The sequence below is a fragment of the Ipomoea nil genome, unplaced genomic scaffold, assembly GCF_001879475.1.
Source record: "Ipomoea nil cultivar Tokyo-kokei standard unplaced genomic scaffold, Asagao_1.1 scaffold1043, whole genome shotgun sequence".
NCBI lineage: Eukaryota > Viridiplantae > Streptophyta > Magnoliopsida > Solanales > Convolvulaceae > Ipomoea > Ipomoea nil.
The window spans coordinates 2,447,932-2,508,879 of NW_017617471.1; the positions used below are offsets into that span (position 1 = coordinate 2,447,932).

At 36.8% G+C, this 60,948-nt stretch overlaps 8 protein-coding genes and 2 long non-coding RNA genes across 14 annotated transcripts in view; 6 read left to right on the forward strand and 4 right to left on the reverse strand.

The window, feature by feature from the left end:
• LOC109181391 (GTP-binding protein TypA/BipA homolog) overlaps positions 1 to 3,790 on the forward strand; it is a 5,585-nt gene extending 1,795 nt beyond the window's left edge. For 2 of the 3 annotated variants that reach the window (XM_019331138.1, XM_019331140.1), the window contains exons 3-14: positions 1 to 188; positions 306 to 482; positions 728 to 880; positions 1,032 to 1,121; positions 1,258 to 1,392; positions 1,520 to 1,636; positions 1,715 to 1,866; positions 2,100 to 2,184; positions 2,315 to 2,409; positions 2,547 to 2,712; positions 3,014 to 3,209; positions 3,361 to 3,790. The exon at positions 1 to 188 is cut by the window's left edge and continues 16 nt beyond it. In XM_019331138.1, the coding sequence (XP_019186683.1) occupies positions 1 to 188; positions 306 to 482; positions 728 to 880; positions 1,032 to 1,121; positions 1,258 to 1,392; positions 1,520 to 1,636; positions 1,715 to 1,866; positions 2,100 to 2,184; positions 2,315 to 2,409; positions 2,547 to 2,712; positions 3,014 to 3,209; positions 3,361 to 3,500 (1,694 nt within the window). In that variant the 3' untranslated portion in view covers positions 3,501 to 3,790. Of the gene's footprint in view, positions 189 to 305; positions 483 to 727; positions 881 to 1,031; positions 1,122 to 1,257; positions 1,393 to 1,519; positions 1,637 to 1,714; positions 1,867 to 2,099; positions 2,185 to 2,314; positions 2,453 to 2,486; positions 2,713 to 3,013; positions 3,210 to 3,360 lie in introns of those variants that run through there. The other variant, XM_019331141.1, reaches the window with a different exon arrangement.
• A 5,869-nt stretch (positions 3,791 to 9,659) lies between these two features.
• On the forward strand, positions 9,660 to 13,714 carry LOC109181393 (calcium-dependent protein kinase 32-like). Its single transcript, XM_019331144.1, has 8 exons — positions 9,660 to 10,541; positions 11,353 to 11,476; positions 11,569 to 11,712; positions 11,818 to 11,970; positions 12,098 to 12,213; positions 12,458 to 12,625; positions 12,721 to 12,951; positions 13,235 to 13,714. The coding sequence occupies exons 1-8, from the start codon at positions 10,038 to 10,040 to the stop codon at positions 13,382 to 13,384; spliced, it is 1,590 nt and encodes a 529-aa protein (XP_019186689.1). The 5' UTR covers positions 9,660 to 10,037; the 3' UTR covers positions 13,385 to 13,714.
• A 4,157-nt stretch (positions 13,715 to 17,871) lies between these two features.
• LOC109181394 (pentatricopeptide repeat-containing protein At3g62890-like) lies at positions 17,872 to 19,982 on the reverse strand. The gene is made up of 2 exons (XM_019331145.1): positions 18,987 to 19,982; positions 17,872 to 18,764 (listed from the first exon to the last, which is right to left on the reverse strand). Exons 1-2 carry the CDS (start codon positions 19,536 to 19,538, stop codon positions 17,937 to 17,939), a joined length of 1,380 nt encoding a protein of 459 aa, XP_019186690.1. The 5' UTR covers positions 19,539 to 19,982; the 3' UTR covers positions 17,872 to 17,936.
• An 832-nt stretch (positions 19,983 to 20,814) lies between these two features.
• On the reverse strand, positions 20,815 to 22,521 carry LOC109181396 (senescence-specific cysteine protease SAG39-like). Its single transcript, XM_019331147.1, has 2 exons — positions 22,061 to 22,521; positions 20,815 to 21,509 (listed from the first exon to the last, which is right to left on the reverse strand). The coding sequence occupies exons 1-2, from the start codon at positions 22,497 to 22,499 to the stop codon at positions 20,914 to 20,916; spliced, it is 1,035 nt and encodes a 344-aa protein (XP_019186692.1). The 5' UTR covers positions 22,500 to 22,521; the 3' UTR covers positions 20,815 to 20,913.
• Positions 22,522 to 25,589: 3,068 nt separating this feature from the next.
• On the reverse strand, positions 25,590 to 26,909 carry LOC109181401. Its single transcript, XR_002054189.1, has 2 exons — positions 26,875 to 26,909; positions 25,590 to 25,682 (listed from the first exon to the last, which is right to left on the reverse strand). It is a non-coding gene; the product is annotated as an uncharacterized LOC109181401 (long non-coding RNA).
• Positions 26,910 to 27,071: 162 nt separating this feature from the next.
• LOC109181400 lies at positions 27,072 to 31,475 on the forward strand. Its single transcript, XR_002054188.1, has 4 exons — positions 27,072 to 27,882; positions 28,103 to 28,156; positions 28,315 to 28,482; positions 31,127 to 31,475. It is a non-coding gene; the product is annotated as an uncharacterized LOC109181400 (long non-coding RNA).
• A 1,993-nt stretch (positions 31,476 to 33,468) lies between these two features.
• LOC109181392 (beta-glucosidase BoGH3B-like) lies at positions 33,469 to 37,500 on the forward strand. 2 transcript variants are annotated; one of them, XM_019331142.1, is made up of 10 exons: positions 33,469 to 33,587; positions 33,840 to 34,078; positions 34,405 to 34,609; positions 34,704 to 34,794; positions 34,887 to 35,029; positions 35,433 to 35,676; positions 35,755 to 35,859; positions 36,002 to 36,184; positions 36,283 to 36,484; positions 36,661 to 37,500. In XM_019331142.1, exons 2-10 carry the CDS (start codon positions 33,859 to 33,861, stop codon positions 37,140 to 37,142), a joined length of 1,875 nt encoding a protein of 624 aa, XP_019186687.1. In that variant the 5' UTR covers positions 33,469 to 33,587; positions 33,840 to 33,858; the 3' UTR covers positions 37,143 to 37,500. The 2 variants fall into 2 exon arrangements, with proteins under 2 accessions (XP_019186687.1, XP_019186688.1); XM_019331143.1 differs by having other exon boundaries at positions 33,846 to 34,078.
• A 1,593-nt stretch (positions 37,501 to 39,093) lies between these two features.
• On the forward strand, positions 39,094 to 41,343 carry LOC109181398 (zinc finger AN1 and C2H2 domain-containing stress-associated protein 16-like). Its single transcript, XM_019331148.1, has 3 exons — positions 39,094 to 39,225; positions 39,319 to 39,420; positions 40,328 to 41,343. Exons 2-3 carry the CDS (start codon positions 39,322 to 39,324, stop codon positions 41,099 to 41,101), a joined length of 873 nt encoding a protein of 290 aa, XP_019186693.1. The 5' UTR covers positions 39,094 to 39,225; positions 39,319 to 39,321; the 3' UTR covers positions 41,102 to 41,343.
• A 2,745-nt stretch (positions 41,344 to 44,088) lies between these two features.
• LOC109181388 lies at positions 44,089 to 52,293 on the forward strand. 2 transcript variants are annotated; one of them, XM_019331135.1, is made up of 20 exons: positions 44,089 to 44,108; positions 44,762 to 44,860; positions 45,536 to 45,837; positions 45,971 to 46,045; positions 46,376 to 46,491; positions 46,720 to 46,834; positions 46,971 to 47,099; positions 47,210 to 47,257; positions 47,429 to 47,538; positions 47,623 to 47,819; positions 47,937 to 48,229; positions 48,594 to 48,743; positions 48,841 to 49,257; positions 49,373 to 49,522; positions 50,117 to 50,192; positions 50,345 to 50,472; positions 50,891 to 51,091; positions 51,177 to 51,416; positions 51,493 to 51,675; positions 51,788 to 52,293. In XM_019331135.1, the coding sequence occupies exons 3-20, from the start codon at positions 45,688 to 45,690 to the stop codon at positions 51,914 to 51,916; spliced, it is 2,907 nt and encodes a 968-aa protein (XP_019186680.1). In that variant the 5' UTR covers positions 44,089 to 44,108; positions 44,762 to 44,860; positions 45,536 to 45,687; the 3' UTR covers positions 51,917 to 52,293. The 2 variants fall into 2 exon arrangements, with proteins under 2 accessions (XP_019186680.1, XP_019186681.1); XM_019331136.1 differs by lacking the exon at positions 44,089 to 44,108 and having other exon boundaries at positions 44,555 to 44,860; positions 51,493 to 51,627; positions 51,785 to 52,293.
• Positions 52,294 to 56,957: 4,664 nt separating this feature from the next.
• Positions 56,958 to 60,648, reverse strand: LOC109181821 (leucine-rich repeat receptor-like tyrosine-protein kinase PXC3). The gene is made up of 2 exons (XM_019331740.1): positions 57,618 to 60,648; positions 56,958 to 57,524 (listed from the first exon to the last, which is right to left on the reverse strand). Exons 1-2 carry the CDS (start codon positions 59,974 to 59,976, stop codon positions 57,199 to 57,201), a joined length of 2,685 nt encoding a protein of 894 aa, XP_019187285.1. The 5' UTR covers positions 59,977 to 60,648; the 3' UTR covers positions 56,958 to 57,198.
• Positions 60,649 to 60,948: the final 300 nt, after the last annotated feature.

The following is a 60,948-nucleotide window of genomic DNA, read 5'->3' on the forward strand; positions in this document are numbered from 1 at the left end:
AGTTTGTACAGGAAAGGATAATGGATTCAAATGATCTGGAGCGTGAAAGGGGAATAACAATACTTAGCAAAAACACCTCAATTACTTACAACAATACCAAAATAAATATAATCGATACTCCTGGCCATTCAGACTTTGGAGGTGAAGTGGAGCGCATCATTAACATGGTGGAAGGAGTTCTTTTAGTGGTACTTTCTTAAAGATCTATCATTTTAAATTGAATACATTCTTTGGTTGGACAGCTTTTAGATAACAAGCCTATGTTGTTGATTCTGTGTTAATAAACAATGTTGGTGCATTTTCAGGTAGATTCTGTAGAGGGTCCAATGCCTCAGACAAGATTCGTTCTGAAGAAGGCCCTGGAATTTGGCCACGCTGTAGTTGTTGTTGTTAATAAGATTGACAGGCCTTCTGCTCGCCCAGATTATGTTGTCAATTCCACTTTTGAGTTGTTCATTGAACTCAATGCATCAGATGAGCAGGTACAGTTTCTTCCGAAACTTTCATATCTTAGATAATATTGGATGCCCCTTGATCTCATGACTGAATGGAGAATAGTTCTTGTGCCACTAGATGTCTGGGAAAGGTTGTTACTTTGACTTCTTTTCTTCGAGTCATAACAGAAACGAAAATATGTTTTGCTCTATTGCTCACTATATCTGGTTCCTTACAACAGCTCACCTCTATAAGCTTTAGATCTTTATTTGGATTTTGTTTCCCTTTGCAGTGTGATTTCCAGGTAATATATGCAAGTGGCATCAAGGGAAAAGCGGGGCTTGAACCTGAAAATTTGGCAAATGATCTTGGGCCACTTTTCGAGACCATAATTAGATGCATTCCTGGACCACGTATTGAAAAAGACGGTGCACTTCAAATGCTTGTTAGTTCTTTATCTTTCTTCTTACTTCTTTTCATTGTTAACTATTTCAATTTTCAAGCTTTGAAAGGCTTTGATCTTATCATCCCGCTAGTCTCCAGAAAAGGTTTACTGTAATTCTTTAATTAAAGTGTTATCTAAACATTATTTATAGGCTACAAATATTGAATACGATGAGCATAAAGGACGAATAGCTATTGGGCGTGTACATGCTGGAACACTGAAAAGAGGAATGGACGTCCGGGTAAGTTTTTGTTGGAACTTTAACCTCTTGGATTATCTTACCTCACATCATGAATGATTTATTTTTCATTCATTGCGCCCTTCTCTAGAAATGAAACAGTAAAGCTCATGTTTTGGCATGACATTTGAAATCTCAGATATGCACATCAGATGATGTATGCAGATTCGGAAGAGTTAGTGAACTTTTCGTGTACGAGAAATTCAATAGAGTTCCTGCAGATAATGTTGAAGCGGGTGATATCTGTGCTGTTTGTGGCATTGACGATATTCAGGTATCTAAGATGATATACTAATGATGCTTTTGCTATTCACATTTGTTTTCGTATAAATAGATTCTTGGATCGTTTTTTTTTTTTTTTTTGGGTTTATAAGCCCTGACTTATCGGTCATCTAATTTAGATTGGGGAGACTATCGCGGACAAAAGTAACGGGAAGCCATTGCCCACCATAACAGTTGAAGAACCCACGGTGAAAATGGCGTTTTCAGTTAACATTTCCCCTTTCGTTGGTCGTGAGGTATGGCTAAACAATATATCTTTTGTCGTGAATTTGCATTGTTAAACCTTCCTTCTAACATCTCTCTTTCCCTCTTAGGGCAAATATGTCACGAGTAGAAACTTGAGAGATCGGTTGTACCGTGAGCTTGAGCGAAATCTGGCGATGAAAGTCGAAGATGGTGAAACTGCGGACACATTTATTGTCAGTGGACGGGGAACTTTGCACATCACCATATTGATTGAGAACATGTATGTATGAAAGCGTAACTTGCCCCCACTACCGTATTTATATATCTATCTCAACTAAAAGCCTAAGTTGGTGGATTGCACATCACATTAATGGTTGACCTTTGGTCTGGCTCTGATACCAAATTGAAGCATGTGCTCCATCTCAGCTAAAAGCCTAAGCTGGTAGTTGGATTGCACATTAATGGTTATATGCTCAACACTCGATGCATACTAACATTCATAAATTTTGGCAGGCGAAGGGAAGGATATGAGTTCATGGTCGGACCTCCCAAAGTTATCAATAAAAAAGTGAATGACAAGTTGCTGGAACCCTTCGAGGTGACTAATGGCTGATTTTGATTTGTAAATGCTAAAATAACAAATTTTATCTGATCTTATGACATTATTATCGACGAGCTTCTATGATGTAATTGCTGTAGTTTTAAGAAGTCATATGATGATTTTGCAGATTGCTATTGTAGAGGTGCCCGAAGAGCACATGGGGTCCGTGGTGGAACTTCTTGGTAAAAGGCGCGGGCAGATGTTTGATATGCAGGGGGTTGGGTATGCACGATTATGTTTCGCTCTTCTGATTTTTCTTACATTTTACTTCGAATTATTAATTAAAAAAGGCAACATAAACTTGCGGGATTATTGCTATAATCCATCCATTCATTCAAAACCGATATCTTGTCTTTTAGGTCGGAAGGAACGACTCTTCTCAAATACAAAATCCCGACCCGTGGTCTTCTTGGACTGCGTAATGCAATCTTGACCGCCACTAGAGGAACAGCGATTCTCAACACTATTTTCGATAGCTATGGACCTTGGGCTGGCGATATTTCCACACGGGATCAGGGTTCACTGGTAATCCTCTCTCTCAATCGTACCTTTCCCTTGTAGATGTCGATCGTGTCTTATGGATTACTGTAGTGTTGCAAAAATCGGGCCTAGGCGCCAATTAATCGGCGCTAGGCGGTCGGCCACCTAGGCGCTTTAGGCGCCGATTAATCGCTCTAGGCGCCCTAGGCGGTCCCCAGGCACCTAGCGATTTTTTCAACCTTGGATTACTGAATGATTATTTCTTGATGAAAACATTGTTTCAAAGACACTCGTTAATTCGTTATCCATGCTTACTAGCTTTTAATTTCGTTCCATTCCAAACAAGGTTGCATTCGAGGATGGAACAAGTACATCCTATGCTCTTTCGAGTTCACAAGAAAGAGGGCAAATGTTTATCGCTCCCGGAGTTGATGTTTACAAAGGTCAAATAGTTGGCATTCATCAGCGCCCGGGCGACTTGTCTCTCAACGTCTGCAAGAAAAAAGCTGCAACAAACGTTCGTTCTAACAAAGAACAAACAGGTAAAATAACTGATCTCATCATCTCTATGACGACTTAGCATTCTTGGAGTTATTAACTTGTTAGTTTAAAGAAACTCGAAAACGAACATGCTTATAGTCATGCCAGAAAATTTGCGTTTTCTCAATATCTCTTTTTCTTCGTTACATGCAGTGGTTCTCGATACGCCACTGGATTATAGTCTGGACGATTGCATAGAGTACATACAAGAAGACGAGCTGGTTGAAGTTACTCCCCAGAGTATCCGGATGTGCAAGAACCCGAAGATCACGACCCCGAAGAAGACAAAGTAAAGATTTACGCAGCACGATAAACGAGGACTTCCCGGCTTGTCATTCCCGCCATATATGCCACTCAAATGGCACCATAGCAGATTGATCACACATGTTGCATTCTTCACCAATATAGAAATTATGTGAAGAGGTATGCAGCATTGAATTGAAATTCATAGATTTATTACCATACAATACAAAGGTGTAGTGAATTTTGGTCAGATATATATGATTGATGTATATAACTGTGACAGGAACAATTGCATCAATTGTTAATTATATTCTATAAAGGAAATACCATATATGTTTAAGGCTTAGCATTCACATCCCTCTTGGCTTTTCTTCTGAAAACACCAGAAAATTTTCATTTTTCATTAATCGGACAGTTGGCTTGGTAAGCACGAGGTGATAAGTTTGACTCTCCGTGTGAGTTATCTATCGGTCTTCTTGGTTTGAGTCGGTCAGTATGGGCAACCTAGACTGGTTTTACTTTTGTGGTCTTTTGTTGGCTAGAGTTAGAACATCCTCAATAGTGAGGTTTTTGGGGCGATTTTTGAGGAATTTTTGCACATGTGATTAGGAAAGAGAATATGGGAGTGAAAGGAAACGGGTCGTGTAATACATGCGCCCGACTGGGCGTGCTGTGTAGCTCACGCTGCAGTGAGGCAGCCTTTTGTTTCAGTGGGACCCACAATTTCTGAAAAAACCAAGCTCCTCCTGCAACACCCCCAACCTCTCTCTCTTTATTATTTCTCCTCCACATGTACACTCACACCTGCAAAAACTATGTAAAATCCCTCTATTGGGGATGACCTTACAATACGAGTTTTATCCAAAATACGCTTTAAAATAGTGATTGTGAATTTTTCTGTAGAGCAAAGAATCCAAAATACACCTTAAAATAGTGATTACGGACTTTCTCCTTAATTAAAGAATAGAGAAAAGAAGTTTGCCACAAAGTCAAATGATTCGTTAAGGGGAAGATGTTTTGCACATAGTCAAATGTTTCAGATTGGTAAAGGATTATGGATAAGAACACCTCTTATCATATCATTAATCACTCCTTTCCCTTAGCTGAACAATTTAGGTATGGTCAAAGATTGTGTTCTTCAGACTTGGTCAGTGTAATGCAGACCCTATTGGAAAAATCTTATAAATTTTAATGTATTTTCGAGATTTAATTCAACAGCTAGTGACAGATAAAACGAAACAATTAGTGTATTAAAATGGTCCATCCTTCTCCCATAGTTAATCGAGTAAGCCACTTGTTTGACTTTTGTTCTTTTCTATTAATTTATTTTTTATGTTAAATTTTACTTGAGTCCTTGTCACTCAATCCCTTCCCCTCCACACCCTCAAAAGAGAAAAGAAAGAAAGAAAAAGTCCACACTGATTTAATTCAATGGTTTTAGGCACTATTTGAGATGTTTGAATTTCGATGACGGTAATACGGAGATTATGCTCAAAGTGAGTAGATCCCATATGTGCACTGGTATTTAGCATTGTCTGCTGAGCCATTGAGTCATCGTGATTTTTCATCTTCCAAAATGTTCTGTCGGTTTGGGGTGTTAGGCTCTTGAGGTTGGAGATTTAACATTTCGGGAGAAGAAGAAAACAAAAATAATAATTGATTTTTCTAATTGCTAATAAATGTATTTATGTTCAAATTGCATATTTCTCACGAGTGGAGTACCCATGCAAATTAAGTTTATTTAATTATTATCATTATACTATTACTAATATTATTGACAACCAAAATAATAATAATAATAATAATAATAATAATAATAATAATAAGTTTTTTATTATTTTTTGTCATGCTTGGTGTGACTAGGACAATTTCAAGACATGCCATTCTTGACTTGACCCATCAAGCAGCAGCCAATATGTGCTTGTCTATATATACATATACAATTTTTTTATAGTGTTAATTTAAGATGATGTTGATATAATCATACATAATATGTCAGTATTGATAGCTTGATAATATATAATATAGTAACAAATAGCATACATTATAATAGAATTTGATACTATTAACACATTAAAAAATCTCACACACACACTACACTTGCATATTTATATATGAAAAAGTTTATTGTGCCAATTGACACCGGTACCTCTAAACTATGTACAGTCTAAAAAAGGCTCAAATCTCAAAACTTTCAACATGCACTTTTCGGGTAATGAAGAAAACTCGTTATCTGAATGTGTGCGTTTGGTAAACCTCACTTCTATATACTAGCTTGAGATAAATCGTACTAAAAAACAATGTATGATGGACTCGACCAAAAGAGTTTTGACATTTACTTTTTATACTTGGTATACGAAGACCGAGGTACAAGTAACGGTGAATATCTTAAAAAATTTATTAGTGTGATTAATGAGTGTATTTAGGAGAATGGATGCCACTTTTTGTTACCATGATATCATGTTTGACCAAAATGATTTTTTTTTTTACTGATCCAACACGTAAAATGGAGTACGTAAACTTTACAACAGCCTTTATAACTGCACGTTAATAAAGCAAAATTTTTAAATATTTTACAAATTGAACCACCGTAAAATATGCGAAAAAAAAAAAAAAATCAGAATGGATGGTTCAGAAGAAAAAAAAAATGTTTGTAATTTCGGTGAAAAAAAATGATTGGACGAGGGCTTGAAGTGTAGAATTCAATATCATGTCATCTAAATATAAAAATTTAATGGGCTGTTTGGTTCACGGAATAGGTCTGGAATGTCATAACATTCCCAGTAATAGGCATATTTCTCTGTTTGGTAACTACTTGTATTCCCAGGAACATTGTTCCCGGGAATGACCTATTCCTAGGGGCCTTTGGTATTAGGCTATTATTGAGTTCTTGGGAATAGCCTAAAGTTTCTATTTTCTATTTTATCCTCCAATTAAATTTATTTCCTATTTCACCACCACCACCATCGCCACCATCGCTACCACCACCACCACCACCACATATTTTTATAAGGGTATTTATGTCTTTTAAAACATATTTCATTTCTATTCCTTAAATCAACCAAACACGGTAATATAATCCTAAAGTCTATTCTTTTCGCGAACCAAACAATATAATACAATTCATATTCTATTCCTTGCATATTCTATTCCTTATGGAATAACATTCCAATTAACTCAAATTTCATTCCGTGAATCAAACATGCTGTAAATGTGTTAATTGATAATAGTGGCTCTTACACCAGGGACAACTCAAAAGTGAATGAGAAAGATTTTAAATTTAAGCTAAGTATTATGGAACATTGTTTTCACACTTTCAGATGCAAATTTAAAATTTATTCTAAAACGTTTTGAAATGCACACGGTACTGTAATATATATATATATATATATATATATATATATATATATATATAAAATAGAATATTATGTTAATTGTTTTGATTAACGAGTAATATAAGTCATCTAGTTGTTGTGTCCATCAAAATAAAAAGTTATGATTTGTTAACTTTATATTCACAAAGTGATGAGCTGTGATCAACTTCAATTAAATTAGTCAAGTGATTGACTTGGTAACTACAATATTTCAAGTTCAATTACTTGTATGAGTTTTGATCAATTATAAACATTTTAAATTAATTATACCTTCTTGTTGTCCTAAGCTGACTTCATCAGTTACATATGACTTTTTTTTTTTTTTTGAAAATCATAATAGGCAGAGTATCATTCAAAAATTAAATTTAAAACAAAAACTTCAACGTTTTATTTCACTAATAAATACACAACATCATTTAAGATTAGATTTAACGTTTTTCACTAAATAAATCAATTCAAAAAATCGAATTTGGTACTGTAACGTTTTCATGTAGCAATTAGAGCAGCATTTATTTCAATTATTATTTGTTTTCAAATAATAAATTGAAATAACACAAGGTATGATGGAATCAAGGTAGGTGCATGATAGTGTCAACTTTAAGTTACAACATTATTTGCACCATATATATTATTATTTAATTAGAATAAGACTTCTATAAAACAAAATGTTATTAGTATCAAATTCATTCTCTCTCTACACATATACCTCGTATATAACGTATACTATAATATGATTGTACCAAGTAAAATTAAAAATCATTACTAATAATAATACAACCTTAGTTTTCATATTAGTCGTGGATTTAAGAGACTTGTAATTTAATAGTTAGTCAACTATAAAAGAGCACTTTAACTCTTTAAGGGACCATCAATGAAAAATAATTACTCAAAATTATATATAGCTAGAAACTTCTAATTTAATAGTCAGTCAATTTTAATTCACTACTTTAAATAGTATTCGACTAAAATAATTACTCATATGGAGTATCAAATTTTATATTAAAAAAAATATTATTCGTTATTATGTGGTGCAGTAAAATGTCACATGGTAGCGGCTACGAGCTTTCTATAAATCATAATAAATTTTTAATATGAAAACATAAGTCCAAATTTAATGACATCGCACTACTCTAACTCTGAAGACCAGTAAAAAAAAAATTATAAATTTGTAATATGTATCTTCTTCTCCCAAAAGGTTGAATCCCTGTCTCCAAGAATTCTCACACCTTGATTTGACAGAATAGTTAGGATGACGTAAATCACGATGGTTCAATGGTTCAAAAAATAGTATCAAATATCAGTGCGTACAAGGTATCAGAACAGTATATATTGATGAGTTGACAAGCCTCAAATGCTTAATCATTTGAAAACATGGAATTATGAAGGTGTGTACGTTTATTCTCGTGGGCTGCCATACATAATTGAAAACGTTTGTACTCCACATACGAGGTCAAACGCCTGAGTTTGACCAGCCGGCCAATACCAAATTGGAAAAGTCCAAATTATCCCCTAGTTGCTCGTATAAATCTGGTAAAAAGGCAAGGTAAAACAGTACATGTATACCAAATCTGGGAAACGGGTGTACTTTACTCTATCCGGTTTGATTCTTTAAAGATTCTCATTTCTGTTTTTCATCCACTTTCAGTATTTTGACTTTAAATTCAAATTTTTATTCTTTCATGTTATTTTATTTAATTAATATATATGTGTAATTAAAAAAAAAGGGTACAAAAATTTTAAGCCAAACCAATTTACATGGTTGGATATTCATCAATCATCATCAAAATAAATATAATGATTTGTTCATCTGGCAAATGAAAATTGAATTGTCCTAACTCCTACTAATTGTTACCAGTATTGTATTTCAAAACCTAAAATCTTAACATATTAAATGCTTTTTATTTTTATTGTTATTAGTGAGGTTTTTTTTTTTTTAATTTTTTTTTTTGCCTAGCACCTTGTATTCAAATGTCATGTAGTGACCTCTTCCATGTGGGAGGTCATGAGATCGAGCCTCAGTGCAGACGTTGTTAACTCAACTCTTTGTGTTTCATTAGATTGTAGCATTCTAAAAAAAAAGAGTAAGATTTTTTAGGGGAACCTTCATCAAGACAGTTGAATTAGTTTAATCTCAAGAATTTAAATATTTGTGTTGTTAACTCAACTCTTTGTGCTTCATTAGGTTGTAGCATTCTAAAAAAAAAAAGTAATATTTTTTAGGGGAACCTTCATAGAGACAGTTGAATTAGTTTAATCTCAAGAATTTAAATATTTGTGTAATATGAAAAAATAAAGATATTCCGTATCAGACTTTTACTATCGGATATATTAACCGATTCGCGACTTTTACTATCGGATATGTTAGCCGATTTGCGAATATGCAGGCAGATTCGCGAATATGTAGGCTTATAACTAAGCCAGAGCATGCTGGTCGTTGTATATGAGAAGATTTTCCGTTCCACTGCATTTGATTTTTGATTAAAAAAGAAGAAGATATTCCGTATATTTTTTGAGTATTACAATGTACTTCGTAAATTTATTTAATTAGTATTGTTTAATATCGTCTCACTCTAGACGAGACGAATTTCAAATGTATAATATATTTTTTAAAAAATATGCAGTAATATTTGTTTTGAGTGATCAAAAAATTTATAACTATTTATTTGAAAGGGAAGTGGCAAACTCCACATATAACCTTAACCGATAAAGAATTGCAATAAGGTAAATTATTTGAAGTTTTTATGTCACCTAAGACATATGGAGTGATTCTTTTACTTCAAAAATGGTGCGCTGGCAATCGGAAGAACGATAAAAATCCGAAACCGGAGTCATAGTTGGACGGAAAAGGGTGTTGTGAGGGAAGTCTCCAAGAAAGGGAAAGGTTTTGACCCTTTCTCCTATCATACCTTTGGCTCCAATATTTCTATCTGGTTTTCACACTCTCAATCCCTCATCTCCATCCCCAAAACCTTCCAATCACCTCACCCATCTTCTCCCTTTTCTCCCTCCCAGCTTGAGTTCTTGAGAGATCTGAGAAATCCCATCTTGATTACCCTGTTTAGCTGATAAAGATCAGTTTTTTTATCGCTTTTGACCGGTTCTTTTTGAAAATTTGCGAGCTTTGACTGGGGAAGAAGAAGCTTTAGTCAGGGAAAGCTGAGATTTTGATTGATCTGGGTCACTTCAACTGAGAATTATAAGCTTTTTGTGCTAATGGGTAATTGCTGTGCCACGCCGGAGACTTCCGAGGAGACGAGGGGGAAAAACAAGCCAAACCCGTTTTCCGTCGACTATGGCGGAAACCATAACCATGGAAACGGCGGATACCGGTCGTATGTGCTGGAAAACCCCACCGGCCACGATATCGAGGCGACATACGAGCTGGGGCGCGAGCTGGGGCGCGGCGAATTCGGGGTCACGTATTTGTGCATTGACAAATCCACCGGCGACCATTTGGCCTGCAAATCCATATCCAAGAAGAAGCTGAGGACCAGAGTGGATATTGAGGATGTCCGGAGGGAGGTTGAGATCATGAAACATTTGCCTAAGCATCCCAACATTGTGAGCTTGAAGGACACGTACGAGGACGATCAAGCCGTCCATTTAGTGATGGAGTTGTGCGAGGGCGGTGAGCTCTTTGATCGGATTGTTGCCAGGGGCCACTATACTGAGAGGGCTGCTGCTGCTGTCACTCGCACCATTGTTGAAGTCATTCAGGTATACTTTCCATGTTTTTGTGCTTCGATTGTCCGTCCTATAATGTTCTGTGTCATTTGTTTTAGATCTGTAGTTTGATTCTGTCTTTCCGTGTGTTTCTATTTGTTGAGCATATAGCCATTAATGTGCAATCCAAATATCAGCTTAGGCTTTTAGTTGACATGGAGTACTGCATTTTATGATAAATGTCTTAACCTCGTAATCGCGGAAGCTTTAGAATGATCTGAATATCTCTCGCTATTCGTGTTGCCTTTGAAACGTTAGTCGTTTTGTTTACTACTTCTGTCTTGAATACTAGATGGTGTAGTGTATTTTGTCTACCGGAGTTGTGGTAGGACCCTTCTCGGTGTCATCATTATAGGCCGATAATTAAAACCAAATTGAATATGTAAGTTACCTTATATGACTAAACAGAGTTATTGACTCAATCATATACTTGCACCACAAATGGAAAATTCTTACAAGATATAGCTGCAGAATTTCTAACGTGGGATTTAGGAAGATTCTGTTATCTGGGAACAGTCTTGCTTAGTGGACCAGTTTCTATAAGCTAATTGCCTTTCTTGTCTACTTTCTTTTCCTTTTTGGCTTTTTGAATTGTGTAAACTCCGAAAAAAATGATATTTTTCATGAGTGACATGGAATTGAAGCATGTGCTCCATCTCAACTAAAAGACTAAGCTGATAGTTGGATTGCACATTAATGGCTATATGCTCAACACATGGAAGGGTGTACTGGAAGGATGGTGTTTGTTTCTGGTATTTTAAGTATGGTATAGTTTAGTTATCGATTTCGTTTTGTTGATTTGCAGATGTGCCATAAGCACGGTGTGATGCATCGGGATCTCAAGCCTGAGAATTTCTTGTTTGCAAACAAGAAGGAAACTGCAGCCTTAAAGGCCATTGATTTTGGGCTTTCGGTGTTCTTCAAACCTGGTAATGCGTCTTGGAAGTTGGAAAGCGTTTGCTTGTTTCGTTTGATTAATAGGGGGGTGACACCCGATATTGACCCTCTTATGGTTTTGCAGGCGAGAGGTTTAATGAGATTGTGGGAAGCCCGTATTACATGGCTCCGGAGGTGCTAAAAAGAAACTATGGCCCAGAAGTGGATGTTTGGAGTGCTGGAGTCATTCTCTACATCTTACTATGCGGTGTTCCACCTTTTTGGGCAGGTCGGTGTAGCTTTTATGTCGGGTTACGTTTTTCTGGAATATTTTTAAGTCTATGTTTCATTTCTAATTCGTATGGTCAGTGGTAACCTTTCTTTTATATTGCAGAAACTGAACAAGGAGTTGCTCAAGCGATCATCAGGTCTGTTGTCGACTTCCGAAGGGACCCCTGGCCTATGGTTTCTGACAATGCTAAGGACCTCGTGAAAAAGATGCTCAACCCAGACCCTAGCAAGCGGCTTACAGCTCAGGAAGTATTAGGTAATTCTTGGACTGAAAGATAAATCCGACTTTTCGTATTTATTGTGCTCAACAATAAATGCTTGGTTCTTTTTCTAAGCCATTGAAATAATCTTGTTTTTTTAATTTTTATTTTGAATATTTGCAGATCATCCTTGGTTACAAAATGCAAAGAAGGCTCCTAACGTTTCTCTGGGTGAAACCGTAAAAGCAAGGCTGAAGCAATTCTCTGTGATGAACAAGCTGAAGAAAAGAGCTCTGAGGGTACTTTTTTTACCGTCATTTATTTGAAAATTTGAAGCGGACATTGCTATTCCAAATCAAGGTTAAAAAAATCACTAGGCCCCCTCTAGGCGCCTGGGACCGCCTAGAGCGCCTAGGTGGCCCGACCGCCTAGGCTTGATTTTTGCAACACTGTTCCAAATAGTGCTTTATGTTTCTAATTTTTTTTCCCCGAGCTGGTGTATCCTCGCTTGATTTACATTCTAAATCGGTTTTCCACTTATAGGTGATAGCGGAGCATTTGTCAGTGGAGGAAGTGGCTGGAATAAAGGAAGGATTCCAATTAATGGACACGAACAACAAAGGGAAGATTGACATTAATGAGTTGAGAGTCGGGTTGCAGAAACTTGGCCATAATGTCCCCGAATCAGATCTTCAAGCTCTTATGGATGCTGTAAGTTTTAATGCCTTACTATTTCATGACAGACATAAACCGATGATTGTTTTCTATGTAAGTTTAATGAAAGTAACTGGTAACCTTTTTTGCAGGGTGATGTTGATAAGGATGGTTATCTGGATTGCGCAGAGTTCGTGGCAATTTCTGTCCACCTTAGGAAGATGGGCAACGATGAACACCTGAAGAAAGCGTTTGCGTTCTTCGACCAGAACCAGACTGGATATATAGAGATTGAGGAGTTACGTGACGCCTTAGCTGATGATATTGACACAAATAGCGATGAAATTGTTAATGCTATCATGCAGGATGTAGATACAGACAAGGTCAGTTTTTCGTTAGACGCCTTTTAAGGCATTGTCACACTTCTATTATTTTCTGTGACGATTTGTCATTCTGGGTGGGTTTTTCTTTTACTTAATTAATGGTTATATGCTCAACACGCCCCCTCACGTGTGAGGTGGACCGTAGTCGCTTATGGGGTGACGTAGAGATTCGAACCCTAATTCTGATACCAAATTGAAGCATGTGCTCCATCTCAACTAAAAGCCTAAGCTAAAAGTTGAATTGCATGGTTATATGCTCAACATGCAATTGCCTTTCTTGCAGGATGGGCGCATAAGCTATGACGAATTTGCTGCCATGATGAAGGCGGGCACGGACTGGAGGAAGGCCTCGAGGCAGTATTCACGAGAACGATACAATAATCTCAGCTTGAAACTGATGAAGGATGGATCCTTTGCTAGCGAGGGTAGATAGCTCGAGAAGGGTAGCCAGATTGCAAGATGTTTAACCGAAGAAATTGTACAAGAACCGAAGTTTTTAACTACTGGAATTCTCCTCGTTTTTCCTTCTTTCGTTCATCAATGATTCTCTTTGTATTGTTTGTGCAAATCCCATTGCTGATGGGGATGAAAATAGATTTCAAGCACCCAGTTCTTGTTGGTTTATGTCTAGTGAATACACTTTTTTTTTTTTTTTTTTGGCTTGGAAGGTTGAAGAATTGGGAAGGTATTTATTTCAGGTTGTAAATATGTTGCCATTTATACTTCCATTTTTTCCCAGCTATAAAGCTTTTGCTGTTCAAAATCTTGTTTCTTTGAAGAATGAAGATTAAACATAACCTTGATTTGATCCCTGGTCTCTGGGTCTCTGTTTTTCTTGAATTCCATGACGTTTGTTGTTGTTTTCTTGGACGACTTTCTCGGAGTTCTTGTTTTCTCGTAAACCACTGTCGGAAGCCACCGAAGGCTGGTCGGCGGCGGCGCCCGGACTGATTTGCGGAAGTTCGCCGCTGTCGTCGGAATCCTGAGAAATCTATCAAGATCACAGGGTCGTTGGCTCTCTCGATGTTTAGAATCTGAGAAAAGGTTGTTGAAACAAGAGTATGAGCAAGAAAATTAGCCAATCTTGACACTAAACAAATGCATAAATGAGAAAAGGTGGCCATAGCTTCGCGACAGTCAATGATAGCAAAACCATCATACGAACAAATAGCATTACACGGTGAAATCAAAGAGTTCCGGAACTCTGAGCAGTCGGTGAAGAGATCAACGGACAACACTTCCTGATCCTTAAGCTAAGAGAGTACCTCCCTACAAGCCATTGCCTCAGCCATTAGCGGTGAGTAGCATTGAGTCAAGCTGCCGCTTACCGCCGCCGAGTAGGTCAAGTCAATATACAAATGTAATATTTATGTTAAAAATGTAATATTATTTAAAAATAAATTATTTGTTACTTATATAATGTAATAATATTTAAAAAAAATTAATACTTTTAAATCAAAATGTAATGTTTAGAGGTTGAATGTGAGAAAGTTTATACTACGGAGTACTAATCATTGGTAAATTGATTAATGATTACTTTTGAGAAAAAATGTAATACTTGAACACAAATGCAATCAATCCACCTATCAGATCTTAATTTTCATGTGGGCACATTCTTGAACCTTTTTCCAATACATGTTTCTAATGGGAGTCAAATCTTTATACTGTCACCTCATGTCATGATCTTGACGAATCAATTACGTTACGTCTCGATCACATAAAAAATATTTGTAAATACATACTCATAATTATTAACTTTCACGATCTCTGATTCTTTTCGATTTCCATAGTACCTATGTTACTACTCCAAATACCATTGTATTGAGATTAACAAGAACAATAAACAATAATAACGATAGAAAGGAAAGAATGTAAGATTTACGTTGTTCAGTACTGTGCCTACCTTCAATGAAGTGAAATATTATTTTCATTCATAGTGATGGTAATAGTGGTAATACAACCCTTTAGGGATACAACCAATATATTTATAGGTCCACGATCCCTCCTGAAACCCCTCACGACCTTCTCATCTAGCATCTAGAAATATCCAACAAATACAAACAATGTTCCATCTTGTTACTAGTAACGTAATTGTGGGAATATCACCTTCACTATAATCTGAGGGTTCGTAGTTTCTGGCTTTTCCGTTTTCAAGGTTTTCAAAGGCTATGGTGTGACAACAAATCTTTTACCTAGACAGACATAACCCTTTCCTGTATCATCAAAATTTGATATCTGAAATTTTGTATTGACCATCTCAACAGTCAATATTAACAAGAACAGTAAACAATAATAATGACACAAAAAGTAAAAATTAAAAACAATAATCCTGGTAGGATGGGTCTATCCACGGACAAACTTATATTCCTAATCCCGATACAAACCCAACACTCAACATTCAACACATTACTATACCTATGGAATATGGATGATAACTTCTGGTCTTCAAAAACGGATTTTCTTGGCAACTCTACCGCTGTTTTCCAACTTGGGAGCATCCTTGATTTCAAGTAACTGAATTTTCCTCTTCCTTTTCTCCAGATCCCGGTACCTCTTCTCCAACTTCCTCTCCGAAGCCTCCAACTTCTGCTTATAAGTGCCGTTTCCCTTCTTTTCTTGATTCGATCCCTTGTCTCTGGGTCTCTGAATTCCATTGCGTTTGTTGTTGTTTTCTCGAACCACCTCCTCGGACTTGGTGTTTTCTCGTAAACCACTCTCGGGTTTGGCGTTGGCGGCGGCGACGACGGGCGGAGTGATTTGCGGAAGTTCGCCGTCGTCGTCGTCGTCGTCGGCGGAATCCTCAGAACCCGAGAACACAACGTCATGGGCTGTCTCGCTGTTTAGAATATGGACAATACGTGCCTTCCGCTTGTGAAACTCAGCTTTCTTTTCAAGAACGGCCACCATGGTAGCCATTTCGATCAACTCAAACAGGTCGTCTTCCTTCTTCAAACTGTATTTTGCCCGGAAAATGTCTTCTAACTTCATGCCTCTACGTGCCGCCATTCTTGAACGTATGTGGGAGTGTGGAACAATACTTACTTAGGTTTCCAAAAACGTATGATTGCGTTAAGTTTGGTTAATATCCTACTTATAAACAAATACGTAGTAGTTAGGCTGGAATATCCCAGCCAATATTGGCTTTGGATGTGGTTTTTTTTTTTTTTTTTTTAATAAATTAAGCGGTGCCGGGGCAGTTTTTGTATTATTTAATTTTTTTTATTGTTTTTCTTTTATTTTTTAATATTTTAATATTATTAATAATGTTATTTCAATATGTTGGGTCCACTTTTGAATGTTGATTAGAGTTGCATGAATGTAGTGTGAATCAATCGTTATACCCTACACCACGGCGCACATATCACTGTGCGCCGCACGCCTATCGTTTTGGGGTCGTTTTGGGAGGCGCAGTAGGAAGTTGCTGGGATTATGTGTATTTGTTCACAAAGTTATGTGTATTTGTTCGTACAGTTATGTGTATTGGTTCATACAGTTATGTACATTCTTTTTATACAATTATGTACATCCGAATCAGAAAATTTGTGTGTATTATGTAAAGAGTTGATGTGTATTATGTTAAAAGTTTATGTTTATTATGTATTATGTTAGATTATGTGTATTATCTTTTAAAAAGAGTATGTATATTTTGTTATATAATTATGTACATTCATGTATACAATTATGTGTATTCTAGTATAACATTATGTACATTCTTGAATAGCGAGTTTTTTTTTTTTTTTTTTTTTTTTTTTTTTTTTTAAAGAAAAAACTACTGCCATTCACTGGGGCGGGAAATTAAAAAAAAAAAAAAAATTAAAACGACGTCGTTTTGCATCTGGGCACATAGTGCAACGCGCTCCGTGGTGTAGGATATAAATTGCCAGTGTGAATAATAGATGATTTGCAAATAAGATGATGTGAAAGTGAGATCACTTTTTAGAGTGGGAGACATTTGCAGGGATAATGTTAGCCTTAATATTTCAAATCAATTACTTGTCTGTAAAGTTATCTAAAAAGATTTTAAAATAATTAATTAATTAATTAATTATGATAATAATAAAACTAAACTAATTTTAGGAATAAAGTTCAAATTGGCCACGGAACGAAATACAATTAGGTCACTGAATGATAAAAAAATTCAATTAGGTCATTGGACACTCTAAAAAAAGTGCAATTTCAACTGATAGCAAGTTACCATCCATTTCAGTAGGTTACCTACTTACGTGACAGCTGAATTGACATTTTTTATCACTTTTAATAAATTTTAATAATAAATTAAAAAAATTAAAAAGTTTTTTTTTTTTTTTTTTAAAAAGACGGAGTGGTCGACCCCCTCCCCCTTCCTTTGTTTCCGCCGGAGACGAAGGAGGGGAGAAGGGGGTGGCATGAGACGAAGGACCTGTCTACGTCTCTGACCGGAGATGAAGATAGGTCCTTCATCTTCGTCTTGACGAAGACGAAGGAAAGGGGAAAGGGGTCAGCCACCCCGTCTTTTTTTTTTTTTTTTTTTTTTTTTTAATTTTCTTTTTAAAAGAAAATTATTAAAAATGATATTAAAAAAAAAAGTCAACTCAGCTACCACGTAAGCAATTAACTTGCTGAAATTGATGGCAACCTGATATCGGTTAAAAAATTGTATACATTTGAAGTGTTCAATGGCCTAATTGTACTCTCTTTTTTTTTTTTGCATTCAGTGACCTAATTGCATTTTCAGGTTACGTTCAGTAGCCAATTTGAACCTTTTGCCCTAATTTTATTACCAATGACCAGAAAATCCTATAAAGACTTAAAATTAAAATTTTCTATTTTCTATGATTTTCCTCTTTGAAGTTTTAACCCCATTTTCCCTCCATTAAGGGATTCAATTGTATTTTGAACTTGTTGAAGGTTAGCCATACTTGGGACAGAACCACAACAACATTCATGGGAAACACTTCAATTAACACTAGAAAATATGACTCAAATAGTCAAATATTCCTCAACTTCTACCAAAAATCTCTACAAGAGCAAGCTCCATCTATAAACTTGTGAAACCGAACACGGTCTCTAACAATGATTTCCCTGTTGTACAACCTACTAATGATCTTTGTCACTTCATGGCAATCCCTACAAACTCTCAGATTCTTTACAACTCTAATCACTGTTGGTACTTCGGTTCTCAAAAGACCATACGCTATAGCCAGTCTCTCGCTGTGTTCACAGAGGGCGTGCTCTTTCTCTTCATCGCTTGTGTCGTGTAGTACACCTGAAACCCAGGGTTCATGTCCTGAACCACGTACTCTATCCGAGATTTCGCTCAAGATCCCTTTTAGTTCCTCAGCTTCGGGATGAGACCAGTCGCCCATCACGAACTCATGCACAAAGCCATCAACTTCAATGGAGCTGCAGCCTGGGACAGTCTTGATGTCTCTGTCCTTCATCTGTTTCCTCACTTCTCGCATTCTTTCCCAATCTGAAACTGAAGCGTAGAGACTGGATAGTAGGGTGTAGTTTTCTGCATTCTGGGGTTCTAGTTCGATAAGGTGTTTGGCTGTGACTTCACCTCTGTCAAGAATCTTTTTCTTCTTGCATGCAACGAGTAAGCTGCGCAGTATTGCCGGATTTTGAGGGATTGGCATGGACTCAACGAAAGAATAGGCGTCTTCTATCAAGTTTGATCGGCAGAAAAGATCAACCATCAATCCATAATGCTCCAAAGATGGCTCAATCCCAGACTCAATCATGCTTGACCAATACTTCTTTCCCTCATGAACTAATCCACTATGAGCACACGCCATTAAAACACCAACTAAAGTAACGTGATTAGGCTCCGCCTGACCATTCGAAAGACATTATCGATAAGCCACCGAACCCCAGCACAGATATAATTGAAGGGTAGAAGGGTGGACTCAACTAAAAATCTAAACTGATAGTGAGACTATATATTTAATCAAACGTATGAGTTTTCATGCATAACAATTAACAAGGCATATGAAATTGTTAAAATTTTGTAAGAGAAATGGAAATTAAAGTACTTATCTTTGTTATTGTATTACCTTAGTTTCTCCCATTCTGGAAAAGGCATTCAAAGCATCTTCTGCTAGGCCATTAATGGCCAATCCATATATCATGGAGCCCCAAGCCTTGACATCCTTCACAGGCATAGCTTCAAAGACTTCCTTTGCCTTTTCAACGCATCCACATTTTGCATACATGTTGACAAGTGCAGTATTAAGTTCAAGATCATTCTCAATTCCCTTCTTGTCTATGTAAGCATGCAGCCATTTCCCCAAATCTAAAGCCCCAGATATGGCACAGGCAGAGATGGCGCTCACCAGTGTCACCCTATCAGGCGAAATGCCGGCCTTCTGCATTTCCCTGAACGAATCCAAAGCCTGATTGGCCATCCCGAGCCTGGAATACCCACTGATCATCGCGCTCCAAGCGACCACATTTCTCTCAGGAATTTCATCGAACACCTTCTCGCTCAGCTCAATCTCCTCACACTTGGCGTAGAAATTCAGCAATGAGGTCTGAACGAAGGGGCTGGATCCATGCCCAGACTGTACAACATGCTTGTGAACCTGTTGGCCTTCTCTAAACGCCATCAAAACCGAACAAGACTTGAGAACAAAGGCGAGGGTGAAAGTGTTTGATCTTGGGTAGTTTTTCCTGAGCAGTCTCTTGAAAATGAAAATGGGTTCAGAAGATGATGTTTGAGACTCCAAGAACCCTCTGATGAGGGAATTATAAGAGTAAATTCCTGGGCTTGGGATTCGGGAGATGAGCTGCTTCGCATAGCCCAGGCTGCCGCGCGACGAAAGAGCGGCGAATGTGAGGATCTTGGCGAGAAGAAAGGAGAGGGAAGAGGTAGAGAGAAGCGGGCAAGTGAGGACATGGCCATGGATTTGGTGGAGAATTCTGAGATTCGGACATCTTTGAATCAGTGTAGCAAGTCTTCTTTCTCCTTCTTCTTCCAGCTTTACTTCTCTCTGGTTTCCTCTTCAGGTTTTGCAGGCCTAACACTCTTTCGCCTTACTCTACTTTTGGCATTCGAGTTTACAACTTAATACTTAAATTCCAAATGTTTATTTGATTATAGTTTGATTTATATAAGAAAAAAATTATCAAATACGTCACTAAATTTTATTACTTTACTCAAAAATTCAATTAAGTTCTTAAACTTTCAAAAGATCAATTAAATTTATAAACATGTTATTTGGAAGTATTGAAGTCTAGAAACTAATTGATAACTTATAGTTACATGTTACCTAGGATTCCGGTGATTATTCCTACACTTTTCGATAATAATCACTGACGATCAGACGGTCGTCGATCACGTTTGGAGGAAGCGACCAACTGGTCTGCCTTCGATCTCTTCGCCTGAGAAGGCAGTGACTAAGCTAGTCGCCTTCTCCAGTCGCCTGAGAAGGCGACCAACTGGTCTACCTTCTCCTTCACCGTAGAAGCTAAGGCGACCAAGGCGAAAGAGAAGGCACACTAATTTGCCGAAAAGTGTAATTATATGTTATCGACCAATTTTTAGGCTTTAATACTTCCAAATAACATGTTTATGGGTTTAATTGTAACTTTTGAATATTTAAAAATTTAATTGACATTTTGAGTAAAGTTTATGATCGACCTTTATAAAATAAAAGTATAGAAACTACAAAGAAAACACATTATCATGACCAAAGACCGTGATCAAACGGCATAAGACATTGATTCTTTGTACTTTAATAACTTGAGAAAGTATGATATTATAACAAAAGTCATTAAAAAAAACACATTATCCTTTGTTTACATATGCCATTATATATGTACATATACAAGCAATTCCAACAGATCTACTTACAGAGTTACAGACAGTACACTAGTACAGTTTCCCCATTTATACATAAACCAAGAAAGAAAGAAACACGCCGCCGGCCGCCGGCCGCCGGACAGCAAATAGATATATACAACGTCGTGGTGGTGGTGCTTCTATGCAGTTGGATAAGAAGAATCCATGGCAATCCCACAGAGCCCATGCTTAGCAGCAATGTCTCGTTCCATTCTGATGTACCCCTCCTCTCCCCAGCTCGTCCCCCACGAGTTTTTCACCACCCAATACTTAGTCCCGTTCGCGTCCTTATCGTACCCGACGGCGGTGACGCCGTGGTCGAGCATGGTCCCGCACGGCCCGGTGAACACCCCGCTCTTGTAGAACTGGAAAGAGAAGTCCCCGGCGTCAATCGAGACGGAAACCGGCTGGTTCGCCACCGCCTTGAGCAGCGCCGCCTCGTCGTTCTTGGGGACCTTCTCGAAGCCGGAGATGCGCGCGGCGGCGGAGGCGGCTTCCTTGGCGTTGCATTTGCCGTCTGCGGCGGTGTACGGGTATGTGGATTCCAAGGCGATGCCTTTGTTCTTAATTATGAATTTGAAGGCGTCCTCCATGTATCCTCCCTCGCAACCTTCATCCTCGCCTTTGACGACGTCGCAATCCACCAGTTCTTGCTCCGATAGGGAGATCAGCTTCTTGGTCGTCAGCTGAGTTATCCCTTCCGTCGCTGCTATGGCAGAAAACGCCCAACAACTCCCTGCAAATAAACATCTTAATTCAAATCAAATTCAATATAATAAGATATAAAAGTCATCAACCAAGGGTTAATGAAGCTCTTAACCGTTAATGAAGCTCTTAACCGATAATTATAAAGTTACAAGTTTGATTTTTAGTGATTGCGGCCTATTAGCCTTCTTGATTTGAACTAATTAGCTATATTCAATATAGATTAATTTACCATGCACTATATAATTATTTGCTGTCTAAGTTACTAGACAAGATTTATCTCGTGCTGACCTAACCAAGATCAAGAAAAAGATAGGGTTGAGACAAACCTAGCCAAATTGGTAAGATTGTTCGATTTGATAAATTAAGTTATAAGTTTGATTTTCAGCTAGGGCTGTTTATTAGTTTTTTTGGTTTGGACATGTAAGCTATAGATAACCTAAGCCTAGAAAAAGATGAGTTAGTTTGGGAGCAACGACCCTAACCAAGTTGGTCATAATGTAACAAGTTTAACTCTTCACGAGAACAGTCTATTGATGCTGGGCAACCTAGGCTGGTTTTTCTCACTGACCGAACACTTACCACATTGGCCTTGGTCCTTAACAGGTGTGACAGCACCTTTCTTCCTCCAATCCATGCTAGCCGGAACATCACTCACATTTTCATATTTAAACCATGCGGTCTCTTCCTCTACTCTCGGAAGAGACGGCAATTTGTACCCATTCCGAGCAGCTCTGAATTCCTCATTGGTCTGGTCTGCAAACTCGTTGATTCCCAGCTTATAGGGCCGATTCCCGGCCCTATTAAAACCCTCAATTCGCTCCATGTTCTCTTTGAATATCTTGAACCGCCTTTCCTTTTCCGCCTCGTCTGCATACACTCGTCCATAGCGCACCATCCACCGCTCGTGCTTCCTCATCGCGGTTGCCTCGGCAAGGGGACGGGAAGCGGCTTGACAGGCCAGAATCCCCAGAACGGATAATAAGATACACAGTTTCAGTGACAGTGCAGAAGGAGCCATCTTTGATTGATGTTGGTGATTCAGAGATGGCAATCGTGTATGTAGTTCTTGGAAAGTAATGGTATATATAGATCGTGAAAATGCATGGAATTATGGAAATGTGTTTCTATCAAACTTGGAGGGGAAACCACTTTCTCTAGCTGTACTTTGCCGTGCAAAATGCGATGATTTTGATAATTCTATAAAATTATGGAACATTATATATATTCCTGTCGTTTACAATTGACTTCATCCTAAAGTACAACAATATAATGCAAAGACAGTTTTTGTTCTAGCAATGTTGCCCTTTTAAAACATAGTGTGAAAACAAAATATCTCATCAAGAAAATTCGAAACTACGTGAACATGATTTTTTTATGACGAACGTTGCGTTCAAAGTGGAGTAACATTGACATATACACGGCCTCTATTTAATTTATTTTTACTTTCATTTTTGCCCTAGTAGTTTATAATAATAATAATAATAATAATAATAAGTACTCATGAGAGTAAAAATACTTTTTGATGCTTAAGATCAGTTAACTATGCCAAAGACCTTGAGGTTTAATGGCACCAAGGGGATCTCTCGTATGAGAGGTCATGAGTTGAGAAAGTAGTTATGAACAGGTACTGCATTACATTTTAACAGAGTCAGAAGTACTCAAAAAAAAAACATTTACATTTTCTTTTAATTTCTCGTGTTTATTTACATTTTAGAAAATTATCTTTGTGTATTTGGTTCATTTTCTGAAAAATAATCAAAATTGTATAATTAAAATTTTAATTATTATTAACTGAAAAAGATTTGACAACAAAAGTATTGGTTTCTACCAATGTTGCAAAAAACGTTAGGCGCCGATTTTTTATTTTTTATTTTTATTTTTTTAAATTATTTATTTTTTAAAAAAATTAAACTAAAAATTGTAAAATTCACTAATAAAACATAAGGTTCTTCTAGTTTTTCTTACAAATTATTTACGCAAGTGGTTGTAAAATCGTTCAAAATATTGTTGAAACCATCTAAATACATAAAAAAATTAAAATTAAAAATTAAAATTAAGAGCAAAAGAAGTATTTTTTGGAGAAAGTTATGAAAAAATACGCGATTTCAAAAAAAATTGTCCAAAACGCAAAAAGTTCTGTCTTTCCAAACTTTTCACACTTTACAACACAAAAAAAAAAAAAAACACAAAAACACAAAAACACAAAAACAAAAAAAAAGGCCGATTCAGCTGACTAGGCAGTCTAGGCGACTGCTTAGCCGGCCGGCCGTGGAGGAGGCCGATTCCGGCCTTCCTTGCAACGGCCGGCAGGCCTAACGCCTAAGCGCCGATTAGGTGCGATTTTTACAACACCAATCTTTTTTTTTTGACAAAAATCAGTACAAACCAGATTGGTTTCGTCAGAAATCAGTAGAAGACAGGCTGGTTAATATGTGATAATGCAGTACAAATTGATAATTTTAAAATAAATAGATATTGTTTGTGTGTGCCCAATTATATGTCATTCTTCAATCAATATTTTTTTTTTCAAATTTAATATATATTATACAAATAAATATATAACATTTTAAAAATATAAAATAGATGAAATATTAAGTATTGAAATAAAAACGTAAAACATACAAATATCTATTACTATTGAGAATGCTCTAGAAACATGTAAAAGATTCCCTTGTTTAAAAGGGCCTTCTCTAGAACCCACTAGTAACCAATAGTGGCATAAATACCACTACCAAAACCAAAGTCACAAGTTCAGTTTTCTCTTAAACTTTTTTACTTCAGTTTCATTTCAAATTTCGTCTCATCGAAAAAGAATTACAATCCTGACAAATTCGTCGCCGGCGTCTTTTTCTCAAGAATTTGCCGGACCATATTTTGCAGAGACATACCTTTAATCTTTGAAGTTCATCAATTCCCAAAGTTTTTTCTCTATTCTTAATTTTCCTCCCTAAATTTTTGGGAAAGGACCCGTTAGAAGTGACGGATTTGTCAGGCTTGTGGTTCTTTTCCGTTGAGCTGAAAATGGAAAGCGGCGATGACTTGGCCTTCCAGAAGAAGCAAATCGATCTCCGGTGTCCGATTACGGCGTCTCAGGTAGGTAGTGAGTTCGCAGTTTCAATAGAAAATCCCTAATTCTTCACTCGTTGACCCGGCTGCGGCACCGGGTGGTAAAGTTGACCTAATTCCTAGGCAATCATTGGATCTTCGATTGATCTCGTTTTATACGTTATTTCGTGTTTCGTTAATTTGATTTTATGCTGGTTGATTGATTCGTTTCACTTTAACTCACGAGCTAGATTCCTTAAATTTCGATTTCGTGACTAGTGTTGAACCGTGCTTGCCATTTTTGCATTTTATTCATCAGCTTTTCTGGAATCGATGTTTTTTACGTCGAGTTGTTTTTATGGTGTTGTCATTTCTGAACCTTTCAAAAATTCATGTATCCAACAACTTTACAGCTGAGTTACGTTGTGCATTAGCTTTTGATCACAGGATGTTCACGTGCGATGATGAGATGAGTGGTAATTCCAGTAATTTACCTATGTTCTTGTCAATGTGCACATCATGTGAGCTGGTTCGGAGCCTACTTTGATTGAAGCTTGTGAAAGGGAATTAAATGGATCCTCTTGTTTATCCCTACTACATTTAACCAGCAGAAAACGAATCAACTGCATCTGTTTTAGTACAAAATTTAAAGAAAAATATGAGTTTCAAAGTGAAAAACAAGCTGCAAATATAAGTCATCTGTTGGAGGTTTCCTTTGCCCTTTTTTTTGGATGACGAGGGAAACCATTGCTACTTGGTAAATCCGCCTTGTGACCTTAACTGGCAAAGGACCAGCCTAAGTTGTCCATAGCTGGTTAGCTCAAACCAACCAAGAATGACAATAGGTCGTTCTCACTGAGAGTCGAACTTGTAACCTTGTGGTTACCCAACCAAAAGCTTGACCAACTTAGTTGGAATTTAAGCCCTTTTGAAAATTTAAGTCCTCAGATTAGAGGATCATTTTCGGACCAACATTCATCTCACATCATGTTGGTATCTGATACGCACCCAAAATAAGAGATAGAAGGAATGAAGAAAATCAGGCAATTCAGAATACATCAGGAAAGGCTTAACTCAAGGGATTTGACAAGAATAAAATCAAAGGCACAATCATATCAACAATATCTCATTTTCTATAATTATTTATTTCCTAACACTATAAATTAGAACCTCTAGATGATAGTAAATCAACCAATCTTTATCCTTAGTCTTTAAGCTTTAGTAGCTAGGCAAGAGCCTAAAACTCTTGTGGGGCAAGAGCCTAAAACTCTTGTTGGGGAAAGTCTTGTGATTTCCTGTTTCTTTATTTCAGTTTCTAGTCAATAAAAATACATCATTGTTCTTTTCTCTAACAAGAATTGGGTTGGTAATTCTTTCCATGCCCATTAGACCAAGTAAACCCACTATGTGAAGGAATTATCTGGAGCGCTGCATTTTCTTCTTGCAGATTGTGTCCAAGGAGCCGGCCTGTGGAGAGAAATTCAATTTCTCGTTCTGCAGTGCGAGCGACACGCATCGTTGTTCGGAGATCTGTTACATCATTCGGTCGGAGCCGCACCCGAATTGTAGGTTTCAAGCCATCGAGAAAAAGCCCTAATTGAATGTGAGGAGCAAGTCCAGGAATTTGGGCAATTCAAGCTCGAAACGCAGTGATGAATTCATCCACCAAGCCCGTTTGACGAAGAGCGGCAAGCTGTTCAAACGGTGGCCCAGGCAATTCTTCACCAAGTTCTTCCAAAAGGTCATGTGTGAATTGAGTCCAAGTAAGAGTGGGTTGTTGTTGTTGTAGCCATCGGAGCCAATGTAGAGCTGCCCCTTCCATACTAATGAAAGCTGTTGGGACCTTCAAATCCTCTCGGGTGTGATGAATGGCAAAGTACTGCTCCACTCTAGCTAACCACCCAATCGGATCTGTGCCTTCAAATGTAGGAAGTTCTGTTTTTCCAATGGGCAGCGAGGTGTTGTCCGGCTGAACATGTTCTGGAAGAGAGGTTGAATTCGGCGTTGGGATGGAAGTTGATGAAGCACTGGCATTGTTGTGCCCTCCGCGGCCTTGGAAGGAGAGAGCGAGGAGATCAGACATCCTAGCCATGGAAGCTTCCATGGCTGCAAATCGATCATTCAATGTGGCCAATTCAGCACGGATTGCATCTTGGTTCTTCTCTAACGTCTTTACTCGGGAATCTCGTGTGTTCGTCATTCAACGGCAGGTCGGACCAATTTGTTAGAGAAAAGAACAATGATGTATTTTTATTGACTAGAAACTGAAATAAAGAAACATGAAGTCACAAGACTTTTCCCATCAAGAGTTTTAGGCTCTGACTAAGGATAAAGATTGACTGATTTACTCTCAAGGTTCTAATTTATAGTGCTAGGAAATAAATAATTATACAAAATGAGATATTGTTGATATGATTGTGTCTTTGATTTTATTCTTGTCAAATCCCTCGAGTTAAACCTTTCCTAATGTGTTCTGATTTGCCTGATTTTCTTCATTCCTTTTTCTGAGTAAACTATCTCTTATTTTGGGTGCGTTCAGTATCACTCTCTTTACTGTTACAACTTCATTCTGCTGAGAATTGGTTAATTCTTGGTGGTTTTTTTTATATGCATTACTAACAGGTAATTTTGCTCATATAATTCTGAAAGAAACTGGTTTGTGTGGGGGCTTACCCTCCCTTTGCTCTGTGTTATATACTGAAGCATTCCATGTAATTGTGCAAAGCATTTCACAAAATGTCTTCAAGAATGGGATGCCTTGTGGTCACCAGTTTCTGTGACAGTTTTCATATATGGTTGGAAATCTGAACCTTATCTTCTTCTTTACCATACTGTCACAAGCCTTCTAAAAATCTATTCTATTATGCATTTATGCCTCCTTTAGCATTCCTTGTTGTGGAATTCAACTTTGTCAATAAAAATTTAAGCAAGCTTCCCTTGGCTTTAACAGTATTTCTCTTTAAGTCATGGTATTATATTAAATCACTATGGTGAAGTTGGTATCAGGTCATCGAGAAAGCAAAGCCTGATCAGTTAAGATATGTAAAATTTTAAATTATTTCCCATATGGAATGTGGTAATATCATGGCATAGCATGATGGAGTTGAGACCATAACTAGGTTTCATGAGTGCTTGCTTAGCAGCTTTGACAGGCTTCTGCCTGACTTCACAATTGGTCAGAATGCCAAAGAAGACTGACTACAAGATTCATGAGGAGCAGCTTTGAATTGAAATGGTGATTACCAACTCTCCATTGAAGTTGGGACAGCCTCTTCTCGAGCCCACACTGCACTTTTCCAGCCTACTGAGCACCACAAACAGGGAGGCGAAATCATGAACTGTGAAACTTGAACAGGGTGAGGAATCTTTATGCTGCATTTTTTTTTTTTCTTCATGTTATGGGTGATTACTGTCTAATAGTTCAGAGTTCGTATTGTAACTTCTAACACTTGAAACTATGAAATGACATGCATTTGTGGTAGGATTTTTTTTTTCTTCTATCCTTCAATTTTGTAGTCAATTATATTTTCACTATTAGTTATTCGATTTTGAATTTCATACTATTAATATTTTCAGCAATCTTCCTGCCAAAGACGTATACATGGTACGCATGCTCCTTTGTGGTTTCAGGTAATGTCTGGTCAAAAACTTTGCTGAACTAAAAGTGGTAAAAAATTCAACCTCAGTGAAAAAATTATAGATGAAATTGTCAAAAAAAAAAAACCTCTTTGTTTAAGGTTGTTCCTGTAATCCTGTTTGTTCTATGATCCACTAATGCTATTTTATAGGTGTGGGGTCGGTGGGACAAACGTTTGGTCAAAAGCCTTGTACTAATTTACGCTAATGTGGCGGAAAGGAAAAACAAAATTGAAAAAGCTTTTGTTTTCTACAACGGTTCCTGTGAAAGAAAAGGTGCTATACACTACTTCCAGCTAGCAATCTATGAGACTATGATGGTATGTTATTCACTCTCTCTCTCTCTCTCTCCCTTTTTTTTTTTTGAATTTTTTAAATCATTCTTCATTAATTATTTAAGTAAAAAATGCTGGAAAATATAGGGAGAAATAATTGATATGCGGAGGAAGAAAAACAAGATTTTATATCATCAATCACCACCTACCAGTCAGAACAGTACAAGCAAAATATAATAAATATTCATCAAGAAAAAAAAAAAAAAGGAAAAACAAAAAAAGAAAAGAAAAGAAAATCTTACTATAGACAGCTTCTCTAAAATTTGGTCACTCCTATGTTGCAAAAAAGGTGGTAAATATGTTGCCTTTATTTCTTTGCTTCTTCTGGAGCCGGTGGTTTGGGTTCTTCTTGCGGCGGCGGTGGAGGAATACCGCCGTCAATGCAGCTCCGGCACCTCCTCTCAACCCACCCTTCTATGTCATGTTCCCCGGAGCCACCAAAGTGGCGGCCGCCGCAGAGGCGGGCGATGACCCCGGCAATGACTCCAAGCAGGGTGATGACGGCCAACACAACAAGCAGTGTTTCAATGGACGAGTGTGTGGAGTGGGTCGTCGGAGCTGGTGGCTGCTGCTGCTGCACCACCAACATGGGCGGCGCCTCCACTAGCGGTGGCAGCTCGTTCCCCATCTTCTCTAGTGCCATTAACTTCCCCATATTACACCCAAGAAAGTAGAATATATTGCTTCTGGATGGTTATCTTTGCTCTTACCCTCTTGGAGTAGGGAATGGAAGTATAAGTAGGAAGGACTAAGGAGGGGGTTTGAGTCATGAAAAGTAAAAAGAGAGTGAACAAATGAGATTGAGTAAAAATTATGTTATTAGTGGTGGACAAAAGCAATGAGCATTTGATGAAAAGACACAGTACAAATTGTTTATGAGAAAGTTTAAATGATACATGGCCCAAAATATATAACTAGGGATACAAAAGAGGGTTACTAAATCTAATAAAACATTGCTTCTGTGATTAATGAAATTGTGTGATTTTGACATGCTTAATGTATAAGAGCATCTTCAATGGTGGTAAAAAATGAATTTTTTGTCAGTGTTTTTATGATGTGAGTGAGAGAAAATATAAGATAGCAGAGAGAGACTAAAAAAAAGTAAGTTATACTATAATTGTGATTTTTTTTAAATAATAATAATAATAAGACACAGTTGGTGGGCGTTTAGCACATTAGGGTGGCCATTAGTTTACCGTCATTGTGACTTTTTTTTTTTTGGTACTTTTCTTTCTCCTGCTTGGCACATTAACGAGATAAAAATTCAAAATTGAGTTTAACCATTGTGGTTACTCTGAGTGTTATACATCATATGCTTTCACTAGTGTTTGCTTCTATGGTTAAGATGATCCTAATGTAACATCATTTGATGCACCAATAGTGTATTAGTGCTATATATCATATGTTTCATTGTTACAAGATGTTTACAAACACACTGTGTTTCACTATTTGTTTTTATAATTAATGAAAGAGTAAATACTCAAAATGGTCCCTTGATTATAGCTAAATTTACAAATTGGTCCTCGACTTTTAATTTCAACCAATTAAGTCCTTAACTTTGTAATTTTAACACAATTTGGTCCTTTGTCTATTTGACCGTTTGTTGACTGTGATTTTTGAGGATATATATGTAATTTTATGGTCCATCGTTGGTTTTTTAAGCTTCCGGTTGCATTTTCAGACCGCTCTGTTACATTCGAATCCACTGCCGAAAGCAATCTATCAAATCCGATCGTCTTTCTTCATCCTCCCTTTGGATTCATGTAGTTGAGTTCGTACCAGAGCGAAGAAGACGACGTGTTTTCGAACCGGTGCAACGTCATCCTGGAGGTCTCCACGTGCTTCGACAAGAGCTGAAGGTTCTTCTGGAGATCGTTGATCACGGTCAACAAACGGTCAAATAGATGGAGGACCAAATCGTGTCAAAATTACAAAATTAAGGACTTAATTGGTTGAAATTAAAAGTTGAGGACTAATTTGTGAATTTAGTTATAGTCGAGGGACCATTTTGGATATTTACTCTTAATGAAATGAGATGATTTTGAATTTTGATGTGACATCCTTATTAAATATTTGCTAGGTAGGGTTACTTTTGTTGCATTGGATCTTCTGCAACCCATAATTTCTCGACTCTCTTTTCCTTGTCCACATTGCTTATCAATTTAAGGTGGTTGGGTCTTTTTAGGTACCAAACATAGTTGAAAGCTAAGCTAGATTATACACAAAGTAATTAGATGACTATATACTGATACACACACATATATATAGTCTACTATTTACAAGGCAGTCCATTTTTGAAAAAGTTGGAAATTTTATATACATATATATACCTACTACCTAGTTTGGCTTTACCAATCTGTCCTTGGTGGTATCACATGTTTGTCTAGTTCCCTCTGACCATATATTTCATTTTCCCATTCATCTTCTTGAAAATTTCCCAGTTTTGTCCCTAGTGATTAACTATTCACTTGTCTCTTAGGAATGAGAGAACTTCAGCACAATTGTCTTTCCAGTTTCCATAAGCTACATACATGCATTATTTTTGGGTGACGAGAAAATCTGCAGTTATTATCCGAATATGTAAACTAGGTTAACCCTGATTCTGTGTATTAACTTGTAAACTATACAGGAGAGGTAAATCACATTACGAAGAACCTATGCAATGAGGTGTTGGGGAAGAAACATTCATGCATTATTGTTTATAGTGCATGTGAGACAGACACATAAGCAATAATTAACACATTTGTAAGTAATTTAAGTATTTAAGTCATGACTGAAATGGGGGAGCCACCTGAAAGATTTATTGAGTGACATTTCCATGGCACAGTGCAGAATGCTGCATTTGTGCAGAGAGTACAGGCAAGCTGGCTAAGGCCATGGTTGTAACGCATTGCATGTTTTGGAAAAAACAAAATGTGAACAATCATTCAAAATACAACTTGGGCCTTAATTGTGCTGGCCATTCACAACATGAGTCCAGTTCCATCTCCTCTATTTTGGACTTTGTGGGCCTCTTTCATCCTATTTTGGTCCTGTTTGGTAAAATAGTTAGTCTATCAGTCAATTTTAGTTTATTTGACCACTATTAGTTGTTTGAGAAAGTCATTTTGTATGTAATCAGCTAACAATTAATTTACCAAACATTTTTCTACAATCAGCTTGATGGAATAATTACGAATGGATCCTGGGCGAACCGACCCACGAGGAGCACGCACCCCCCGTGGGGTCGGTCACCCAGGGCTCGGCCTCTATGGGGTCGGCCGGCTACTTGTTCGAGCCCCGAGCTCGGCTGAGTGGCGTGGTCCCCGCACGGAGCGGGTGCGCGGCGAGAGTGCGGCACCCCGCGTCTTCCGGGTTGTTATGGCGACATAGGCTATAAAATCCCTCTTTGATGTCTTAATCAAGGCATCTTGTGTCCTAAACACTTACTTGTCTTGTTATTACACGTTCATACCTCTGTAATAGTGTTACATATTCAATTAATACAATATTAGTCCCCGTGACTATATTTGTACCGATATTCATACCCATATTATCTCGTATACTTGTTACATTTATTCATTTATTCGGGTTAATTAATTCGGACCCCGATTTAATTAATTACATCACAGCTAATACTATCAACTAGTTAAACTCACAAACCTAATCAGTTAACAACCATTTACCAAACACCCTATTTGTGTTTTTCAAATGTTGGAACAAAGAATGTCAGAATTAAAGGCTTATTACTTGTGCAATTGTAATTGATATTGGAGACATAATTGTATTTCTTTTTTACTTGTGTAGTAGTTAGTAGCACATATAAAATGCATAACGATTCAAGACTACAATGAATTTGACCGTTTAGACTTTTGCCTAACAAAGAAAACAATACACTTACATGAATGTAGGCCAAGCTACTCACATAACATTAACCCCCACCATGAACGGATTCCTTTAAAGGAGTTGATCAAAGACTTATAAGTCAAAAAATCATAAATGATCCAATCTACACACCTATTATAAGTATTAAAAGAAAAAAGAAAGAAAAAAAGCTTACTACCTTTTTGACTATCTTGACAGACATACACCAATACAATCTCTCCACTTTTGTAACACTACTACATTGGATTGAGTTTGGTAGCTCTAAGGTTAGATTTTTGTCTGGTTAACATAGGACTGTACTGTATGGGCATGTGGCGGTTGGTGAATAATTAAAAAAAAAAAAAGTAAAGAATTAGAGGACAAAAAATGGTGAAAAAGATGAGTGGGCGGTGTTGACATATACACGTGAAATTATATCAGAATTCATGAACCTAATCTTAGCTTTGAATTATGTGGAAACATGTCAATTAGGCAAATAACGTGTTAGTGTCTGTGTGGCATAGAAGAAAGAATGGGCAAATATTTTGCTTTTTTTTTTTTTCTTTTTTTTTTTTCTTTAAATGTTGGACCTGCCATATTTATTATATATAGTACTCCCCCACGTGGCTATTCATTGGCTTCATTGCTAATTCCAATCACATTAACTTCAAAACATGTAACATGCTATGGTATAAATAGTGATTATGAGAATAATTGATAAATTAATTCAAAATGTAAGAATCTCACTATTATAATATTATTACATCAGAAGAATATGTCATGAAAGGATAACGATATATGATATCAAGTCAAGTTCTTTTTAACTCGCACGGACTTAGCTCAATGGTTTAGTGGGCAGTATTTGGAGTAAGAGATTAAGGTTTGAATTTTGACTGTGGCAATGTGAGAATTATGTCTAAAATAGGCAGTTTCCTTATGCGCACCGGCATTTGGATAAGTCCCGCATAATTACAGATTTTTCTAATCATAAAAAAATTATTATAAGTATATATGAATAGATACTATTAATTTGTAACAGAGTCTATAGTAGTTTGTACAAAACAAGATATGGCAACAATACAATGAATTGACATTTCCTTAGTGTCCACAACCCACTGGTTACAACTTACAACCACTACTTTGTAATGTTGTCTTCTTAGAAGTCATTAAATTGAGATTTCTTCCATCCGTGAAGCCGTGAACAGAAGCTGATCAAACCGCCCAGCCTCACTCCAGCTACCTTCTCTGTAATTTCTCTCTCTCTCTCTCTCTCTGGATTAAGTCAGTAAGCTTCTCTAAGTTGCCCACATTGTATATTGTTTGAATCTCCATCTACCCATTTCTGAAAGCTTGGAACTTGTGACATTGTCTCTGGGTTTTGCTCTATTGCTTGATTGAATCAAATCTTGATTTGCTTTGCTCTTCATCCATGTTCTTTGAGGTTGTTATTAACTGAAAGTCTGGAACTTTAATGTAACATGACCACTCTGTTCTTGAAGGTACAGTTGGAGAGGGAAAATGGGGAAAGAGCTGAGATTCTTGATTGGGATTGTTGTGGTATGTGGTTGTGTGTTTGTAGCCAATGCAGATTACATGCTCTACAAAGATCCAACAAAGCCAATAGGTCGAAGGATCAAGGACCTGATGGGCAGGATGAGCTTGGAGGAAAAAATTGGGCAAATGGTTCAGATTGAACGCCAAGTTTCATCTTTTGAGGTCATGAAGAAATACTATATAGGTGTATACTTTTGTGAAAATTGATGTTTTCCTCTTTATATCTATGTTTCATACCCCACTACCCGACTAGGTAAACCAGTCTAGGTTGCCCATAGCTAACGGGCTCAAATCAAGAATTTGTTTCCCCCGGGAGTGGAACTTGTAACCTTGTGGTTACCCAGTCAATAGCTCGACCAACTTGGTTGGGGTTGTTGAGCATATAGCCATTAATGTGCAATCCAACTATCAGCTTAAGCTTTTAGTTGAGATGGAGCACATGCTTCAATTGGGGTTGCCCCATGACTGCAATTTCTTGATTGCATTAAGAACATGTGAGTTGTGGAGCAGGTAGTGTGTTGAGTGGAGGAGGGAGTGTTCCAAAGGAGAAGGCATCTGCTCAAGACTGGGTGGACATGGTGAATGATTTCCAGAAGGGCTCGTTAGCGACCCGGCTTGGGATTCCTATGATTTATGGGATTGATGCAGTTCATGGCCAAAACAATGTTTATAAAGCTACTATTTTCCCCCATAATGTTGGTCTTGGAGCAACCAGGCAAGATTGATATTAAGTTGGATTTGCTTTAGGCTTTTAGTTCGGCTTTCATCAATTCTTGTTAGTTATATTGCCATGTCTGTTGAACATTCAGGGATCCTCAACTGGTTAGGAGGATTGGCGCTGCAACTGCTCTTGAAGTCAGGGCTACTGGGATTCAATACGTATTTTCACCCTGCATTGCGGTAAAATAAGTTCATGTGACCTAAATCTAAACAATAAAAATGAAAAATAAGATGTCTTGGATGTTATGCTTTAATCGTAATGGCTTGATTAGGTATGTAGAGATCCTAGATGGGGCCGGTGCTATGAGAGTTACAGCGAAGATCCCGAGATTGTGAGGGCTATGACTGAAATCATCCCGGGATTACAAGGGGAGATACCACCAAATTCTCTGGGCGTCCCCTTTGTTGCTGGAAAGTAAGTTTGTAAAAGTTATTGTCTTCTGTTTGCTATATGAACTCGGAGTAATTACTTGTTTTAAATAATCTCGGGCTTTAGACTAAGCTTCTCATATCGAGAGAAAGGTCTTAACTTTAACCCCATAAACCAAAACCTTATTTTCTGCTGTTCAAAAAAGGGGGAAAAGGTAAGACAGCAAATAATGATCCAGAAAAGGACCGTCTTTTGCAGCATGTAGCATGCGCAATGATTGTTTTATTCTTTAAAGATATAGAATCGATTTTCATATATCCTCTTAATAATTTCGTCGATTATATCTTTCTTTATCATTCTTATCAAAGTATATAGCTTCAAACATACTGGCATTATACTATGTTGAATAAAGAAGTGTTTTGGTTTTTTCTTCGTTTTCTTTCTTTAGAGAAAAGGTTGCTGCTTGTGCTAAGCATTACGTGGGCGACGGTGGCACTATAAAGGGCATTAACGAGAACAACACGTTGATTGACTGGCATGGCCTCCTCAGTATCCACATGGCGGGCTACTATAATTCAGTTATCAAGGGCGTGGCTACTGTCATGGTCTCCTACTCGAGCTGGAACGGGGTGAAAATGCACGCTAATCAAGAAATGATCACCGGGTTTCTTAAGAAAACACTCCGTTTCAGAGTAAACCCGACTTCCCATTTTAAAAGCTTAGATTGCTAATCAAAGAGGACTAAAAGTTCGGATTTTTAACATTTTCAGGGTTTTGTTATCTCGGATTATATGGGTATTGACAAGCTTACACCTACCATGCACGGGAACTACACGTACTCCATTCTACATTCTATCAATGCTGGAATCGATATGGTCAGTCAAAAATACAAACGAAATCCCAATTTACTATTTCACAAATCAGAAGAGTAACCTAATTTATCAGTCAGTTCAAGTTTCAACGACAATTTACTAGTTGAATGAAGGGAATTTATACTGTTTTTGCTGAATTTTGCAGGTTATGGTTCCAAACAACTATACAGAATTCATTGATGGGCTAACGTTTCTGGTGAAGAATAACTTCGTGGCAATGAGCCGAATTGATGATGCAGTTAAGAGAATTCTCAGAGTGAAGTTCGTAATGGGCCTTTTTGAGAACCCATTGGCTGATTATAGCATGGTGAACTATCTCGGGAGTAAGGTAAGATTTTTCGTTTTCTTTCTTCTGTGTTTTTCGGGAATTACAGATAACTGAACTCTTATGCATGTGTAATAGCTAGCAATCGTACTTTTGTGTAGGAGCATAGAGAGCTGGCAAGGGAAGCGGTGCGAAAATCTCTTGTTCTTCTGAAGAATGGAGCAAATGCAGATGAACCGGTTTTACCACTCCCAAAGAAAACGTCGAGAATCCTGGTTGCAGGAACTCATGCTGACAATATTGGCAATCAAAATGGCGGCTGGACAATAACATGGCAAGGAGTTCCTGGCAATAGTACTGTAGGTAAGTTCTTGATATCTCGAATTAGCTTAATTTTGTTGAACATTTAACCATTAGTGCAATCCAACTACCAGCTTAGGCTTTTAGTTGAGATGGAGTACATGTTTAATTTGGTATCAGAGCTAGACCAAAGGTCTCTACTAATAGATGGATCTTTCATTCTTTACATTGGACGACAGGTACTACAATACTCTCAGCTATAAGAAACACGGTTGATCCAAAAACCGAAGTTGCTTTCAAAGAAAACCCCGATATGGAATATGTGAAGTCGAATGAGTTCTCACACGCCATCGTGGTTGTGGGGGAGACAACCTATGCAGAGGGCTATGGGGACAGCTTAAACCTGACGATCCCCGAGCCTGGACCGACCATTCTGACAAACGTATGCGCCTATGTGAAATGCGTTGTGGTTCTCATCACCGGGCGGCCTGTTGTGATTCAGCCATACCTCCCTCGGATCGATGCCCTCGTGGCTGCTTGGCTTCCGGGAACAGAAGGCCAAGGCGTTGCAGATGTGCTTTTTGGCGATTACGGGTTCTCGGGCAAGCTTCCCAGGACATGGTTCAAGACTGTTGATCAGCTCCCCATGAATGTTGGAGATTCACACTATGACCCACTCTTCCCTTTTGGATTTGGGCTTGAGACTGAGGCTATAAAGTAGAAGAGATTACAGTTTTATTGAGAGGGGAAAGAGAAAACAGAAAGAGAACAGTATGTACCACAGAAAACTACACTTCATTGTCTAACATTTCTTTTTTCTGCTGATAAAGAATTCATTGCTATTACACAGAAGCGGGGTTTACTGGTGGACACACTTAAGTTGTAGTTGCTGGTTTTTCTCGTCACTCGAAAAAAAGAAAAAGAAATCACTGTTACACGCTTACACTGATGTTACACTGATTCTGTAATGTCAGACTCCATTTGTGATTCCACTCCTTTATACCATATATGCTATTATTATTTCTGAAACATGGATTACTTTTTATGGTTGATAATGGGAAGACGGGGTGTGTTTGGTTCATGGATTTATATTAGGAATATGAATTAAAATTATAGTTAGTGTTTGGTTGATAACGTTTTAAAATGCATGAGATTTGATTACTCCTTCAATTAAAAATTTAAAAAAAAGGTATCATTGTATGTTATTGGTAATATGATTTTTAAGTTTAGATTAGTGCTTTTAGATTTTTGTTTTGATTTTTTGTTCATATTGATGCTTTAGATTAGATATCATTATACCAGGACTATGTGGTCCAATGGTACCCGGGTTGGACTTCCATTTGGAAGATTATGCTATAATGTAATAGAGCCAGTAACTTAAAAAAAAAAAAGATTAGATATCATTATATTAGGATCAATTGTCTTGCTTTTTTTATTAAAAAAAAAAAAAAAAAAACCTTTATTCCCATAGGATCATATATAACCAAATATCAATATTCGTAATCATTTTAATTGCAACATATTACCAAACATGCAAAATACTTTCACAAAAACTCATATCATTACTAAGGTCATCTCCAAAGAGATAGCAAATCACCAAATCTACAAATAATGGGACTCCAATGACGCGACACTATTCATTCAAGCCATTTTCTGGACAACTTTTTAATTTCTATTTTGCCCCTGCTTTAATTTGTTAATTCATTTTTTACATAATTTATTTTGCTTTTATGTATTTATATATTTTTATTAAATACTTAAACATAAATGTTATATTATTATAAATAAATTATATCAATTGAAAAATCTCATCAAGATGATTAAAACAAGACTATTATTAAATATAGATATAGATTAATTAAAAATTAAAATAAATAAAACATAACAACAACATAAAAATAAGAGTTAATACCTAAAATGGTCCCTCGACTATGCCATAATTACCAATTTGGTCCTCAACTACCATTCTTACCCAATTAAGTCCTCAACTATGTAACTTTTACTAAATTAAGTCCTCAACTATACAATTCTTACCCAATTTAGTCCTCAACTATACAATTCTTATCCAATTTAGTCCTCTGTATTAATTTGACTGTTTGTTGACTATCAAAAGTCGGGATAAAATTATAATTTTACAAGATTTCTCCTTCCTCTCCATTTAGCAGCGCCAAACCATGCAGCAATACACTGGGATCAGATTTCGATCGTCAAAAAATCGTTGAAAATCAAATTCATGGGCTATCCGATGCACAACCACTACTTAGATACTGACAGGTTTAGAACCCAACCGGAGCTTATTTCTACATGGTTTAGCGCTGCTAAATGCGGAGGAAGGAGAAAACTTGTAAAATTACAATTTTATTTCCACTTTTGACAGTCAACAAACAGTCAAATTGACAAAGGACTAAATTGGGTAAAAATTATATAGTTGAGGACTTAATTGGATAAGAATGATAGTCGAGGACCAAATTGGTAATTACGACATAGTCAAGGGACTATTTTAGGTATTAACTCTAAAAATAATGTTACTAAAAATTTATTATTTACATCACAAATTATATTTTATTCTCCTTCCGATTCTGATTTCCATAAATTATATTTATATCTAACCATCCGATATGTGAAGATTTCGATGCAGTCGAAGATTCTAAACCTCCGTTGACGTAATTCATACCGTCAAGAAAAAAGAAAACGTCAAATTACTACTGGGTCTACTGTGCAGGCTGAATTTTCAGAGTAGAAGTCGTCGAACGCGCAATTTCTCTGATCTATCTCAATTCTCAGACTCTTCTCTCTACTTCAAGGTGGAATCCACATTATCGGGTTCACAGAAATATTCCCAAGATTTGATTTTTTTTTTTTTTTCTTCTTCCTCGCACTGATTTACGTGTTTACAGGTAATGGGGACGCCGGCACTTCCAAACCTGGGAAAGCACTGCTCCGTCGACGATTGCCGGCAGATTGATTTCCTGCCGTTCACCTGCGATTGCTGTCAGAAGGTACCTTACATACCTCCATCTCTCCCATTGTGTCCATATGAAATGCACTCAGAATCACCTTTCCTGGTTATATTTGAATTTTTTTTGAATAATTTGTACTGGGATTTAATCATCTTGTTGTTTTAAGTATTGGGTCTTCGGCTATTTAAGAATTTATTTACTCCATACATTTGTTTGTGAAGATTAGAAGGGAATAGTGTTTAGCTCTGGTTTTGTATGAGGTGAGGTTAAAGAACAGGTTAATGCCTTAATGGCAATCTTTACTCTCTAACTGGGCATTGAGAGAACTGTTCCCAATCCTGGAAGAAGAAAAAATCAGAAAAAAAAGATGGTAGAAAATCTTGGGAAATTTTTAACTTAGATGAATAACTTAAATGTGGCAGTGATTGTAGAATTTGTTTAAGCATAATGTTGATAGAAATCTTCACTTGTTTTTTTTGAGTGATGAGGGAACCCCGTAGCCACCTAGGGTGTGCACCGGTTAAACCCTGTAACCTAGATTGTTATAGCTGACTAGCTCAAACGAAGAAGGCCAATAAATCCCATACCAACTTGGTTGGGGTGATGAATTAGTAAATTACATGAATTAATAGAAACAACGCTTATATAGGGCAGTTCGATTGTCTCAAGAGGGAAGACCCGACCCCCAACCTCCCTCGAAAACTGTGACTTCACTTCTCATTGTGCTGAAGGGATCAATGTTTATCTAGCGCATAGATTATGTAGACTGCTTCCCCCTAAACGAAATAAGTTTTGAGTTTTTGCTTTGCAGACTTTGTATTTCCAGGATTCATTTTATGTTTTAGATAGCTTCACATAAAATAAGTTTTTGTTGTTGATCTTGGTTTTTGCTTTTGTTTTTATCAATTTTTTTTTTTTCTAGAGACCTAACTCTCGTATCTGACAGGTCTTTTGTCTAGAGCATCGAAGCTACTTGAGGCATCACTGTCCAAAGGCCAATAAAAACGATGTTACGGTAGTTGTCTGTCCACTATGTGCTAAAGGTGTTCACTTAATTCCCGATGAAGACCCGAATGTGACCTGGGAGTCGCATGTGAACATTGATTGTGATCCGTCAAACTATGAAACATCCACGAAGAAGAGGAAGTGTCCTGTGCCTGGTTGCAAAGAACTCCTGACATTCTCAAACACAATTAAGTGTCGAGAGTGTAATCTAGATCACTGTTTGAAGCACCGGTTTGGACCCGATCACAAATGTCCTGGACCTAGGAAACCCGAAACGTCTTTCCCATTCATGGGTTATTTGAGTAAGAGTAGAAAGGACGAGACGAAGCATGCTCCCGCTACTTCTTCCTCGAGCTGGACCGCCACTTTCCTCGGGGCAACATCTTCTGTTCGGGCAAAAGCTGGAGCCGGAATGGCAAAACTGAGCACCGAGTTCAATCAAGCACTGCAGAAAGGAAAAGACCGGGGCAGCCTTAACAGCAGGGCCACAAGACAAGCTGGGAATGCGAGTGGAAATGTAGAACAATGCCCACAGTGCAACACGCGATTCTCCTCGGTTGTGGACCTCGTGGATCATGTGCAGAACGTCCACGAAAGGAAGAGCGTTACGAATTTGGCAGTTGACATCTGCCCGAGATGCAGTAAAGGCTTTCACGACCCAGTTTCCCTCGTGGAACATGTCGAAAGGGAGCACAGGAACTTCACAAGCGTATAGAGAACTCGAAGTTCATAACATGATACAAAATCCAAAATGTCATATTTTCAACATTTGTTTTTTTGACACAACTACACATTTGTTCAATTTTTGAGGGGTCTTTTCTTTATATATGTGCCCATTTGTTTTCAGTTTTTGTGTGTTCACTTAAGTAGCTATTATGGTCTCTCTTAATATAAACAGACATCTACTGGCTTCTGGAAATCTACATGCTTACATGGTGAAAGATCATATATTGGTTGATCTTGAGCCTTGACTATATAGGGCAAATAAATAGGGTGTAACCGTGTCGAGACGAGTTTGAATAGGGCAAATAAATAGGGTGTAACCGTGTCGAGACGAGTTTGAATAGTCAAAATTTGATGCTCAAGCTCAGCTCAAATTTGATTAAGCTCTATTTATTTATTTATTTATTTATTTTGAATTCAAGCTTGACTCGAATAGCCAATATTTCTTTTATATTTTTTATACAAAATATTTTACAACCAAATATCATATTAAAATTCAATATTACATCTTGGTGGTAACTTTTTTTTTTAGTACTATTAACTCTATTATAAGGTAGTATCTGTTTACCAGTGACCTTCCGAGAGCCGCAAAGGTACCATATAAACACAATGTGGTTCGCTGGTGATAACCATATATTAGTCTTGTGAGTTGTTCGAGTTGAAAATTAAGCACTAGGTGCCGGCCGGCCGATCTAGATTTTCACTGTAATTGGTGTGTTAGGTGGTTGATTAGCTATTGTTCCGTTTTTTTTAATGGATTATTTTATTCAAAACGACGTCTTTTTGAGCGAAATAGCCCTAAATCATTTAAATCGATCACAAATCCAAAAAAAAAAAATGTATTTAAAAAAATGAAATTAGCTACTCTAATATTGATACTTTGTGAGTTGTGACTTTATAGAATTATTATGTTTTGATTTTTTAAATCTTTATACAATTTACAATTCTAGATGTTCTTTAGGTTAATTAATATTTAATATTTTAGTATTAAATAGTTTATAATTATTAAGTCTTCAAATTTAAAAAAAAAAATTAAAAATAAAATAAAATAATTATAATATTTAAAAAAGCAGGCGTCTAAGCGCCCCCGGACGTCCGAAAAATGCCTAGATTTTTGCAACCTTCATATTAAATGCACAAATTTAATTTAATAATTACATGAACTATTAAGCATGAGTTTGACTCGACAATAACCAAACCAAGTTTGAACATTCGTTGAATCAAACTTGAATAGCTCAAGAATAGTTTGGCCCGCTTACATCCTTTAATAAGCCACTCAAGTGGTTTTTGAGTGAGTTAAAATTGATCTAAAAAAATTAAACAAATTTTTCGATAGTCAAAATTAATTATGATTTTTATTGGCTTCTTGTTATAACTACAAAGTCCTTCCTTTGAGTAACTATGAAGATATTGATGACTGATGTTAGATAAATGATAAGCAATCAATTATTTATAAGTCCATTATTTCCATTGCTATTCAACTCATCATCATCTTCTTGTTTTTCTTAGTTGGTTCATTGTGATCCCTTATGATGGTATACTATACAAATTTCGCATAATCTTGAGTCTAACTCAATTGATCAACCAATACGAAATAAATTTATAAGTTTTGCTTTGTTAGCAGTTACAGTGTATAAGATTTGAATCCTATCAAGAACATGAAAAATGAGGTATATATTTGATCTTGCGATAAGCACTAGTACACTAAGCATTTAGAAACATGTAGACCAATTGAAGCACATCTTGCGAATTACTGAACAAGTTAGAGCATAATTTTGTGATTTATTTCCTTTATCAGTCTTTAAACTAAGAGTGGTAATGGACCTTGGAGTTCAAAAGTTTATATAAAAATTTCATATATTTACTTGCACTAGTAAACAATAATTAGTAGTAATAATGAGAGGGATAATTAAATATGATCATTATTACTTTTGACATTTGAGTAGAACCTTAAAAACTCAATGCCTGCCCACGTCTATCCAGGATACTTTAATCATCATCATTATTATATGCAAAATTTCATGTACACATTAAAACATATAATAATATTCAAGTAAGTGAAGTATGATTTTGATATTAAAATATTACGTAATTAATTATTATCATCACTTTTTTTCGTTCTTAAAAAAAAAAAAAAACACTTTTCCCGTTGATTATTATCAACTATGAGGTGTCATTTCGAAGTTGAAACTTATATATAAATTATTACGGAGTATAAAATAATGGCACCGGTTGTGCCAGCGTGTTGCGGGCCTTTCGGTTCTTTGTATAGTCAATACAACAAGCTGGACAACATTATTCATCCAACTCCCAACTAACAAGTAGGTCTACAAAGGTGGCCATACAATTTATAAATGAGACAACTTTTTTTTTTCTTTTCTTTTTGCCCACAATTTTTTTTTTTTTTAATATATAGCATCCATAGTAGAACTCGTATACTCCGATATATATATAAAGTGACGTTTCAATGAGAATTTATCATTCCGTAAGAATTTTTAAATTTGTATATAAATACACAAATTAAAATCTTAGATTCTAGTTTACAATACATGCAATCTTTGCTGGAATAATTTGTGTACATTTATATAGACAATTATGTGCATTAATGTTAGTTCACAGGTTTTCAAATAATGAGAATGGATTCTCATTTAACCATTAATCTATATATATATATATATATATATATATATATATATATATATATATATATATATATATATTGGATATTATTAGCACATAAAATTACATACAACCACAACATATATAATATACAAATGTAACGGAAGACATAATGTAGTCATAAATCTCCTAACCGTTACATCATCAATACTAATAATGGCCACACTAAATATATTATTTATAACACTTAATTATATAACTTTTTTTTTTTTTTTTTTGCTTTTTCGTTTTTGATATATTTATGGAATATATTACAATGTTAATCATCTAATACAATTTTTTTTTTTAAAAAATGTCCAGTACAACTAAATGCATACTAGGTAAGGCATTGCTGTTCTTTCACTTATTTATTTTCTGAATTTCAACAAGTTACTCCGTATATGTTAAAGTGTTAACTACTCCAATAAGTAATAAATTATATTATTTTCTTGGGTAACTAGAAAATCATGAGCGAGTATGTACTATGGAGTAAATTCTTCTTTTTTTTTTTTTTTTTTTTTAATAGCATCTAAACTACATAGAAAAAGTAAATTGTACAGGGTAAATCAAACTCAACTAAGAGAGTTTTTTTTTTTATTTTTATTTTATTATTATTATTATTATTATTATTATTATTATTATTTGAAAAAAACTAAGAGAGTTTTAAGAATAGAAGTAGCTGTGTTGGAAAGTCAAAGTTGGTTAATTATACTCCGTAGTTGATTTGATTTAAAAGAAAAGAAAAATCCTTTTAAAATGTAGTGCAATAAAGTACAACATTGTCATGACTGATAAATCCAAGTTTATTGTCATTCTGATTCCAATTTGGCATATACATCTGACCATTTCTGATTCTTTAATTTTGTTTCCTTCACTTAAATATGGGCAATTTCAATCATATATGTCCGCCCGCATCAACCCATATCTGAGTTTATATTCTTACATATACATATATATGGCTTTTATTTTCCCTATCAAAATAAATATCTGACAGATTCCAGAATTGAAGAAGTTTACTGTAATTTTTAGGAGAGAATTTTGATGGGTCACCAGCCTTTTGGGCCGGTCTGCTCTTAGGCACATTGATCTGAAGGTCAGTAAATTCCCTCCACTTTGTTCTCAACTTGAATGCTTATGAGTTATGTATACACACAGAGTAATGTATCATTGTATATACACCCTGCAGACTCAGAAAAACACCCAAATAATTTGATTTTATCTTCAGAGATCCAGAAAATGTTGTTGATTGTGTGGGGAATTTGAATACCACATTTCAAGAAAAGTAGTTTGCAGGGTACCCTTTTCCTCAGAATTGTTGGCAATGGGTGTTGTTTTGGGATTTATGGTTTTTTATGAGTGACGAGAGAAACCTGCAGTCATAACCTCACACTATCTGGGGTGCGGATAAACCCTGCCTTGTGACCTAGCTGGTAAAGGACTACGAGGAAGCAAACCAGCCTAGGTTACCCATAGTTGATCGACTCAAATTAACCAGCCTAGGTTACCCATAGTTGATCGACTCAAATTAAGGAAGTTAATAGGCCATTTCCATTGGGAGTCGAACACTCGAACTTGTAACATTGTGGTTACTAAGTCAACAACCTAACCAACTTGGCTGGGTTGCCCTCAAGATTTGTGGTTTGTGTTTGAGGGAGGATGGCATGATAACACTGCACCCATATGTTTGAATTCATTGTTTGGAGATTGTTCTGTGTAATGCTTGACTGAGATTTTGATGTTAATTTGAGCTTACATTGATGAAATATAGGCTGGTCCCAGAATATGTGCCCATTCTCCCACAGTGCTTCTCATTCCTTCTGCTATGAGTTTTGAGCTTCTGGTGACTGACAAGTGAAAGAAAGGATAACCTTTGAAGTTGGAACGAGAAGGTTTGTCACTAGCTGTTGACTTGTATACAGAATGAGCAGCACGGTCTCGGGTGTTATCTCGAGGCAAGTCTTGCCAGCATGTGGTACCCTTTGTTTCTTTTGCCCGGCAATGAGGGCGAGGTCAAGGCAGCCCGTGAAAAGGTACAAGAAGTTAATATCCGACATTTTCCCTAAGTCACAGGTTAGTTATTAATTTTCGCTTTACAGATTTCCCTAAGTATGGCTATACGTAGTATTTACAATTACTTAATAATCATTTCCAGTGTTATAAGAATGGGTTGCCTTTTTTTTTTTTCTTTTCATTTTACTTGCAGGAAGAAGAACCAAATGACCGTAAGATTGGTAAACTATGTGAATATGCAGCCAAAAATCCTTTGCGCATTCCAAAGGTACTTTTTGGTTATGCGTTTCATGTAATAAGGAGTTTCTTTCAGTCAATATAATAAAACACAATATCAAATGTCTCGATTCTTGAACACTAAATATTGGAATATATTAACTGTTGCATCTAACATTTTGCATTTGGTACAATGTTGTAGTTGCATGTGGAACTTTTGTTCTCAAATATTGCTTAGGCATTAATAATCCTTATATTATTTGTTGTAATCTTCCTTTATATGATTATTTGGCTCAATACTTAGCAAAAAGATTTCTTCCAACTTAAAACTAACAATATGGGTAAATGCATTTTCTCATTCGCCTACACATCTGCTGACCAGATTACAGCCTCACTCGAGCAAAGGTGTTACAAGGAATTAAGAAACGGGAATTTTCAATCAGTAAAAGTTGTTTTGTGCATATACACGAAGTTGATAGTGTCTTGCAAGGAACAGATGTAAGTTTGTGTTTCTTCTTCCACTCCATATGCCTTGCATCAAACTTTAGCTTGGTTCTCTGAACTTAGTATTGATTAATTTTTATATCAAATTTCTTTTAAAAAGCGTTTTATAAAAAAATGGCGTTAAATTATTGTAAATGGAAACTCTTAGCACTTCCTGTAAAACGGATTTTCATTACCTGTCCATTTACTATTGAATCTAAGCTTTCTGTCAATTTCCATCAGGCCACTGTTTTCAAGTAGCGTGCTAAGCATCATAAATGTTCTTCTTGATCAAACACAACAAGATGATATGCTTATAATAGGCTGCCAATCAATCTTCGATTTTGTAAGCAATCAGGTTGGTACGATGTGTAGATGACCCACAATTTTACTTTGGATAATTTCGATTAGAGTGTAATATGTGCTGATTATCCAGTTGTACTTGAACCAGTACCTTTTTATCTTCAATAAACCTATTAACTTGTATTTTTCAGAAAGACGGAACCTACATGTTTAACTTTGAAGGATTTATTCCGAAACTCTGTCCATTGGCACAAGAAATGGGAGAAGATGATAGAGCGAATCATATTCGTGCAGCTGCACTCCAAGCACTATTTGCCTTGGTATTTTTCATGCAAATCATTCGGTTTTAACTTCTTGAATACAATACTCTTTCAAATATGTTGCCTTATTAAGAGATTCTGATTCCTGCCACTCCGTTAAAAATATACAGGTTAGGTTCATGGGGGAACGTTCGCATATTTCAGTTGAGTTTGATAATGTAAGCAGGCCGTTTTGTCTTAATTTGGATTTTCTTCTTTATTCGTTGACTAGCTTCCATATGCTTCTGATTACAGGGTTTTGAGTTTTGACAAACTATAAATTCACAATAGCTATGACTTTCCATTAATTGTCAGTTAAATCTCCCTAATTTCCTTTACCTATCGGCTAGATTGTTTCAGTAGTCTTGGAAAATTATGAGAGGCAAAGCAAGGAATCTCAAGACCCCGGCGAGAGTAATGGCATGCTAGAGAATGACAAGGGTGAACTGAACATTTCAGTGTAATTTTTTTCGACAAGAATATATGGTGGATTTTGACTTTCTGTCTCTTTCAATGTACCATCAAAGTTTATTTTTCTTCACAGGGAGGATGCCAAGAACCCTTTCTTTTGGTCTAGGATTAGCCTATATATCATGGCTAGATTAGGCAATGAGGCTACAACAATGCGACGTGTTCTTGAATCTTTGTTCCGTTACTTTGATAATGAGAATTCATGGCCTATGGAATATGGAGTTGCGTTTCCAGTTTTGAAGGACATGCAGCACATAATGGATGATTCAGGTACTAAAATAACTCTTAACACTCTCAAAAATTTGCAATTTCATTGCAAGAAAATGCTGATGATGATCATCTCTTTGATTTCTTGATCGGTTGATTGATTTCTTTCGTTTTCTGCAGGAGAGAATACGCACTTTCTACTGTCAACATTGGTCAAGCATCTCGATCACAAAAATGTTTTAAAACAACTTGAAATTCAGCTTGACATTGTTAAGGTTGCAACCTCCCTCTCTCAGCATACAAAGATTCAGAATTCGGTGGCTTTAATTAGGTCAATAAGTGATGTTATGTGGCATTTACGTAAAAGTATGCATCGTTCTATCGATGATGCACATTTGGGAGCTGAGGTGATAGAGTGCAACAAAAATTTCCAAGAAGCAGTGGACGAGTGCCTTGTGGAGTTATGCAATAAGGTGCAACTCGTTCATTTTCTATTTAACCATAGAAAATATTATAATGTCGGGTTGAGCATATAACCATTAATGTGCAACCCAACTATCAGCTTAAACTTTTAGTTGAGATGGAGCACATGCTTCAATTTGGTATCAGAGCCAGACCAAAGGTCATGGGTTAGCTTAAGCTTTTAGTTGAGATGGAGCACATGCTTCAATTGGGTGTGTAGCCAATTTGGTAGGTATGTCATAGGTTATTGGCTGCTAACTACTAGTCCAATCTGAGAACATTAGAACAAAACGATAACGGAGAGATTGAAAAGTTGTCATTTTTATAGTTGTAGTTGGAATTTCTAAGTTGTTAGTTCACTTCTTTGATTGGCAGATAGGCGATGCGGGTCCAATACTTGATGTAATGGCCGTGATGTTGGAGAATATGTCGAGTATCACAATCGTAGCAAGAACTGTGATGGCTGCTGTCTATCGTACTGCACAAATAGTAGCTCCTCTTCCTAATTTGTCTTGTCAGAAAAAGGCAAGGGTTATAACTTATAATTCTAGAATTAGTTGAAAATATGTTTCTTTCTATTTTCTATCCAAATTATGAAGGTTGCCCGCCTTCTCATTTTTAGGCATTCCCCGAGGCTTTGTTTCATCAGTTAATACCAGCAATGGTGCATCCTGATCATGAAACACGGATTGGAGCTCACCAGATCTTCTCTGTTGTACTTGTTCCTTCTTCTGTTTGCCCCGATAAGGGCTCAGATGTGGCTATCGTGCAGAAAGGTGCAGGACTTCCAAGAACACTATCAAGAAACGTTTCTGTTTTCTCATCTTCAGCTGCACTTTTCGGGAAGCTTGGAAACCAGAGATTTCCAAGCGAGAATGTTAATCATGAGAATAAAGAGAAACCCTTTGCAGAAGAGGACGAGAGAAACAATAATAGTGGGATGCTGAATAGAATCAAGTCAACCTATAGTCGAGCATATAGCACGAAAGGTTCGCCTGCACCTACTGAAGAATCTACAGACAAACCAAGTAAAAGACCGGTATGTTCTTGCATTAATTTACCATATCAATATCTCTTTAAGAGAGCTTTTCTTAATCTAGTTTATTTGATCTCATTTTACTAGTCTGTAAATATGTTCGTTCTTTCAAGTTCAGGATGTCGGTTCTCTAAGGCTGACTAACCACCAAATCAGACTCCTACTTTCTTCAATTTGGGTTCAGTCAACTTCCCCTGAAAATCTACCCGCAAATTATGAAGCTATCGCACACACGTATAGCTTGGTTTTACTGTTCTCTTTAGCAAAGGTAATTGATTAATTAACAAACTTTGGAGTTTATCCATTGGATGTTTTAAGGACAATACATTTAATCTGATTGAGCTCGCATATTTAGTTCTGGACCCTGTCTAGGTATGACTAAGTTGATTTGAACTTCAAGAACTGCATGACTAGGTTTTATCTTTTCTAACATTTGAAATAATTTATTAGCTGTAAGGTGAATCCTTTGTTTTTTAATCGAATACTTTGAAACTATTATTACCGCTATGAGTTTAAACTTGTTGAATTTGGAAGATGGAATGGCCTGGCGGGTGGAGAATAACACCACCCGCCAGTTAGGCGGAAGCAATGATGAAAAATCAAGGAACATAGTACACACACACACACACACACACACATATATATATATATATATATATATATATATATGCACATAACTGTAAGTAACTACCCATAACTGACACCTATTCATAAATAGACACAACCCTATAAATAAACCTAACTCTTTATTTTTCAACAAAACTCTCCTCTGATTTTTTATTTTTTTTGAAAATTATCCGTGGCTGAACTCTTCTTTTTGTTTCCGTATCTTACTAGGCTGTTGCTTCATAAACTTGTGCAGAACTCTTATCGTGACGCTATGGTACTAAGTTTTCGGCTTGCATTTTCATTACGAAAAGTTCCTCTTGCTGAGGGAGGTGAATAAACTACCTCATATTTCCCTATACTGCTGACAGTTTTCGATTCTTGAAGAATTTTTAATCTTTCGAACAATAAAGAATCATTGAACAGATGCTTCTAAGCCAATTATGAATGATGATTCTTCAGCCTAGTTTTCGTTTGTTTTCAGGGGCACTGCCACCGTCACGTAGACGTTCCCTTTTTGTCTTGGCGACATCTATGATTATTTTTGCTGCAAACGCTTACAATATCCCTTCTCTAATTGCACGCGCCAAAGCAATGCTTGGAGATAAAACGGTGAGTAAAATGCTGCTGTCATGCTGTATTTGCATTTTCTTTGTTGAAAAATAAAGAATTAGGTTTATCTATAGGGTTGTGTCTGTTTATGAATAGGTGTTAGGTTATGGGTAGTTACTTACAGTTATGTGTTTGAATATATATATGTACTATGTTTCTTTGTTAGAAACACAGATCATACTAATATATTTCAGTCTTATAAACATTTTATATTCTTTGATTCTTCATCATTGCTTCCGTCTAACTGGCGGGTGGTGTTATTCTCCACCCGCCAGACCATCCATCTTCCAAATTCAACATTCTTAACCACGTTACTTTGTATCCATATTAGCTTGCGAGAATGACACAAAAGGCTATTTTATGATGCATTCTTTATTTCTTTAATTCAAGATTATAAAGCGATTCGTTTTTCTGCCAGGGTGATCCTTATTTGCGTTTGGTTGATGATAGCAAGTTACAAGCAGTTGAAACGGGATCTGGTTCGGGGAAAGTTACGTATGGATCCAAAGAGGATGATGATTCAGCTTTGATGTGTCTTTCGCAAATAGAAATAAAAAACGAGCAGTCTACAGCCTCTTTGGTTTCTATAATAATGGAGAGTTTGGATAATCTGTCAAATGTAAGTTCCACCTTTGATGTTTTAACAATGGAATCCCATGTTTAGTGTGTTCATAACGGAACTTAACCCGAGACTTTTTGGATAGACCGAAGTGTCCACTATAATAAGGAAGGCGTTGTTAAAAGACTTTTCCCCCGAAGATCTGAGTTTGGTTGAAGCTCGGTTGTTCAAAGATGCCAAACAGAGTTATGAGCAATCTGGTTCAAATGACAACAAATCTATGGAGGAACCTCTTTTTCCAATAGACGATGATGTTTTGGATTCGATTGAAAGTGTGGCAATAGAAATTCCCGATCTGCTTAATGTTAATCAAATTCTAGAATCTGTAAGTCTGATTGCAGTACTGAAATAGCGAGTCTTGCAATGGATAGATAATAACCTGATATGCCTTTCGTGAGCAGGTTTTGGAGACGGCTGGACAAGTCGGGGGAGCCTCTGTCAATTTACAACCCGATTTTTCTTTCAACGAGATGGCAAATCATTGCGAGGCACGTCTTGCTGGAAAGAAACGGAAGATGATAAACCTGATTAGTATCCAGCAAAGACAAGAAAGTGACAAAGCAAAAGGAGCTTCAGAAGCCCAGGTTGATAATGGTTTTCGGTTTTCCCACTAGTCCTTTTCGATATCCATGCATCCTTCTTCTAGTTTTCTGCTCGTCATAACCAACCGTTTGCTGAAATGTATGGAAACTGCAGGGCGAAAACTGGTTCCTGGCGCAGAATCTTCCCGTGCAGTGTGCTGCAGAATGCCAGCAACCTCCAGATTCCCTTATGCTTCCTGCACTGAGACCATTCGATACTTTTCTGAGAGCAGCGGGATGCTGAGACGAGATTTTTTGAGATTCTGCAGATCTTCACGCAATATTTGAGGTTCATAAACGTCGAGTTTTACACTTTTTGGGGGAGAGGTTATCGCTTGTACAGATGGGATTTGTTGAGTTCTTTTGGTGCTTGCCAGTCAAGTTCTTGCAACACTCATACCAGATACACAGGGGAGGCATATATGCTGCAGATTTTACCTCACAGAAACATAAATAGTTTAGCCAGATATGAGGTTTTTACTTATCCTAATTCCTAAACTATATAAGTTAACTAACCCTTTCTTTTCCCTAAAATCTCAGGTTCAATGCATGTAATTTCTTCATTAAATTAATGACACTGACAGCAGTAATTTGGAAGAAAACTAGCCTTGTTTTTTTTTTTTTTTTTTTTTTTTCCTTCTTATTATGAAAAAGTCCACAATCACTACTTGAATGTGCACTTTGGATGAAATTCACCGTAGCTGGCAAAGAACTTAAACCAGAAGGTCAATAAGTAACTCTTACAAGTAGGGTCAAATTTGAAATTTTTTGATTACCAAATTAATTATACAATTAACTTGATTAAAGTTGCTCACTAATTTTTGTTTTTTACATGACAAGAATTTGTAATACTCCATATTCATCGAATACTAATGAATACTAATGTGGGGTTCAAATCACATTGAAAATATGGATTAAAAAAATAATAAAAATATTAATGGCATGTTTGGTTCATGGAATAGGTCAGGAATTGAATAACATTCCTTGGAATAGACCTATTCCATCGTTTGGTTGGATCATTTTGTCATGGGAATAACATGCCTAGAAATGAGCTATTACCTCCGCAAAGGGAATAACCATTCCTAGGGGGGCCTTGGTATTAACTATTCCCATGCCCTTGGGAATAGCTTTTATATCACAAATACCAAAAATACCCTTTGCACATTATATAATATTTATATTTATTTAATAAATATAATATATTATATAAATGTATATATTTAATTAATTATAATTTTTATCCATCAATCTATCAAAATATATATATATATATATATATATATATATATATATATATATATAAATTAACTGTATAACACTCCTTAATTATGGAGCCTTGGTTCTTAAATTAAGTAGCCTGCTCATCTGCAATTTGCATGCCTAGTGGACGGGCATTGCAAGCTTGCCTAGCAGATGAGTATTGCAATTGAACATATGGAACTTTGAGACTCCTTTTATAAGAGGCTCAAGGCTACATTCCTTACTTCTTCAACCGATGTGGGATAAGTGGGAAAATAAATATAAATATAAATATGTATTTGTATAATAATAATAATAATAATAATAATAATAATAATAATAATTATTATTATTATTATTATTATTATTATTATTATTATTATTATTATTATTATTCTCCCTCTCTCTCACACATGCATATACATGTATATAAATATAAATATAAATAAATAAATAAATAAATAAATAAATATATATATATATATATATATATATATATATATATATATATATATATAAATATATATATATATATACAACATTCAGTATTTATGTCTTTAAAACTTATTCCATTTCTATTCCTTTTAACCAACCAAACAGTGGAATACAATTACTAAAGTCTATTCCTTCAGCCAACAAAATAACATAATACAATTCATATTCTATTCCTTACCTATTCCATTCCTTGTGGAATAACATTCTTATTGAGTAAATACCAGCGGAGGTCCTCTGACTTTGGTGGCACTGCCACTTTTAGTCCTCAACTTTTAAATTAATCACTTTTAGTCCTCTTACTTTTTGTTTCTAGCCATATATGGTCCTTTCGTTAAACTTGACCCTCTAATGCCGTTTTCTAAAAGATAATTAAGTCATTTCATAATTAATTTATTAATTATTGTGTTTAATTTTCTCATCAGAATAATGGTTTCCCAGCTATGAACGTGTACAAAACCAGCTCGTGAATCAAAATGGCGTACAAAAGCTGGTACGAAAGTTGTGCCAAAACGACGTCGGGATATCTCGGTATGACTCGGCAAACATAATAATTAATAAATTAATTATGAAAGGACTGAATTATCCTTGAGAAAACGGCATTAGATGGTCAAGTTTAACGGAAGGACCATAGATGGCTAGAAACAAAAGGTAAGAGGACTAAGAGTGGTTGATTTAAAAGTTGAGGACTAAAAGTGGCAGTGCCACCAAAGTCAGAGGACCTCCGTTGGTATTTACTCCATTCTTATTCTTTCCAAATTCATTCTGTGAACCAAACGTGCTGTAAAGGTTTGAATTGGATTCTACGTATATAATACTGGTTACGCAATTCGCAATTTATTTTGTAGTGACCCTAGAGGTGGGGTCCAGTGGCCTGAGCATTTAAGATTAGGGGTGTTCAATCGGTTAACCGTTCGGTTAACCGAACCGTTTTAACCGAACCAAATTAATCGAAGTTTTTTTTTTTTAACCGTTAACCGAACCGAAGTTTGCTCTACCGAATTCACCGAACCGAAATTTTTTTCGATTAATCGGTCGGTTAACCGATTAACTGAACTTTTTAAAGCTAAAATTTAAAATTCTAAAAATAACACCTAAAATAATAAATCTAATTAAAATAAAATACATATCATAATAAATTCATAACAAAATATACAAAAACATTAATTAGAAACTCCAAACATCCATAACTTCAAATTAGTATTTATATTTATATTATTATTTATATATATATTAAAAACTTCGGTTAACCGTTCGGTTAATTCGATTAACCGACCTTTCGAACCGAATTAACCGTTAACCGAAGTTTTAAAATTCCTTTAACCATTAACCGAACCGAAAAAGTTCGATTCGAAAACGGTTAACCGAACTTTGTCGGTTCGGTCGGTTAACCGAAAATTATCCGAAGTTTGCACACCCCTATTTAAGATTAGTTTTTAAAAAAATAATAATAATAATTTTATAAAAAAAAAATTGTTGCGGAGGTAGCCGGGTTTGACTGGGTCCAAATTAAAACCAAAACGGACACGTGCACATGTTAACCTTCTGGAACGCCGTTTTATTCAAACAACCTCTCCTGGCCTTTCGCTTTCTCGTCTTCTAGAACTTGAATTACCGCATTGGCGCTCACCCATCATCATCATCATTGTTCTGATTGTTTGGAGTCGTCTAGCATATTAAGTCGCTCCCGCTCTCTCTTTCTGCAGTTCATCGCTGTAAGTTTTCTCTCTCTCTATCAATGTGTATATATAAATATTAATTGTAATGTTTATGTTCGAGTTTTAAGATCAATTGTTTGAAATATTACATTGGATCGCATGATGCCGCATTGTAGTCTCTGTGGTTTGAATAGTTGTTACGATGCTTTTACACATTATGATCCAGGTTGAAAATTGAAACGAGTGTGAGGTCTGTTGGATGTGCGAATACTAAGGATTTTTTTTTCTTTTTCTTTTTGATGATATTTGTTGGTCTGGCTTGATGTGTGCGCACGAGACCAAAGGTTCAAAATTTTATATTTGCTGGATTTGATTGCAGTGTATGAGCTTGTATTTTCTAGCATGAATTGTGTGTAGAAAGCAATGGATTCTGGCTTCCTAGGTGGTAACTTAGATGTAACCTATCCTTTGCAGAAGATGATCATTTCCTATATTTCACAAAAATGCCATGGATTGATCAGAATGAAATGAATCAATTAAACAATATTATGGGGTATGTATCTGCTAGGGTATGTCTTATTGATCAGGGTGAGATGTAAATGTATGTATTGCAAGTCTAATACTGGGTGTCCTGTACTTTTGTATCTTTCTAAATTTGTTTAGGCATGATTCATGAATATCATCGTAGTCATGATTATCAGAATTCCACAAAATTGTAGTGGTTCGCTGCATGTTCCCCAATAGGTGATATCTAATTTTGGAATTGCAACACATAGTAGGAAGTATTGGGATAAGTGACGGTTAGGTATGAGGATATGAACATTCTGGTCTGTTGGTGATCTTATTCAGTGGACTTTGGACATGGGGGCATATAAAACAGTTTCATATTTGTCATATGAGTAGTCTGGGTCATTGTGCAACAACTCTTCTAGAGAATAGAGATGGATACTCCATTGTTTCTCTAGTGTTTCATCCACTACACTGGCTGTCATGGAAATCTGCTATACTTGACTAAAGCTAATTTATTATACTTAAACAGTGTGGTTTCCTACTGATAGTGGGTTTTTTCTTTCAGTTGTTGGATTCAGCATGACTGCCCCTAAAATTATTTCTGCTCTTTTGGGATCATTTGCAATTGCCTATGTTTGTGATCAGGTTGTTTCTGACCAGAAGATTTTTGGAGGCAAGCTCTGATTCTTTACTGTGGTTCCTTTGTTTTATTTTTATAGTGTGTGGTATTGTATAACAGTAAATGCCATTTGAAATCAGGTACGACCCCAAAAACTATTGCAAACAACGATTGGTGGGAAGAAACCGACAAGAAGTTTCAGGCATGGCCTCGCACTGCAGGTCCCCCGGTTGTTATGAATCCCATCAGCCGCCAAAATTTCATTGTTAAGTCTGAATGATGGTCGATCTAGTTGCAATGCTGCCATCTCCAGTTTGAATGCATAAGATGGCGTTTGTGTTTCAAGCAATGATAAATACACAATTTTTGGATTGGATTCACATGACGTTCTTAATTCAACTTCACTTCAATGAACACAGTTCAGGAGTAATTTAAATAAATTTTGCAGTTTTGTATGGAGCTCTTTCTTTCAATTCTTTGTACTGAGTTGCCTATGGCGACCAAATTTTTTATGGAAATGGAATTTTGTATTTTAAGAAGCCTTCTTCCATTTTGGAGTCTAATTCTTTTACCTATTTACATTTCCCGTCAGGTAAGATTAATCTGATTGAATCTTGATTGGACTCTATTCTAGTAACTACCTTCTAATTGAATCTCGATTTGCCTCCATTCAAAGCAACATTTTAAAGAGTGGTGTTGTATGCATGTGGGTTTGAACTTCTGACTTTATTTTGCTTGTATTCTATAGTATTTTGGCTGTTTTTTTTTTTTTCAAGATTCAAGAAAATCATGTTCTCCATTGCTAATCAAGTAGTAATTCAAGACAGGGCGGCAAATAGATTATCATAATAACAGGAGAAAAGCTTAAACCCTGACATGTACAGATTTTCATCAGCATTTGCTTCTTCTCACCTGAGACTGAGCAAATTTTGTGACCACCAATGGAGATTCAAAAATCCCCAGGATTGAGATCAAGAATAGCAGAGATGATGATGATAAAAGACTGGTTCAATTCTCTGTAATTTCTCTAAGCATTTCAATAACCTTCTTCATCTTGGGCCGTTTAGCCGGTGTGGTGTCTGTGCAGATCAATGCAACTTTCAAAGCTGCAAGCATTTCTTTCCTCCAAGCAAACGAAACAGTGCTCAGTCTAGCATCAAGTATCTGCTCAGGTGTTTCCCCTCTTGCAGGTGCACCATGGACCCACTTCACCAAATCTATTCCTTCGCCAAACGCTTCATCCACAGGCAGTCTGGCTGTGAGGATCTCGAGCAAGACAACCCCGAAGCTGTAAACATTTCCTGGAGCTGTCACTTGCATTGTGTATGCATATTCTGTCCATAAACAGAAACCATTCAGGTATGTGTAACATAAATACGGTTAAGAACTGATTAGCTAAGCATTTGAAGCAGGTAAGCAGTAAGTACCTGGGGGAATATAACCAAATGATCCAGCAACAGCACTGATGCTTGCAGTTCCTCTGGATGGGTCAAGAAGCCTAGATATTTCGACTTCACCAACTAAGGGCCGGAAGTTGGAATCCACAAGTACATTTCCCGAAGAAATATCCAGGTGAATAATGGCAACGTGATGAAGGAAAGCCAACCCTTCAGCCACGCCAATGGCAATAGAGAGTCTTGTTGGCCAGTCAGGTTTGAATTCGGGTTTCTTTGCAGATTCATGAAGAAACTGTGCCAACGTCCCATTGGGGTAGTATTGATGTAGGAGAAGGACAGTGTCTTCATAGATGGCAAACCCGATAGGCCTCATCAGATTGTCGTGACAGAGCTTGCTTAGCTTTTCGAGCTCTCTGATCATCTTGCTTTGGTGTTGGACAATCGTTTTGTCCATTGATTTTAGCCTCTTAACGGACAAAACCAACCCAGAAGGCATGTCCGCTCTGTACACAGTGCTGAATGTGCCAATGCTAAGCTTGTTTGAATCTTTCAAGGCTGCTTTAACAACTGCATCAAAATCTATTGCTTGCCTGAGATTTTCAACAAAAACATTTCCAGCAATTATCACTGGATTGCAGATTTCATCGGTGGTGGTTCCCTCGGATTTGGCAGCCTTTTCTTCTTTCTCCCTCAACATAAACAGCAAAACGACTACAGTCACAGATATGAAAACCGCCAATCCAGAACCAATAACAGCCAAAATGATTCGGTATGAAACCTTGTGATGGTAACCACGGCCATAATCATCCAGGTTTCCACAGGCATTGCTCAAAGGGTCACCACAGAGCCCTTTGTTTCCACTAAAGCTTGTATTCAAGCTTTTCTGGAATGGCACAAAAAGAGGTATTTGGCCAGTAAATTGGTTGTTCGAGAAATTAACCTCGATCAAACTTAGCATGCCCTTCAGGTCTGGTGGAATGCTCCCCGACAGCTGATTGTTAGAGACATCCAAAGAAACCAACTTGTCAAGTTTTCCCAACTCTTGGGGCAACTGCCCATGGAGATGATTGTAGCTCAGATTCAACGCAATCTGCAAGTTCTTCATATGACCTATCTCAGCCGGGATGCTTCCAGTAAGGTAATTTCTTCCCATTTGCAACTCGAGCAACTTCATGCAGTTCCCAATCTCGTGAGGTATCTCGCCTCTTATTGAATTCTGACCCAGCAGTAGATATTGCAATCTGGAAGTCTTGCAGATATCTTGCGGTATGGTGCCATTGAATCTGTTGTTGCTTAAATCCAGCTTATTCAGATTCTTCGCCCCAAGCACCGATGTTGGAATTTCACCATAAAGGCTATTGCCAGAAACGATCAACTCCTGCAGATTGGTAAGGTTCCCGAACTCTGGAGGAATAGTCCCGGTAAATCCATTCGAGGCCAAATTGAGGAGAGTGAGATTACTGCACTGTGCAAATTCTGGTGCAATCTCCCCTGAGAGATTGTTATTATCCACTTCAAAGTAAGTAAGGCTGCTGATATTACCAATTGTTCTGGGAATGGATCCTATAAGCCTGTTATTCCCAATTCGAATACTCGAAAGGCCTTTACATCTACCAATCGATTCGGGAATATAGCCAATCAACTGATTCTGGGTGAGAACCAAAACCTCAAGCTTCTCCATTGCAAAAAGGCTCTCTGGGATTATCCCTTGAAGCAGGTTTGAGTGAAGATTCAGAGACCTAAGCCAGGAATTCAATCCTAAATTTGCAGGTATGGAGCCAATAAACTCATTCTCATAGGCTGCAAACACTCTCAGATTGGTCAGATTTCCCACCCACATGGGTATAGAGCCATTCAACCTATTGGTATATATCTGAAAATCCTGCAGCCTCTCTAGTCCCCCAAGTTCATCAGGTATGGTTCCTGAGACCAAATTGTTTGACACATTCAAAGCTCTAAGGTTTCTTAGCCTACCCAGTTCTCCAGGAATAGAACCCCCAAACTTATTAAAAGACAAATCAAGAAACTCAAGCTCAGATAAGTTGCCAAGAACAGGTGGGATTGATCCCAGGAAATTATTCCCAGAAAGGTCAAGCCACTTCAGTGCTTTGAGCTCAGATATTAACCCCACATTACCTTGTAGCCTTAGGCCAGAAAGATCAAGCCTTTCCACCATTGATAGGTTTGAGCTGCATCCAATCCCATGCCAAGAACAGAAATCTGAGGTGTTTGAGCCCCACCCTGATACCCCTAGCTCTTTTCCAATGGCTACCAGTATAGTCTGTTCTTGCACAGCTTCACCACTTGTCACCAACCCCACTACCAAAACACTCAACAAGCTCAAAAATCCCATTTTTAGGTCACTTTCAAGAACCCTCACTCTTCTCATATTTCTTCTCCTCCTCCCCAAATTCCCCCAAATAGAAACACCCAAAGGTACATAAATCAAGAATGTGCAAGACCACCCAATTTTCTTCTCTTCCTTCTTCAACAGAAACAAGGAAAATGGACCAGAGACCAAAAAGACACTTTTTTTGGGGGCAATGGATATTCAAGAACAATGTGAGATTTGGGGGTTACAAAATAAAGAAATATCTGAGTAGTAACCGATAGAATGATGAAAAAGAGTGGTACCGAGAGCGCCAAAAACAAAACACTAGCAAAGAGAAACCAACCCAGAAAACCCGGTGCAGAGATTAAGGATAAAACGGATTATGATAACATGAAGATGAGCAGAAGCACGAGTGCATGACCATGAACAGGAAGTTCTGCAGAGAAAAAAAAAATCTAAAACAATAATTTAATGTTGCAGGGGAAAAAGAACAATGGAATGTAGCAGTTTCTTGGAACAAACATGAGTGACGAAACAAGGGGGGAGGGGAAATGGGTACAATGTTGTTGTTTGGGCAAACTGCTTTCACGGGTCAGGTGTTTTCCCTCTCTGTCCTAGAGCGAGAAAGAGAATGAGAGAGAGAAAGAGAGGGGATAATGGTAGTACACGCTACTGCTACTCATTCATGGATATATGATGTTGTAGAGATACGGTAGTGGCAGTAGGCAGAATCACTCTCTCTCTCTCTCTCTCTCTCTCTCTCTCTCTCTCTCTTTCTCTCTCACTCAATAACGTAGTGTCACGAGAAATGGGCAGTCATGAGTCAATGAAACTGTACGGGTCAGACTGTTGTTGCCTACGTGCCTGGGCCACACCTCCATTTCAATTATACTGAACCAAACGGCTGGTAGTTGATAACTGATCGAATTAGATGATAGTTAATAATTGATTGAGTTAGTTGGTTTGACCAACTGATTGTATTAGCTGATTATAAAAAAATGTTTGATAAATTAGCTGATTACTATTAGC

Coding starts and splice junctions, on each gene's coding strand:
- LOC109181388 (XM_019331135.1), top strand. CDS start 45,688: ATGAGCAGCACGGTCTCGGGTGTTATCTCGAGGCAAGTCTTGCCAGCA. Junction 48,230..48,593: donor TTGTGGAGTTATGCAATAAG/GTGCAACTCGTT, acceptor TTTGATTGGCAG/ATAGGCGATGCGGGTCCAAT. Junction 48,744..48,840: donor ATTTGTCTTGTCAGAAAAAG/GCAAGGGTTATA, acceptor TCTCATTTTTAG/GCATTCCCCGAGGCTTTGTT.
- LOC109181396 (XM_019331147.1), bottom strand. CDS start 22,499: ATGGCTCCTTCTGCACTGTCACTGAAACTGTGTATCTTATTATCCGTT. Junction 21,510..22,060: donor TAAGGACCAAGGCCAATGTG/GTAAGTGTTCGG, acceptor GTTTATTTGCAG/GGAGTTGTTGGGCGTTTTCT.
- LOC109181392 (XM_019331142.1), top strand. CDS start 33,859: ATGGGGAAAGAGCTGAGATTCTTGATTGGGATTGTTGTGGTATGTGGT. Junction 35,677..35,754: donor AGAAAACACTCCGTTTCAGA/GTAAACCCGACT, acceptor TAACATTTTCAG/GGTTTTGTTATCTCGGATTA. Junction 36,185..36,282: donor TGAACTATCTCGGGAGTAAG/GTAAGATTTTTC, acceptor ACTTTTGTGTAG/GAGCATAGAGAGCTGGCAAG.
- LOC109181821 (XM_019331740.1), bottom strand. CDS start 59,976: ATGAGAAGAGTGAGGGTTCTTGAAAGTGACCTAAAAATGGGATTTTTG. Junction 57,525..57,617: donor ATTTGGTTATATTCCCCCAG/GTACTTACTGCT, acceptor GTTTATGGACAG/AATATGCATACACAATGCAA.
- LOC109181394 (XM_019331145.1), bottom strand. CDS start 19,538: ATGGCGTTTAGAGAAGGCCAACAGGTTCACAAGCATGTTGTACAGTCT. Junction 18,765..18,986: donor CCAGAATGGGAGAAACTAAG/GTAATACAATAA, acceptor TCGAATGGTCAG/GCGGAGCCTAATCACGTTAC.
- LOC109181393 (XM_019331144.1), top strand. CDS start 10,038: ATGGGTAATTGCTGTGCCACGCCGGAGACTTCCGAGGAGACGAGGGGG. Junction 11,971..12,097: donor TACAGCTCAGGAAGTATTAG/GTAATTCTTGGA, acceptor GAATATTTGCAG/ATCATCCTTGGTTACAAAAT. Junction 12,214..12,457: donor TGAAGAAAAGAGCTCTGAGG/GTACTTTTTTTA, acceptor TTCCACTTATAG/GTGATAGCGGAGCATTTGTC.
- LOC109181398 (XM_019331148.1), top strand. CDS start 39,322: ATGGGGACGCCGGCACTTCCAAACCTGGGAAAGCACTGCTCCGTCGAC. Junction 39,421..40,327: donor CCTGCGATTGCTGTCAGAAG/GTACCTTACATA, acceptor CGTATCTGACAG/GTCTTTTGTCTAGAGCATCG.